Source organism: Hevea brasiliensis, chromosome 10 (genome assembly GCF_030052815.1).
Source record: "Hevea brasiliensis isolate MT/VB/25A 57/8 chromosome 10, ASM3005281v1, whole genome shotgun sequence".
NCBI lineage: Eukaryota > Viridiplantae > Streptophyta > Magnoliopsida > Malpighiales > Euphorbiaceae > Hevea > Hevea brasiliensis.
Window position 1 is genome coordinate 2,563,142 of NC_079502.1, and position 58,672 is coordinate 2,621,813.

At 33.5% G+C, this 58,672-nt stretch overlaps 1 protein-coding gene and 2 non-coding genes across 3 annotated transcripts; 2 read left to right on the forward strand and 1 right to left on the reverse strand.

The window, feature by feature from the left end:
• Positions 1-21,474: 21,474 nt before the first annotated feature.
• LOC131169982 (small nucleolar RNA R71) lies at positions 21,475-21,581 on the forward strand. Its single transcript, XR_009140925.1, has one exon. It is a non-coding gene; the product is annotated as a small nucleolar RNA R71 (small nucleolar RNA).
• A 9,266-nt stretch (positions 21,582-30,847) lies between these two features.
• LOC131170106 (small nucleolar RNA R71) lies at positions 30,848-30,954 on the forward strand. The gene has a single exon (XR_009141048.1). It is a non-coding gene; the product is annotated as a small nucleolar RNA R71 (small nucleolar RNA).
• Positions 30,955-33,499: 2,545 nt separating this feature from the next.
• Positions 33,500-34,468, reverse strand: LOC110673015 (NADH dehydrogenase [ubiquinone] flavoprotein 1, mitochondrial-like). The gene is made up of 2 exons (XM_058128775.1): positions 33,955-34,468; positions 33,500-33,906 (listed from the first exon to the last, which is right to left on the reverse strand). Exons 1-2 carry the CDS (start codon positions 34,466-34,468, stop codon positions 33,500-33,502), a joined length of 921 nt encoding a protein of 306 aa, XP_057984758.1.
• Positions 34,469-58,672: the final 24,204 nt, after the last annotated feature.

Genomic DNA, 58,672 nt, shown 5'->3' on the forward strand with positions numbered 1-58,672 from the left:
GATAAATTAGCAGTCCTCTCGCCCGAGATCGGTTCACCGATTATATTGGTAGACCGATTCGAGATCGACACGATCGACATTTTCGATCTTGATCTGTAAATTAGTCTGGTTCTCTCACTGTCATCAGATGTGGTTCTCATGATTCTCCGATCACCGGGATTATAAATTTTCAGTCGAGGAGCAAAGAGAACAGTCGAAAAAAGATCAAAAACGATCACCATGGCCGGAATTGTTACCGGAGAAACTAGAACAGGAGAAATGGAAAATGGAAGGAGGAGAAATGAAATGTGGAAGAGTTTCCCTGCTGAGGCATATATATATATATAGGGCCTGAGCATTTATTGCATACAAAAACCGAAGCGGATACATTAGTAACCGAAGAATTAAATGCTTTGACTAAGGCAGGTCAGGTAAAGAAGAAAGTTCTAGAAGGGGAGAGTTCGGGGAGAGGGGCCTGATATGAGAGATCGGAAAAGGGTCATAATAGAGAGATCGGAAGGAATAAAAGAACGAAAAGCACGAAGAAGATGAGATGACTTCTAATAACTCTCTACATAATCAGAGCCGAGGTTGTTAAAGCGTTGCAGGCGTGATCAAATCTTCACCGCACGCCTCATTTGCAGAATCGCCCACATTGCTGACAGACGCCAAAAACAGTTATGATAGTTCTGTACATCACAATCCCCACCGTTGATTATACTTGCGAGGATGAACTCGGAGCCCTTGGATCAAAAATAGACGACAGGTCCGGCGCCTTTTATTCCCAGCCCTCGGATCCATCTTGTAAGGCAGGATCCTGAGCCGTTGGATCAGGAAGAGAAAGGACGGATATTATGGATAGGATCCCAGCCATCCATTTTGATTCTCTTTAATTCTCAGACATCAGATTATGTCCTTTGAAATCCAAACCTTCCATCTCCACAGGAGAGATCCTGACCTTTCATTAGGATTACCCGTTCCCTATAAATACCTGCATGCAATACTGTAGAGGGGGACGGGCAAAAAAAAAGGTGGTGGTGATTATAGTGAAAAGACTCTGAAATTTGATTCAGTCTTGCTACTTTGCCATTCTGAGCTTTTGAGAAACTTTAGAAAGCAGTTTTCTTAAGTATCTTCATTGAAGGAGTTCTGGACCCTGAAATTCTTTGTTTTCAGTGTTTGTTCATTACTCTATGAGACCACTTTTCCTTTTTCTTCCATTTTTGTCTTCGCCGCTCTAACATCAGTATATTACTCTCCAAGATTAACTGCATTCTGTCCCGGTTCCCGTCGCTTCGACTCAACTGCATTCTGACGTGGTTCCCATTACTTCGAAGTAAGCATTAGTCTTTCGGCCATCAGCTTTCAGCACTGCAATATTTGAGGATTCTGGAGTCATTCCATCCGTCTCCTTAACTCTCCACAGGTAAGCGTCTAAACTATCATTTTGTCGAATACCCATGTTTATTTTCTCCAGCTTTCTTTTGAAATTTCTTCTATATCCAGTTGCATTAAAATCTCAAAATAGATTGTCCAGTCAAATAGTTATTTCCTATGTCTTCATTTATTTTTCATTTCCTTCAAGAGTAGACATTCAATTCACAGGTAGCTTGTAAGTACTTAGAAGGACGTAAGCAGGAATGTTTCGATGTGAGAATTTTCAATCAAATAAAAAATGACAAAAAGGATAGGTGTAACAATAGGTCAAATAGTAGGTCAAACAAATAAGTAATGAGGTCGGGCTACAAAATGAGCCCAGGAGATAACATAATAGAGTGGGAACCGAGATAGGATCAGGCCCCAGACTAGTAACTAAAAGAGATCGGATATTGCCAACCAAAGAGTTCTGATAAGGCGATCACATAGGAGATCGGTGAGAAGTTCGGTCTTGTATTCACGCTCTAGTTATAAGGCTCTGTGGGTTAGAAGAAGCTCTGCACCGGTTTCTTGTGCCCCGCTCGGCCAGAATCTTTAGTTCAAAGTCCTTACGATATGCGATCCTAACGAATATTTTAAGAGATCGGGGGAGAGTTTGTACCCGATTCTCATTCTAAATTTAAATGTATGGAGATCGGAGGAGAGTTCTTATCCGAGATCCTTCACTTAAAACTTCAAACCGAATACTTTAAGAGATCGGGGGAGAGTTCTTACCCGATTCTCAGTAAAAAATTTTAATAGGTAGAGATCGGAGGAGAGTTCTTATCCGAAATCTCCCACTTAAACTTTAAATCAAATACTCTAAGAGATTGGGGGAGAGTTCTTACCTGATTCTCAACCAAAATTTTTAACAAAATATGTGGAGATCGAAGGAGAGTTCTTATCTGAGATCATTCGCTTAAATTTTTAACGAACATACTTTAAGAGATCGGGGGAGAGTTCTTACCCGATTCTCAACCAAATTTTAATAAAATATGTAGAGATCGGGGGAGAGTTCTCACCTGATTCTCAACCAAAATTTTAATAAAATATGTGGAGATCGGAGGAGAGTTCTTATCCGAAATCCTTCGCTTAAAAACTCTAAACGAAATACATTAAGAGATCGAGAGAAAGTCCCTACCCGAATTCTTTTAACTAAAGCCCGAATTAAGATATCATAATATACAAAGTAACCCAAACAAAGATCAGCTACCTGATGCCTACTCACTAAGGGTCATCTCATGCACTCATGTTCTTGGGCAGCCCTGAATAGTGAAATATCAAACATTTCTTTTATCCATACAAAGGATTAACATTGTCACTCCAACCCCCAAATTACCAATTTCAATTTATAAAGAGCATAATATTAAATTTGCTTACCCTCATTAAGGGACGAGGTGGGGTGCCTAACACCTTTCCCACCCGTATACGGACCCCGAACTTAGAATCTCTGTTTTCGAAGTGGTTTCCTTTTTAAATTTTTATTACAAATGGTTTTCTTTAATTTCCCTCAAAATTAAAGTGGCAACTCCTTACTCTTTCCCACTTCGGTGAGAGCTTTCGTCTGGGCGACCGCAAAATACCTTGCAACAGGTACTAAAATACTCCTCCTCCATTCATCAGGTATTTTCTTTGAGTTTAGAATCTTATTAAATAATTTAGTTAACCATGCCACTTGCATATCTCCCAAATACTTCCACACTTCAATTGGTATTTCATCGAGTCCACAGGCTTTACTCACTTTCATTCTCTTAAGTGCTTCATTTACTTCTAAAAATCTAATCATTCTAGTATAATTCACATTCTTTTCTATTGCTATGTAGTCTAGATTCACGCTATTACCATTTTAATTATTATTAGAGAGATCATCAAAATAATTTCTCCATCTTTCTTTAATGTCTTCATCTTTCACCAACACTTTTCCTTCTTTATCCTTAATGCACCTAATAATAATAATAATTTATTTTCAAGTGATTTACAACTTCCTCCTCTACTCCAAAATCACCAAACAAAAAATCGAGTCCCAAGCCACAAGGGAGCAATACAACGGTAAAAAATGAAGCCTATTCTTACACTAGTAAAAGACATACAAATCCAAAGTAGCTTAGTAGCTTTCAATGTTCTTACTGAGAGAAAAACTGATAAGATTCTGTAGTATTGCAATTTACGAGGTATAGAGCCTAGATGGGTGGTTTTTCCTCCTCACCCCCACTATCCCTATTTGTGCCTTCTTTGAGGACAAAAATGGTCATCTAATATTCTGTAAACATGTTATCACAGAATACAGGCATTCTTGTTAATTCTTACAGATCCTGAAAATCAATAATGTAGCAAGAAAAATAAAATGTTCAAGAAATCACTATACAATTTGAACAATTCTTATAGATCCTGAACATCAATAATGTAGAAGAAAAAAAAACAATTGATCACCCGTCTACAATGTTTAAAAGCATTGATTAGAAATATAGATATCAATTTCATAATAATAATAATCACCTAAGTGCATGCATATTCACGCTCAATTATTAGTTTTAAAAGTCTCCTGTAAAGGTATAAGATGCAAAAAGGAGCCTGCATAGAAAACCTTATACAGCAGCCCCCAGCAACTCCCTCTTTACGCTCTCCTTAATCCTTCTTTCAAGCTTCGGTCTAAAATGCCTTATGAGGCCCTGCACAGGCCAAGCCACAGCATCTCCCAATGCACAGATAGTGTGACCTTCAATTTGTTTTGTCACCTCTTGAAGCATATCTATCTCTTCCAAGTTTGCATTCCCAACCTTTAACCTTTCCATGATGATCCAAAGCCATCCTGCCCCCTCCCTGCAAGGAGTGCACTGCCCACAACTCTCGTGCTTTGATGTGGCCCAACCGCAAGTGCACGGGTCGTACAAGTAATACAGTAAAGATATCGTTCCCACGAGGAGTTGAGTTAATGATTGAATTTTTGATATAAAAGTTGACTAAATCGAAGTATTTTTGAAATTAAAGTAATGAATTGATGGGTATTGAGAATGTGAAATCTATATGTGCAAAATTAATATTCTATTCATCAATGTATTAATTAAACTAAAATTGCATCAAATTGAAATAAGCAAGTTCAAATATGGTAAGATTCTAAAATGGCAAGCAATTAAATTCAATTGAAAATTAACAATGGTAAAAAAGCGATTCCGGAGTACGGGATTTCATATTCGAGCTATTTTGGGATTTTAAATTGGTTATCCAATCTTATGAAACTTATGGGTTTTAAGGAGATTAATTCTTAAATCCTTTGAATTCCCTTTCGAGTGAGACAAAGAGTGCCTTACTCAATCTAATCCTACTTTCGTGGACTTAGAGTTAATTAAGACCCATTAAGTTCTTTAATTAATCTGTGAATCCTCTTAATCCTTAGCCTATTTCTAGGTCTAAGTTAATTAAGTCCAATTTCTTGATTATCTATCACAGGGCCTTCTCCTTTCGGTGCTTCAACCATGGATTAAGAACATCACTTAATGGGATCCTACACTAAGCATGTCATTAAGCACACAAGAAATGAATAAAACTCATTAAGACCACAAAATATGGATTACCCAATCAAAATCCACAAAATATCTCAAATATTACAATCCTTACTCCAGAATCAAAAGTAAACTACTCACTATCCATAATGCTTACAAGATATTATGAGTTTATAAGGAAATAAAGCTTTAATCTAAGCTAAGAAATAAGAAATTAAACACTAGAAATGTAGAAAAATGTAAGGAAAGAAAGAAATCTGCAAATCTTGGTTGAAAATGGTGTGGAAGGTGAAAGTGACTCTTCAAATTCTGCCTCTCCTCTTCCTTTCCTTTTCTGCTCCTTTTTCCTCCCCCTAAAATGGGAAAATGAGACTATTTATAGCATTTTTCTGACATGGAGCCCTAAAATGGTATGTTCTAGGAGGAATTATCTGAGGGAATCTTCTGCCAGCTCATTAATGAACTCTTTATGGGACTGCATAAGTGGACTGCATAAGTCATGCAGTCCCTTATGCGATTTCAGCTTTCTGGTCACTTATGCGAATCGCATGACTTGGTGCATAGGTTATGCACAATTCCGTGAAAGTGCATAAGGAGGCGTGAATGTGCATAAGCTATGCGATCTCCTTATGCACATTTATTTGGTTCTGAGCAGTGATTTTTCTCCTTATGCAGAACTACATAGCTTATGCGGCAAGTTATGCATAGTTTGGTCAATGCATATTTCAGCTTGAAAACTTGTTTTTGACATCTTTGGCTGTAGAAGACACTCCTTAATGGCAAAATTCTCTTCGGTCCTTCAAAAACAACATATTTAATACAAAACAAAGTAAAAATTACAAATTAATGCAAAATTGGCAACTATGAAAAACTAACTAATTAACTAATGAAATTAGCTAAAAATGACTAATAATCAAATAAAAATGGTTATAAAATTAGACCTAAATGACTATGCAAAATATATGCATCAAATACCCCCAAACTCAAGCTTTTGCTTGTCCTCAAGCAAACTTTAAAATGTGATGCAAAACTTTTAGGGGTGCCTTATTCAAAGAGCTATGAAAATCACCTATTAAAGTAACTTAACACACCTTCAGCCATACCAGCAATCCATATACCCATCCTTCAAAATGCAAAGAATTTAATGCTTATCCAAGCTTTCACCGCTTAGCCATCAAGTCAATTATCATTCAAAATCCCCAAACCAACAAATCAAAAGAGAAAGTCATGCTCAAAAGGAATTCTAGGACAATCAATAGGCAAAGTGTCTCTATATAGAATGATGGAATTAAATGAATGAATGGATAATTTTCCAATCCCATAGGCAAATTCCGTACTCCTATCTCCACTAATGTAACAAGTACTATCAAGAGATCAAAGGTCTTTTTAGGGATGTAATGGGGCCATGGGGTTCAAAATGAGGCTAAGAAGAAAGATGGGTAAAAAGTATTCAAAGCATGAGAATATTTTCAATTTTGAAACATAAGGTACACTTTATTATATCTTTTTCTCTTTTTTTTTATATAGGAGAAAGAAATACACAATGAGGATTGTCAAGTGCTAGCATATTTTACAAAACACATAAAATGGAGGGACATTTTGATACTTTAGACTCGTATTTTGCATTTTCTTTTGATGCTTGTCCCTAAAATTTTGCCACCCCCAAACTCATTTCTTTTAATATTTTGGGTGGATTTCTTTCATTTTGAATGGCAATAGTGAAAAGCACATATACTAGCACTCTTACAAGATGACAAGCACTTATTCTCCCTTTTATTGTATATATTTTTTTCTTTTTTTGATTTTTATTTTTATTTTTTTAGAAAGTATACCTAATATTCAGTATTATTCTCATGAAAATGGTTGGAGTGTTTGGTTCATTGGCTAGGTAACAATAAGGATTTCAAGGAAAATCAGGAATAAAAAAAAGCTCAAAGGGGTTTGCAAGGGTCAATTTTAATTAGGAAAAGGGCCAAAGGTTTAAAATAAGAAGGTTTAAATCAAAGAATGCCTAATCATCTCTCTTTTCAAGTACAAGCTAGTATTTCGCCTTGAAAGGTTTAGAAAACTTGTTCTAGGATTGGTGAGACATCATTTGACTACCTTATATCCAATAACTCCCTCTAAACACTTTCATCTCCAAATGACTAGTTGGGTGGCTTTTTGGCTAAGAAGATATAGGCAAGGGATAGACACTTCAAAACCTTGCACCTTTTAGGAAACTTTCAATCCACAAACCCAACTAAAAGGTGAGTCAAATCACTCTCATAGGCACATTTTCAATACTCAAGGGATTTGGCAAAAGATTTTAATGCATGGTGCATGATTTCTAAAATGAGTGATGTATTAACTAAATGGAGGAAGTCTATTTGTGTGCAATGTGTACAATTTGTCTATTTGTATTTGTGCTATGTGATGTATAATGCGTATGTAAATATGTAATGTGTATGTATGTGTGGATGTATATGTAAAATATTTACAATATATGTAAATGAAATGGGATGAGATGTTCCTATACTCAAAATGTGAAAAATGAAGCAAATGTGAAGAATAAAGCAAGAAATCAAAATGCACCCCCAAACTCAAAATTAGACATTGTCCTCAATGTCTCAAGTAGTAGATAACCAAAACTCAAAGCAAATAATATTGACCAGGAATTGTAAAATTAAGAGCAAAAAGAAAGAGTTACCTGGTATGGAGCAGATGAGAATTCAAGATAAAGGGATGCATAAGAAGCTACACAGGTTATGCAGAGTAAAATGCTGTCCAGATCAAGTGCATAAGTAGGGTGCATAAGCCGTGCAGTTCTGCATGAGTGGCAATATGGGTTGCATAGGCTATGCAGGACATTTACATAAGGGGAATACATCCTGTGCAATTATGCATAAGTAGCAGAAAGGGTTGCACAGGCTGTGCAAAATATTTGCATAAGGAAATTCATAGCCTGTGCAGTGTATACAAAAGCTGCTGCATGAGGATTAGCAAGGGGAAATGTATAACCAGCAGAAGCATTGAAATATATACATAGTATGGGCAAATATGTACAAAATGGCAGTCAAAGAAAATTAATGGAATAGCTATCCAATAAAACTTCAAGAAAAGCAGAATTTAAAACAAACTAATTCAAAACAAACAAACATAAGTCAAAACAAACTATAAATGTTTGAACATATTTACAAAGAAAAGGTCCTACAAGATTGAACAAAAGTAAAACAGAAGCTAATCTAGTTCTATTGTTTTGCCCTTGTCCAAAGATGTTGCTAAGGGGCTGGTGGCTCTTTACTATTGTGAAATGATGGTCTTTGGAGGAGGTGATGGAGGTGGGGGTGGCATGCCCAGAAAGATCATGAGTTGCTTCACCATCTCCTTCAATTCTTTCTGCTTGTCCCTAGTTTCCATGACAAGGTCAAATAGGTGATCATGACGATCCTTGAGTGTATCAAGACCAGTGTCAAGTTTCCTATCCACAAAGTATATATCATCACTAAGCCTTTCAAGATAGGTGAATAAGCTTTAGTGTTGAATGCAGGAGGGGCTGTGGATGAGGAAGGTTCAGCTGTAGGAGGTATGGGCAGTGAGAGGTCTGGGGTGTCTGTGCGAGTGAGGGTGGGATGGGTTCAGTGGAGTGCTGTGGAACTGATGGAAAAGGTTGGGCTTCTGGTTGTGCAATGGGCTCAGTTTCTGCTGCAGGTTGTGGAATGTCAGAATGTGGCAAACTGAACCCTGTTTTGGTTAAGTGGGCAGTATCAAAATATAAAGTGTCCACAAGTGCTGGTATTGGGTGCTCTTCAGGATTAAAACCAAAATGCTTAGCTATAACTGTTATGAGCCCACCCAAAACAATGTCACCTATGGATTTAGTGGCAATATGAGCACATGCTCACAAAAGAAATAACCAGGAGAAACCTTGACCCTGTGAAATGCACACCATAACATAAATAATTCAGATTTCCCCACACGTAACTAGTCCCTCTGCCCAATATGGTGCTAGCAATCAGCCTATGAATAAACCTAAGTGCAGGGTCAAGTATTTGGGAGGTTTTTGATCTTCCAGCAGAGAAAGTTTGGGGTTGGTTTGTGATAATTCTCCAAAATTGGGCAGCATTCCAAATACCCTTGTTGGCTACCTCTACTCCAGTATGTGGCACCCGAAATAACCCATCAATTGCAAAACCAAAAATGCTATGAAATTGGTCCAATGACAGCTCTCTATTTTGCCCCAAACATCTAAATTTCATAATTGGCTTATGGTCTACATCATGCAATTTGAGGGTAGCAGAGAATGAAGAAATAAACTCCAAAACTAGAGTTGGATAAACTATCTCCTGCTTATGCACAAATCCCATCCAACCCATACCATCAAGATATGTAACTACATTGTCAAATAAACCAAGAGATTGTAGAGAATCGGCAGAAATATAACTAGTGGGTTGTACCCTCCTATCCTTGAGTCTCTTAAAAGCTGCCTTTTGAATTGTATCAGGAAGAGGCCAAGGTAGCTTTGATACCTGTGAAGCTACTGAAATTGGCTTTTTGCTGGAAGAGGGTGTGGAGGCTGGAGCTTTTGGCTTTTTAGGTGGTGGTTCCGACAATGGGGTGGGTGATGCGTCCCAACCGCAAGTGCACGGGTCGTACAAGTAGTATAGAAAAATATCGATCCCACGAGGAGTTGTGTTAATGATTGAATTTTCGATATAAAAGTTGACTAAATTGAAGTATTTATGAAATTAAAATAATGAATTAATGGGTAATGGAGTATGAAATCTAAATGTGCAAAATTAATATTCTATTCAACAATGTATTAATTAAACTAAAATTGCATCAAATTGAAGTAAGCAAGTTCAAATATGGCAATATTAAAAATGACAAATGATTAAATTCGATTAGAAATTAACAATGGTAAAAAAAAGGTGATTCCGGAGTTCGGGATTTCATATTCGAGCTATTTTGGGATTTTAAATTGGTTGTCCAATCCTATGAAACTTATGGGTTTTAAGGAGATTAATTCTTAAATCCTTTGAATTCCCTTTCGAGTGAGACAAAGAGTGCCTTAATCAAACTAATCCTACTTTCGTGGAGTTAGAATTAATTAAGACCCTTTAAGTTCTTTAATTAATCTGTGAATCCTCTTAATCCTTAGCCTATTTCTAGGTCTAAGTTAATTAAGTCCAATTTCTTGATTATCTATCACAAGGCCTTCTCCTTTCGGTGCTTCAACCATGGATTAAGAACATCACTTAATGGGATCCTACACTAAGCATGTCATTAAGCATACAAGAAATGAATAAAACTCATTAGGACCACAAAATATGGATTACCCAATCAAAATCCACAAAATATCTCAAATATTACAACCCTTACTCCAGAATCAAAAGTAAACTACTCACTATCCATAATGCTTACAAGATATGATGAGTTTAAATGGAAATAAAGCTTTAATCTAAGCTAAGAAGTAAGGAATTAAACACTAGAAATGTAGAAAAGTGTAAAGAAAGAAAGAAATCTGCAAATCTTAGTTGAAAATGGTGTGGAAGGTGAAGATGGCCCTTCAAATTCTGCTCAGCCCCTCTCCTTTTCTTCTTTGCTCCTTTCTTTTCTCTTTTTTTAAAATGGGAAAATGGGACTATATATAGCATTTTTCTGACATGGAGCCCTAAAATGGTATGTTCTAGGAGGAATTATTTGAGGGAATCTCCTGCCAGCTCATTAATGAACTCTTCATGGGACTGCATAAGTTATGCAGTCCCTTATGCAGTTTTCGGCTGGTTCTGGGTCACTTATGCGGAGCTGCATAACTTGGTGCATAGGTTATGCACAATTTCGTGAATGTGCATAAGGGAGGTGAGAATGTGCATAAGCTATGCAGTCTCCTTATGCACATTTCGACTGGTTCTGGAACAGTGATTTTTCTCCTTATGCAGATCTGCATAGCTTATGCGGCAAGTTATGCACAATTTGATCAATGCATATTTCAACTTGAAAACTTGTTTTTGACATCTTTGGCTGTAGAAGACACTCCTCAATGGTAAAATTCTCTTCAGTCCTTCAAAAACACCATTTTTCCTACAAAACAAAGTAAAAATTACAAATTAATCCAAAATCGATAATTATGAAAAACTAACTAATAATAGAATAAAATGGCTATAAAATTAGACCTAAATGACTATGCAAAATGTATGCGTCAAATACCCCCAAACTCAAGCTTTTGCTTGTCCTCAAGCAAACTTTAAAATGTGGTGCAAAGTTTTTAGGGGTGCCTTATCCAAAGAGTTATGAAAATTACCAATTGAAGTAACTTAACACACCTTCAGCCATACCAGCAATCCATATACCCATCCTTCAAAATGCAAAGAATTTAATGCTTATCCAAGCTTTCACCGCTTAGCCATCAAGTCAATTATCATTCAAAATCCCCAAACCAACCAATCAAAAGAGAGAGTCATGCTCAAAAGGAATTCTAGAACAATCAATAGTCAAAGTGTCTCTATATGGAATGATGGAATTGAATGAATGAATGAATAGTTTTCCAATCCCATAGGCAAATTCCCTACTCCTATCTCCACTAATGTAGCAAGTACTATCAAGAGATCAAAGGTCTTTTTATGGATGTAATGGGGCCATGGGGTTCAAAAATGAGGCTAAGAAGAAAAATGGGTAAAAAGGATTCAAAGCATGAGAATATTTTCAATTTTGACAACATAAGGTACACTTCTTATTTTATTATATTTTTTTTTCTTTTTCTCTTTTTTTTATATATGGAGGAGAGAAACACACAATGAGAATTGTCAAGTGCTAGCATAGTTTACAAAACATATAAAAATGGAGGGACATTTTGATACTTTAGACTTGTATTTTGCATTTTCTTTTGATGCTTGTCCCTAAAATTGCCACCCCCAAACTCATTTCTTTTAATACTTTGGGTGGATTTCTTTCATTTTGAATGATAATAGTGAAAAGCACATATACTAGCACTTTTACAAGATGACAAGCATTTCTTCTCCCTTTTATTGTATATTTTTTATATTATTTTTTAGAAAGTGTACCTAACATTCAATATTATTCTCATGAAAAGGGTTGGAGTGTTTGGTTCATTGGCTAGGTAGCAATAAGGATTTCAAGAAAAATTAGGGATAAAAAGGCTCAAAGGGGTTTTCAAAGGTCAATTTTAATTAGGAAAAAGGCCAAAGGTTTAAAATGAGAGGGTTTAAATCAAAGAATGCCTAATCATTTCTCTTTTCAAGTATAGGCTGGTATTTCGCCTTGAAATGTTTAGAAAATTTGTTCTAGGATTGGTGAGACATCATTTGACTATCTTATATCTAATAACTCCCTCTAAACACTTCCTTCTCCAAATGACTAGTTGGGTGGCTTTTTGGCTAAGAAGATATAGGCAAGGGATAGACACTTCAAAACCTTGCACCTTTTAGGAAACTTTCAATCCACAAACCCAACTAAAGGGTGAGTCAAATCATTCTCATAGGCACATTTTCAATACTCAAGGGATTTGGCAAAAGATTTTAATGCATGATGTATGATTCCTAAAAATGAGTAATGCATTAACTAAATGGAGGAAATCTATTTGTCTATTTGTGTGCAATGTAATGTATAATGTGTATGTAAATGTGTAATATGTGTGTGTATGGATGTATATGTAAAATATTTACAATATATGTAAATGGAATGGAATGAGATGCTCCTATACTCAAAATGTGAAAAATAAAGCTAAAATCAAAATGTGCACCCCCAAACTCAAAATTGGACATTGTCCTCAATGTCTCATGCAATGTATTATCAAAAGTCAAAGCAAATAGTAATTACTAGGATTTGTAAAGATTAAGAGCAAAAAGAAAGAGTTACCTGGTATGTAGCAGATGAGAATTCAAGATAAAGGGATGCATAAGAAACTGCATAGGTCATGCAGAGTTAAGGGCTGTCCAGAGTATGTGCATAGGTAAGGTGCATAAGCCATGCGGTGCTGCATAAGAGGCAATATATGTTGCATAGGCTATGCAGGACAGTTGCATAAGGGGAATACAACCTGTGCAGTGTATACAAAAGCTGCTGCATGGGAATTGGCAAGGGGGATGTACAACCAGCAGTAAAAGTATTGAAATATATACAGAGTATGGGCAAATATGTACAAAAGGGTAAGAAGTGCAATAAAAATCAAAGAAGACTAATGTAATAGCTATCCAATAAAACTTCAAGAAAAACAGAATTTAAAACAAACTAATTCAGAACTAACAAACATAATCCAAAACAAACTATAAATGTTTGAACATATTTACAAAGGAAAAGTCCTACGAGATTGAACAAAAGTAAAATGAAGCTAATCTATGTCTATTGTTTTGCCTTTGTCCAAGGATGTTGCTAAGAAGTGGTGGCAATTCTTTTGTCGAAAAGATGGTTCTAGAGGAGGGGATGGAGGTGGGGGTGGCATGCCCAAAAGATCATGAGTTGCTTCACCATCTCCTTCAGTTCTTTCTGTTTGTCCCTGGTTTCCATGACAAGGTCAAATAGTTGATCATGACGATCCTTTAGTGTATCAAGACCATTGTCAAGCTTCCTATCCACAAAGAATATATCATCACTAAGCCTTTCAAGATAGGTAAATAAGGCTTTAGTGTTGAATGCAGGAGGTGCTGTGGATGAGGAAGGTTCATATGTAGGAGGTATGGGCTGAGCAGAGGTAGCTGGAATGTCCTGTGTAGGCTGAGGGGTGGGGTAGGTGTAGTAGGTGTCTTTGTGGACTGGTGTGAAAGGTTGGGTTTCGTTGTGCAATAGGCTCGATTTCTGCTGCGGGGTGGGCGATATCAAAACATGACATTGAACCCTGTTTTGGTTAAGTGTGCAGTATCAAAATATGAAGTGTCCTCGAGTGCTGGTATTGAGTGCTCTGCAGGATTAAAACCAAAATGCTTGGCTATGACAGTGATGAGCCCACCCAAAACAATGTCACCTATGGATTTGGTGGCAATATGCAGCACATGTTCACAAAAGAAGTAACCAGGAGATACCTTAACTTTGTGAAATGCACACCATAACATAAATAGTTCAGATTTTCCCACAAAGACTAACTAGTCCCTCCGCCAATATGGTGCTAGCCATCACCTATGAATAAAGCTAAGTGCAGGGTCAAGGATTTGGGATGTTTTGGATCTTCCAGCAGAGAAAGTTTGAGGTTGGTTTGTTATGATTCTCCAAAATTGGGCAGGATTCCAAATGCCCTTGTTGGCTACCTCTACTCCAGTATGTGGTACTCTAAATAACCCATCAATTGCAAAACCAAAAATGCTATGAAATTGGTCTAATGAGCTTCTATATTGCCCCAAGCATCTACAGTTCCGAAGTGGCTTATGGTCTACATCATGCAACTTGAGGGTCGCAGAGAATGCAGAAATAATCTCCAAAACTAGAATTGGCTAACCTACCTCTTGCTTATGCACAAATTCTGTCCAACCCATACCATCAAGAAATGTAACTACATTGTCAAATAAGCCAAGAGATTGTAAAACATCAGCAGATATATACCTAGTGGGTTGTACCTTCCTATCCTTAAGGCGCTTAAAAGCTGCTTTTTGAATCGTATCAGGGAGAGGCCAGGGTAGCTTTGATACAAATGAGGATGCCAAATTGTCTTTTCTTTGGAAGAGGTGTAGAGGCTGGAGCTTTTGGCTTTTGGGAGGCGGTTCCGACAATGGGGTGGGTGGGTCTTTGCGTTTGGACAGAGGAGGAGCAGAGGACATGGGTCGCACAGATTTGGATCGGATTTTGCGTTTGTATGTGGTTGGGGGAGGTAGTGGGGGTGTCGTTTGTGGTGGAGGATTAGAAGTGGGGTGTATCGATGACAATGGAGAGACTTCGAGAGGAGAGGCGGGGCGGGAATGTGGAGGGGAATCCATTGCCGATGGAAAAAAGATAGGGGGAAATAAAAATGTAGGGGGGAATTTAGGGTTTTCGTGAGGAGAGTGCTAGTGGAGAAGATGGGAGAGAGACGGCGAGGATGCCGGAAGGAATGGAGGTTGAAGGGCGGTCATGGGGTGAAGAGTCGGGAAGTGGAGGTGGGAAGTTTTGTTTGTCGAAAATGAATTTGAATCGGGTTTGTAAGAGACTGCATGAGGGGAAAATGAGTTATGCATAACCTGTGCACTCTTTTGTACATGTTTCAGAATGATTTAAACTTCAGAGAAATGGCTTATGCACAAGTGCATAGGTCATGCACTGTCCTTATGCATGTTTCGGTGACCCTTGAAATGTTGAGGAGCGAAGTCATGCGGGAGTGCATAAGTTATGCACTCCCCTTATGCATCTCTCGGCAGAAGTGGTGTTTCAGAAAATTGGGTCATGCAGAAGTGCATAGGTTATGCACTCTGCTTATGCACCGTTCGGCAATTTTTGGAATTTTGGTTAGTGGTCATGCAGATGTGCATAAGCTATGCACTCTGCTTATGCACTCTGCGGTGGGTTTTGAAATTCAGAATCTTTGGTTATGCAGAAGTGCATAACTTATGCATGTTCCTTATGCAGGTCTCGGCAACTGTTGGAATTTTCTGATTTCTGGTCATGCAGAAGTGCATAGGTTATGCACTCTGCTTATGCACCCCTCGGCAGAATTGAATTTTTGGAGTTCTTGGTTATGCGGAAGTGCATAACTTATGCACCTTCCTTATGCACCCCTTGGCAGAATTGGAAGTTCAGAGTTTTTGGTTATGCAGAAGTGCATAGGTTATGCACTTTGCTTATGCAGACTTCGGCAGAGAGAGAAAATGCAGAATTTGAAGTTGTGCAAATGTGCATAAGTCATGCACTCACCTTATGCAAGTTTTGACAGATATGAAATTTGACAAAATGAGGTTATGCAGAAGTGCATAAGCTATGCACTCTCCTTATGCACTTGCAATAAAGGTGAAAAATGGCAAGAATTGTGGTTATGCAGGATTGCATAAGCTATGCAATTGCTTATGCACAATTTAACAAGATCAAGAATGCAATAGAACATGGATTGCAAGTGCGAAAAATACCCTAGAATAAGGAAATATAATTCCATGAAGCATAAACCATGAGAATTTTCACCAAAAACACATCAATATAGACAAAGTATATCAAAAAGGCATCACACAAGCATGTAAAAATGGATCCTACATAAAAGACCTTTGAGAACTATGCCATTTTGAGTCAAATTCTGCAAATCAACATTTAGCACATAAAACTCCATAAGATCTGCATGAAGTTGCATCTAACCACAAATGAGAAATGAACTCTCCAAGTTTTGCCAAGAAAATGCAGCATTTCTATCTTGAATTCTACAACCCAAAGAAGCTCAAAACTGCAAAAATAACTCACTTACCACCATATTAACATTATAAGCACACATATTAAAAAGTTACACACCCAACCTCACCAAAAGCATAAGTCATTAGCTGCAGACACTCTTTTTTTTTTTTTTTTTTGCAGAATGTACCTTTCCTCTGCATAAGCCAGATTGCAGATCCTGCACAGGTTATGCAGCAAAAAGCAATCAGTTTTTGGGAAAATTTGAAGGACAAAATTTTCAAGTTAAGAATCACTTCCCAATCAGTTTACCAGCCTTTCTTCATTGAATTACATCTACAAGTGACAAGATTTAACAATGTCAAAAATTTAATTTGGAGAGATTTAAGATAAAAACAAAATTAATGAAAATGAAAGTAAATCAACAAAAGCAAAATAAAAGGACTTGGGATGCCTCCCAAGAGGGCTATTTTGTAGTCCTTAGCTGGACTCTTCATGAATTTCACTGAAAAGAGGTGAGGGATTAGAGAGCTTGTAACAGTTTGCTCCCTTTATTGGGTCTCCAGTTATGTAATGCTTCAATCTATGCCCATTGACCTTAAAATTCCCAGATTTTTCACTCCAAATTTCAATTGCTCCATAAGGGAAAACCTTAGAAACTCTATATGGACCAGTCCACCTTGACTTAAGTTTTCCAGGGAACAATTTCAATCTTGAGTTGAACAACAAAACTGAATCACCTTCTTTGAATTCCTTTTTCCTCAGATGCTTATCATGCCAAACCTTAGTTCTTTCTTTGTAAATACGGGCACTTTCATAAGCATCCATCCTTAATTCCTCAAGCTCATTAAGTTGTAACAACCTTTTCTCACTAGCTTGCTTAAGATCAAAATTCAAGGTTTGAATGGCCCAATATGCTCTATGTTCTAGCTCCACAGGTAAATGACAAGACTTACCATACACCAACCTAAAGGGAGTAGTTCCTATAGGGGTTTTGTAGGCAGTCCTATATGCCCATAAAGCATCATCTAGTTTGATAGACCAATCTTTCCGAGAATTGTTCACTGTTTTCTCCAAAATATGCTTGAGCTCTCTGTTAGAAATTTCAACTTGTCCTGAAGTTTGAGGATGGTATGGGGTAGCTATCTTGTGCACTACACCATACTTCCTCATTAAGCTCTCAAATTGCTTATTACAAAAATGGGAACCCCCATCACTAATTATAGCCCTAGGAGCTCCAAATCTGCTCAAGACAAATTTCTTCAAGAATTTCACTACCACTCTGGCATCATTAGTTGGAGTTGCAATAGCTTCCACCCACTTTGACACATAATCAACCCCAACTAAGATGTATCTATTACCATATGAAGGAGGGAATGGCCCCATAAAATCTATTCCCCAAACATCAAATAATTCCACTTCAAGAATATTATTTAGGGCATTTGATCTCTTTTGACAAATTTCCACTCCTTTGACATTTATCACAATTCAACAAAAATTTCCTCACATCCTTAAAAGATTTGGCCAAAAGAAACCAGCTTGCAAAATTTTACTAATTTGTCTTAGAGATGCCAAAATGACCTCCATAATCGAAGCATGGCAATGATGCAAAATACTGCACCTCCTCTTCAGAATACATCTTCTAATTAGACCATCACAACATCTCCTAAAGAGTAAAGGATCATCCCATCTATAAAACTTCACCTCATGCAAGAACTTTTTCTTTTGTTGCCATGTCATACCTAGAGGTAAAACTCCACAAGATAGATAATTCACAAAGTCTGCATACCAAGGTAGTTTAGCAACAAGAGAGAAAAGTTGTTCATCCAAGAAAAACTCATCAATAGGTATTTCATCTAATTCTTCACCATCCAATTTCAACCTACTAAGATTGTCAGCAACTACATTTTCAGCTCCCTTCTTGTCTCTAATCTCCAAATCAAATTCTTGTAGCATCAGAATCCACCTAATGAGCCTAGGCTTAGCCTCCTTTTTACGGAGCAAATACCTGATGGCTGCATGATCTGAAAATATAACCACTTTTGAGTCAACAATGTAAGGTCTGAACTTTTCCAATGCAAAGACAATTGCCAAAAATTCCTTTTCAACTATTGCATAATTTGTTTGAGCCTCATCCAGTGTTCTACTAGCATAATAAATAGCATAAGCCTTTTTGTCCTTTCGTTGACCAAGAACAGCCCCAATTGCATAGTTGCTAGCATCACACATAATTTCAAAAGGTAGGCTCCAATCAGGTGGTTGCATGATTGGTGCAGTAATAAGAGCTTGCTTCAACCTGCAAAAGGCATCCAAACACTCTTGGTCAAATACAAATAGTGTATCATTACTTAACAAATTAGACAAAGGTTTGGCTATTTTAGAAAAATCCTTAATAAAGCATCTGTAGAACCCGGCGTGTCCTAGGAAACTTCGAATTCCCTTGACATTGGTAGGAGGAGCCATCTTCTCTATCACTTCAACTTTGGCTTTATCAACCTCTATTCCTCTATTAGACACCAAATGTCCAAGCACTATCCCTTCCTGAACCATGAAATGACACTTTTCCCAGTTTAACACAAGGTCAGTATCTGCACATCGCTGCAAAATTTTAGAAAGGTTAGCCAAGCATAGATCAAATGAAGATCCATAAACAGAAAAGTCGTCCATAAAAACCTCCATTATGTCTTCAATGAAATCTGAGAAGATTGCCATCATGCACCTTTGAAAAGTGGCTGGTGCATTACACAACCCAAATGGCATCCTTCTATAAGCAAAGGTTCCATATGGACAAGTAAAAGTGGTTTTCTCTTGATCATTTGGATGGACAGGGATTTGAAAAAAACCTGAATATCCATCTAAATAGCAAAAGTAAGAATGCCTAGCTAGTCTTTCCAACATCTGATCAATGAAGGGAAGTGGAAAATGATCTTTTCTAGTGGCAACATTTAATTTTCTGTAATCTATGCACATTCGCCAACTAGTCACCGTTCTAGTGGGAATTAATTCATTATTTTCATTTCTGATCACTGTTATTCCACCCTTTTTTGGAACAACATGTACTGGGCTCACCCAAATCTTATGCGAGATGGGATATATGATCCCTGCATCAAGCAACTTCAAAATTTCCTTTTTAACAACTTCTTTCATATTTGGGTTCAACCTTCTCTGATGTTCAATAGATGGTTTACAATTTTCTTCCAAACTAATTCTATACATACAAAAGTGTGGGCTTATTCCCTTAATGTCATCTATGGTGTATCCCAAAACTTTCCTAAATTGTCTCAACACTCTTAACAACTTATCAGCCTCTAAGGTACTCAAATTTGCATTTACAATTACTGGATAAGTGTTATTAGTGCCAAGAAATTCATACCTGAGCTGAGAAGGAAGTTGCTTAAGTTCTACCTTAGGTGCATCTTCTTCCTTGAATGATGATTGCTTAGATTCAGCTTTTTCCTTTTGTGTGAGTTGAAAAACTGGAGCAGAAATGAATGGTGGACTTCCCTCTAAGTGTTGAGCATATGCAGCTTCATGAGGGTTGTCATAATCTATGCCTCCTCCATGAACCAAACAATTTTCGAGTGGATCTTCTGGATATTTCTTTCTGAAGTGTTCTTTAACCAGCTCATCAATGATATCAACTCTCAAGCAAATATCAGCTTCAGAATGATGCTTTTTCATAGTGTTATTAATATTGAAAACCAATTGCTCTTCACCAACTCTAAGAGTAAGCTTTTCTCCCTTAACATCAATTAATGCTCTGCAGTAGCTAGAAAGGGTCTCCCAAGATAATTGGAATATTAGAATCTTCCTCCATGTCCAAGATGACAAAGTCAACAGTATATAGAACTTTCCAACCTTCAGGCACATTCTCCAAAATCCCTTCAGATACTTGATTGTTCTCACACCAATCAAGAGAAATGTGGGTTGGCTTTAGATCTCCCCTGTTGAGCTTCTCATAGATGGAAAGGGGCATAAGGCTAACACTAGCCCCTAAATCACATAGAGCTTTTGTAGAACAAGACTCTCCAATGTGGCATGGAATTGAAAAACTCCCTGGATCCTTAAGCTTTGGAGGACGTTTCCTTTGGAGGATAGCACTACATTCTTCTCACAAAGCTACGCTTTCATCATCTTCAAGTTTCCTCTTGTTTGAGAGAATTTCTTTCAAGAATTTTGCATAAGAGGGCATTTGTGAAAGAGCATCAACAAAAGGCACATTTATGTAAAGTTTCTTCAAAACCTCTAAGAACTTCCCAAATTGCTTGTCAAGCTTGGCTTTGTGAAATCTTTGTGGGAAGGGAAGTTGTGGCTTGTAGGGTTCAGGAGGTATATATTTCTCTTCTTTTTCTTCAAATTTCTCCTTACATTTTTCTGCACTCTCTTGTTTTTCACTCTCATCAGTCCCTTTCTCATTTTCTCTCTTCTCACTGTTTTCACTATTCTCATCATTTATAACTTTCCCACTTCTTAAAGTAATAGCTTGACACTGCTCTCTTGGATTTTCTGGTTGACTTGGAAGCTTTCCAAAAGACTTAGCACTTGAGGAGGATGCTTGTTGTGCAATCTGGTTTTCCAGCATTCTGTTGTGTGTTTGCATCTGTTCCAGCCTTGCTCTCACCTCTCTTATCTCCTCATCATGCTTATTTTGGTTAGCAAGTATCTGTTGCAATAAAGCTTCAGTGGTGGAATTTCGTTCTTGCTGTTTTGGTGGAGGGTTCATATTTTTCTGCTGAAAATTGGGCAGTGGTTGCCTATTTTGCTGATATGGAACTTGACTCTGCTGTTGTGGTTGAAAATTCTGATTTTGAACTTGATTTTGCTGATTTCCCCATGAAAAGTTGGGATGATTCCTCCAATTTGGATTGTAAGTTTGAGAGTAAGGGTTCCCCATTTGCTTGTTTCCATAATTACCAACATATGCTGCTTGTTCTCCATAGTCTACTCCACAGCTGGTAGTTTCCTCTGCATAAGCCACTTGTTGTGAACTTCCAGCTGATGATGATGAACTAACCAACATACTCAAATCTTCCATCTTCTTAGCAAGGACATTTGTAAGTGCATCAAACTTTGCATTAATCATGTTGAATGGATCAAGATCATACATTCCAAAGACTTGCCTTTTACGAGTTGGAGTGGTCCTCTTGGACTACTCCAAAGATGAGTATTCTTTGCAATTTTCTCCAATAGCTCATAAGCTTCATCTTCATGCTTTATAATAAATTCTCCTCCTGTTTGAGCATCAATGATTCCTCTGATTGCAGGAGTGACATTTGTGTAGAAATTCTGATTTATCATCCATTTTGGAATGGCATGATGTGGGCATAATCTCTCTAATTCCTTCCATCTCATCCATGACTCATAAAGAGTTTCATCTTCTCTTGGTTTGAAAGCTGTCATTTGATTCCTCAGCTCTTGAGTTTTTCCAGGTGGAAAATATTGTGCAAGAAATGCATCAGTGAGTTGCTCCCAATTTGTAATGGAGTTGTGAGGTAAAGAATCAAGCCAATCCAATGCTCTATCTTTCAAAGAGAATGGGAATAGCTTCAATCTTGCTGCATCATCAGACACTCCAGGTTGTTTTTGCATGTCACAGATCATAGCAAACTTCTTCAGGTGTGTGTGTGGATTTTCAGAAGGATGTCCTCCAAATTGAGAATTTTGAATCATTTGAAGAACTCCAAAATCCATCTTGTAACTATTTGCATCAATTCTTGGTCTTGCTATGCTCTCTCTCAAGTCATCAAAACGAGGAAAAGCATGATCCATCATACTTCCCCTAGGCACATTAGCATTAACAACTTCTTCACCTTGGGCTGCATTTTCATTGTTTTGACCATTTCCAGCATTACCAACACCAATTCTAATTCTTTCATCAGCCATGTCTGCTTCAATTTCAATCTCTCTCAAAGCTTCCTTCCTTTTTCTGGTTTCTTTCTTGTTGGCTTTACAAAACTTTTCAATTTCAGGATTGAACAATAAGGATGTGTCACTTGAGCTTCTAGCTCTTCTCATAAAAGGTTAAAAGTACCTGAAAAAGAACAAACAAACACAAAAATGAAAATATAACAAAAATAAAACTAAAAACAACTAAAATAATCAAGATTTCAATCTTAAACAAACAACTCCCCGGCAACGGCGCCAAAAACTTGATGCGTCCCAACCGCAAGTGCACCGGTCGTACAAGTAGTATAGAAAAATATCGATCCCACGAGGAGTTGTGTTAATGATTGAATTTTCGATATAAAAGTTGACTAAATTGAAGTATTTATGAAATTAAAATAATGAATTAATGGGTAATGGAGTATGAAATCTAAATGTGCAAAATTAATATTCTATTCAACAATGTATTAATTAAACTAAAATTGCATCAAATTGAAGTAAGCAAGTTCAAATATGGCAATATTAAAAATGACAAATGATTAAATTCGATTAGAAATTAACAATGGTAAAAAAAAGGTGATTCCGGAGTTCGGGATTTCATATTCGAGCTATTTTGGGATTTTAAATTGGTTGTCCAATCCTATGAAACTTATGGGTTTTAAGGAGATTAATTCTTAAATCCTTTGAATTCCCTTTCGAGTGAGACAAAGAGTGCCTTAATCAAACTAATCCTACTTTCGTGGAGTTAGAATTAATTAAGACCCTTTAAGTTCTTTAATTAATCTGTGAATCCTATTAATCCTTAGCCTATTTCTAGGTCTAAGTTAATTAAGTCCAATTTCTTGATTATCTATCACAAGGCCTTCTCCTTTCGGTGCTTCAACCATGGATTAAGAACATCACTTAATGGGATCCTACACTAAGCATGTCATTAAGCATACAAGAAATGAATAAAACTCATTAGGACCACAAAATATGGATTACCCAATCAAAATCCACAAAATATCTCAAATATTACAACCCTTACTCCAGAATCAAAAGTAAACTACTCACTATCCATAATGCTTACAAGATATGATGAGTTTAAATGGAAATAAAGCTTTAATCTAAGCTAAGAAGTAAGGAATTAAACACTAGAAATGTAGAAAAGTGTAAAGAAAGAAAGAAATCTGCAAATCTTAGTTGAAAATGGTGTGGAAGGTGAAGATGGCCCTTCAAATTCTGCTCAGCCCCTCTCCTTTTCTTCTTTGCTCCTTTCTTTTCTCTTTTTTTAAAATGGGAAAATGGGACTATATATAGCATTTTTCTGACATGGAGCCCTAAAATGGTATGTTCTAGGAGGAATTATTTGAGGGAATCTCCTGCCAGCTCATTAATGAACTCTTCATGGATCAGATAAGTGGATCGCATAAGTTATGCACCCTTATGCGATTTCTACTGGTTCTGGGTCACTTATGAGTCGCATAACTTGGTGCATAGGTTATGCACAATTTCGTGAATGTGCATAAGGGAGGTGAGAATGTGCATAAGCTATGCGCCTCCTTATGCACATTTCTACTGGTTCTGGAACAGTGATTTTTCTCCTTATGCAGATCTGCATAGCTTATGCGGCAAGTTATGCACAATTTGATCAATGCATATTTCAACTTGAAAACTTGTTTTTGACATCTTTGGCTGTAGAAGACACTCCTCAATGGCAAAATTCTCTTCAGTCCTTCAAAAACACCATTTTTCCTACAAAACAAAGTAAAAATTACAAATTAATCCAAAATCGACAATTATGAAAAACTAACTAATTTACTAATGAAATTAGCTAAAGATAACTAATAATAGAATAAAATGGCTATAAAATTAGACCTAAATGACTATGCAAAATGTATGCGTCAGTGGGTGGTTCTTTGCGTTTGGATAGAGGAGGGCCAAAGGACATGGGTCGCACAGATTTGGACCGGATTTTTCGTTTGTATGTGGTTGTGGGAGGTGGTGGGGGTGTTTCTTGTGGAGGGGAATTAGGGTTAGGAGGTATTGTTGACAATGGTGAAACCTCGAGAGGAGAAGCTGGACGGGAATGGGGAGGTGACTCCATTGCCGATGGAGAGGATGGAAGAGATAAGGGCGGAAATGAAAGTGCAGGGGGAAGTTTAGGGTTTATGCGGTGGAAATGCTAGTGGAGAAGAAGGGGAGAGGAAGGGATATGAGGGAATGAGTATCGTGAGGGAAGAAAGACAGTGAACAGGGTTTATCGGGGTGAAGGTGGGAAAGAAAAAAATTTTGCTGAAAGGAAAAAAATTTGATTTAAACGGGTTTTGTAAAAACTGCATAAGGGGAAAGTCCATGTGCATAGCTTATGCACCAGCTTATGCAAGTGTCGCCCTGTTTTGAAGTTCAGAAAAATATGTCATGCAGAAGTGCATAGGCCATGCACTCTGCTTATGCAGGTCTCGGCAACTTTTGAAATTTGGGTTAGTGGTCATGCAGGAGTGCATAAGTCATGCACTCCCCTTATGCACCTCTCGGTGGATTTGGCTTTTCAGAGAATCGAGTCATGCAGAAGTGCATGAGTCATGCACTCTGCCCATGCAGATTTCGACAACTTTTGGAATTTGGGTTGGTGGTCATGCAGATGTGCATAAGCTATGCACTCTGCTTATGCACTCTTCGGTGGGTTTTGAGATTCAGAATGTGAGGTCATGCAGAAGTGCATAAGCTATGCACATTGCTTATGCATGTCTCGGCAGCTTTTGGAATTCAGAGTCTTTGGTTATGCAGAAGTGCATAAGTCATGCACTCTGCTTATGCACCCCTCGGCAGGTTTGGAAATTCAGAGTTTTTGGTTATGCGGAAGTGCATAAGTTATGCACCCTCCTTATGCAGACTTCGGCAGAGAGAGAAAATGAAGAATTTGAAGTTATGCAAATGTGCATAAGTCATGCACTCCCCTTATGCAGGTTTCGAAAGATGTGAAATTTGACAAAATTAGGCTATGCAGAGTTGCATAAGCTATGCACTCTCCTTATGCACTTGCAATAAAGGTGAAAAATGGCAAGAATTGTGGTCATGCAGGATTGCATAAGCTATGCAGTTGCTTATGCACAATTTAACAAGATTAAGAATGCAATAGAACATGAATTGCAAGTGTGAAAAATACCCTAGAATGAAGAAATATAATTCTATGAAGCATAAACCATGAGAATTTTCACCAAAAACACATCAATATATGCAAAGTTCATAAAAAATGCATCATACAAGCATGTAGACATGGATCCTACATAAAAGACCTTTGAGAACTATGCCATTTTGACTCAAATTCTGCAAATCAACATTTAGCACATTAAAACTCAAATAAATCTGCATAAAGTTGTATCTATTCACAAATGATGAAATGAACGCTCCAAGTTTTGCCAATAAAATGCACCATACCTACCTTGAATTCTACAACCCAAATAAGCTCAAAACTGCAAAAATGACTCACTTACCACCATATTAACATTAAAAGCACATTTACTTAAAAGTCACACACCCAACCTCACCAAAAACACAAGCCATTTGCTGCAGACACCCTTTTTGCTGCAGATTCCATTTTTTTTTTTTTTTTGCTCTGCATAAACCAGATAGCAGCTCAAGGACAGAATCTATCTGCTGCAGACTTTTCCTTGCTGCAGATTTCACTTTTCCTCAACATAAACCAGATAGCAGCTCCTGCACAGGTTATGCAGCAAAAATCAATCAATTTTTGGGAGAGTTTGAAAGACAAAATTTTCAAGTTAAGAATCACTCCCCAGCAGTTCACCAACCTTCCTCCATTGAAATACATCTACAAGGGACAAAATGCAACAATGTCAAAAATTGAATTTGGGGAGATTTAAGATAAAAACAAAATCAATGAAAATGAAAGTAAATCAGCAAAAGCAAAATAAAAGGACTTGGGATGCCACCCAAGAGGGCTAATTTATAGTCCTTAGCTGGACTCTTCATGAATTTCAGTGAAAAAGAGGTGAGGGATTGGAGAGCTTATAACAGCTTGCTCCCTTTATTGGGTCTCCAGTTATGTAATGTTTCAATCTATGCCCATTGACCTTAAAATTCCCAGATTTTTCACCCCAAATTTCAATTGCTCCATAAGGGAAAACCTTAGAAACTCTATATGGACTAGTCCACCTTGACTTGAGTTTTCCAGGGAACAATTTCAATCTTGAGTTGAACAACAAAACTAAATCACCTTCTTTGAATTCCTTTTTCCTAAGGTGCTTATCATGCCAAACTTTAGTTCTTTCTTTGTAAATACGGGCACTTTTATAAGCATCCATCCTCAATTCTTCAAGCTCATTAAGCTGCAATAGTCTCTTTTCACCAGCTTGCTTAAGATCAAAATTCAAGGTCTGAATGGCCCAATATGCTTTATGTTCTAGCTCCACAGGTAAATGACAAGACTTACCATACACCAACCTAAAGGGAGTAGTTCCTATAGGGGTTTTGTAGGCAGTCCTATATGCCCATAAAGCATCATCTAGTTTGATAGACCAATCTTTCCGAGAATTGTTCACTGTTTTCTCCAAAATATGCTTGAGCTCTCTGTTAGAAATTTCAACTTGTCCTGAAGTTTGAGGGTGGTATGGGGTAGCTATCTCGTGCACTACACCATACTTCCTCATTAAGCTCTCAAATTGCTTATTACAAAAATGGGAACCCCCACCACTAATTATAGCCCTAGGAGCTCCAAATCTACTCAAGACAAATTTCTTCAAGAATTTCACTACCACTCTAGCATCATTAGTTGGAGTTGCAATAGCTTCCACCCACTTTGACACATAGTCAACTCCAACTAGGATGTATCTATTACCAAATGAAAGAGGAAATGGCCCCATAAAATCTATTCCCCAAACATCAAATAATTCCACTTCAAGAATATTATTTAGGGGCATTTGATCTCTTTTTGACAAATTTCCACTCCTTTGACATTTATCACAATCCAACACAAATTTCCTCACATCCTTAAAAAGATTTGGCCAAAAGAAACCAGCTTGCAAAATTGCAAAGAAATTTTAGAGATTCCAAAATGTCCTCCATAATCAGAAACATGGCAATGATGCATAATACTCTGTGTCTCCTCATCAGGAATACACCTCCTTATTAAACCATCACAGCATCTCCTAAAGAGTAAAGGATCATCCCATCTATAAAACTTGACCTCATGCAAAAACTTTTTCTTTTGTTGCCATGTCATACCTAGAGGTAAAACTCCACAAGATAGGTAATTCACAAAGTTTGCATACCAAGGTAGCTTAGCAACAAGAGAGAAAAGTTGTTCATCCAAGAAAAACTCATCAATAGGGATTTCATCCAATTCTTCATCATCCAATTTCAACCTACTAAGATTATCAGCAACTACATTTTCAGCTCCCTTCTTATCTCTAATCTCCAAATCAAACTCTTGTAGCATCAGAATCCATCTAATGAGCCTAGGTTTAGCCTCCTTTTTACGGAGCAAATACCTGATGGCTGCATGATCTGAAAATATAACCACCTTTGAGTCAATAATGTAAGGTCTGAACTTTTCTAATGCAAAGACAATTGCTAAAAACTCCTTTTCAGTTGTTGCATAATTTGTTTGAGCGTCATCCAGTGTTCTACTAGCATAATAAATAGCATAAGCCTTTTTGTCCTTTCTTTGACCAAGAACAGCCCCAATTGCATAGTTGCTAGCATCACACATAATTTCAAAAGGTAGGCTCCAATCAGGTGGTTGCATGATTGGTGTAGTGATAAGAGCTTGCTTCAACCTGCAAAAGGCATCCAAACACTCTTGGTCAAATACAAATGGATTGTCATTACTTAACAAATTAGACAAAGGTTTGGCTATTTTAGAAAAATCCTTTATAAAGCGTCTGTAGAACCCGGTATGTCCTAGGAAACTTCGAATTCCTTTGACATTGGTAGGAGGAGCCATCTTTTCTATCACTTCAACCTTGGCTTTATCAACCTCTATTCCTCTGTTAGATACCAAATGTCCAAGCACTATCCCTTCCTGAACCATGAAATGACACTTTTCCCAATTTAACACAAGGTCAGTATCTGCACATCGCTGCAAAACTTTAGAAAGGTTAGCCAAGCATATGTCAAATGAAGATCCATAAACAGAAAAATCGTCCATAAAAACCTCCATTATGTCTTCAATGAAATCTGAGAAGATTGCCATCATGCACCTTTGAAAAGTGGCTGGTGCATTACACAACCCAAATGGCATCCTTCTATAAGCAAAGGTTCCATAAGGACAAGTAAAAGTGGTTTTCTCTTGATCATTTGGATGGATAGGGATTTGAAAAAAACCTGAATATCCATCTAAATAGCAAAAGTAAGAATGCCTAGCCAGTCTTTCCAGCATTTGATCAATGAAGGGAAGTGGAAAATGATCTTTTCTAGTGGCAACATTTAGTTTTCTGTAATCTATGCACATTCGCCAACTAGTCACCGTTCTAGTGGGAATTAATTCATTATTTTCATTTTTGACCACTGTCATTCCACCCTTTTTTGGAACAACATGTACTGGGCTCACCCAAGTATGCAGAGATAGGTATATGATCCCTGCATCAAGCAATTTCAAAATTTCCTTTTTAACAACTTCTTTCATATTTGGGTTCAACCTCCTCTGATGTTCAATAGATGGCTTACAATTTTCTTCCAAAATGATTCTATGCATGCAAAAGTGTGGGCTTATTCCCTTAATATCATCTATGGTGTATCCTAAGACTTTCCTAAATTGTCTCAACACTCTTAACAACTTATCAGCCTCTAAGGTACTCAAGTTTGCATTTACAATTACTGGATAAGTGTTATTAGTGCCAAGAAATTCATACCTGAGCTGAGAAGGAAGTTGCTTAAGTTCTACCTTAGGTGCATCTTCTTCCTTGAATGATGGTTGCTTAGATTCTGCTTTTTCCTTTTGTGTGAGTTGAAAAACTGGAGCAGAAATGAATGGTGGACTTCCCTCTAAATGTTGAGCATATGCAGCCACATGAGGGTTGTCATAGTCTATGCTTTCTCCATGAACCAAACAATTTTCAAGTGGATCTTCTGGATATTTCTTTCTGAAATATTCTTCAACCAGCTCATCAATGATATCAACTCTCAAGCAAGTATCAGCTTCAGAATGATGCTTCTTCATAGTGTTATTAATATTGAAAACCAATTGCTCTTCACCAACTCTAAGAGTCAGCTTTTCTCCCTTAACATCAATTAATGCTCCTGCTGTAGCCAGGAAAGGCCTTCCCAAGATAATTGGAATATTAAAATCTTCCTCCATGTCCAAGATGACAAAGTCAACAGGTATATAGAACTTTCCAACCTTCAGAGGCACATTCTCCAAAATCCCTTCAGGATACTTGATTGATCTGTCAGCTAACTGAAGAGAAATGTGGGTTGGCTTTAGATCTCCCATATTGAGCTTCTCATAAATTGAGAGGGGCATGAGGCTAACACTAGCCCCTAAATCACATAAAGCTTTTGTAGAACATGATTCCCCAATGTGGCATGGAATTGAAAAACTCCCTGGATCCTTGAGCTTTGGAGGAAGTTTCCTTTGGAGGATAGCACTACATTCTTCTGTTAAGGCTACAGTTTCATCATCTTCAAGTTTCCTCTTGTTTGAGAGAATTTCTTTCAAGAATTTTGCATAAGAGGGCATTTGTGAAAGAGCATCAACAAATGGCACATTTATATAAAGTTTCTTTAAAACCTCTAAGAACTTCCCAAATTGCTTATCAAGCTTGGCTTTTTGAAATCTTTGTGGAAAGGGAAGTTGTGGCTTGTAAGGCTCAGGAGGTATATACTTCTCTTCCTTCTCTTCAATTTTCTCTTTACATTTTTCTGCACTCTCTTGTTTTTCACTCTCATCAGTTTCTTTTTCATTTTCTCTCTTCTCACTGTTTTCACTCTTCTCATCATTTATAACTTTCCCACTTCTTAAAGTAATAGCTTGACACTGCTCTCTTGGGTTTTCTGGTTGACTTGGTAGTTTTCCAAAAGACTTGGCACTTGAGGAAGATGCTTGTTGTGCAATCTGATTTTCCAGCATTCTGTTATGTGTTTGCATCTGTTCTAGCCTTGCTTTCATCTCTCTCATCTCCTCATCATGCTTATTTTGGTTGGCAAGAATCTGTTGCAACAAAGCTTCAGTGGTGAAACTTTGTTCTTGCTGTTTTGGTTGAGGATTCATATTTTTCTGCTGAAAATTAGGTAATGGTTGCCTATTTTGCTGATATGGAACTCCTTGTTGCTGTTGTGGTTGAAAATTCTGATTTGGAACTTGACTTTGCTGATTTTCCCATGAAAAGTTGGGATGATTCCTCCAAGTTGGATTATAAGTTTGAGAATAAGGATTCCCCATTTGCTTGTTTCCATAATTACTAACATATGCAGCTTGTTCTCCATAATCTACTCCACAGCTGGTAGTTCCTTCTGCATAAGCCACTTGTTGTGAACTTCCAGCTGATGATGTTGAACTAACCAACATACTCAAGTCTTCCATCTTCTTAGCCAAAACATTAGTAAGTGCATCAAACTTTGCATTAATCATATTGAATGGATCAAGATCATACATTCCAGCAGCTTGCCTTTTTTGAGTTGGAGCTGGTCCTCTTGGACTACTCCAAAGATGAGTATTCTTTGCAATTTTCTCCAATAGCTCATAAGCTTCATCTTCATGCTTCATAATAAATTCTCCTCCTGTTTGAGCATCAATAATCCCTCTGATTGCAGGAGTGACATTTGTGTAAAAATTCTGATTTATCATCCATTTTGGAATGGCATGATGTGGGCATAATCTCTCTAATTCCTTCCATCTCATCCATGACTCATATAGAGTTTCATCCTCTCTTGGTCTGAAAGCTGTCATTTGATTCCTCAATTCTTGAGTTTTTCCAGGTGGAAAATATTGTGTAAGAAATGCATCAGTTAGTTGCTCCCAATTTGTAATGGAGTTGTGAGGTAAAGAGTCAAGCCAATCCAATGCTCTATCTTTCAAAGAGAACGGGAATAGCTTTAATCTTGCTGCATCATCAGACACTCCAGGTTGTTTTTGCATGTCGCAAATCATAGCAAACTTCTTCAGATGTGTGTGTGGATTTTCAGAAGGATGACCCCCGAATTGGGAGTTTTGGATCATTTGAAGAACTCCAAAATCCATCTTGTAACTATTTGCATCAATTCTTGGTCTTGCTATGCTTTCTCTCAAGTCATCAAAATGAGGAAAAGCATGATCCATCATACTTCCCCTAGGCAGGTTAGCATTAACAACTTCTTCACCATGGGCTGCATCTTCATTGTTTTGACCATTTCCAGCATTACCACCGATTCTAATTCTTTCATCAGCCATGTCTGCTTCAATTTCGGTTTCTCTCAAAGCTTCTTTTCTTTTTCTGGTTTCTTTCTTGTTGGCTTTACAAAATTTCTCAATTTCAGGATTGAACAATAAGGATGTGTCACTTGTGCTTCTAGCTCTTCTCATAAAAGATTAAAAGTACCTGAAAAAGAACAAACAAACACAAAATGAAAAGATAACAAAAAATAAAACTAAAAACAACTAAAATAATCAAAAATTCAATATTAAACAAACAACTCCCCGGCAACGGCGCCAAAAACTTGATGTGGCCCAACCGCAAGTGCACGGGTCGTACAAGTAATACAGTAAAGATATCGTTCCCACGAGGAGTTGAGTTAATGATTGAATTTTTGATATAAAAGTTGACTAAATCGAAGTATTTTTGAAATTAAAGTAATGAATTGATGGGTATTGAGAATGTGAAATCTATATGTGCAAAATTAATATTCTATTCATCAATGTATTAATTAAACTAAAATTGCATCAAATTGAAATAAGCAAGTTCAAATATGGCAAGATTCTAAAATGGCAAGCAATTAAATTCAATTGAAAATTAACAATGGTAAAAAGGCGATTCCGGAGTTCGGGATTTCATATTCGAGCTATTTTGGGATTTTAAATTGGTTATCCAATCTTATGAAACTTATGGGTTTTAAGGAGATTAATTCTTAAATCCTTTGAATTCCCTTTCGAGTGAGACAAAGAGTGCCTTACTCAATCTAATCCTACTTTCGTGGACTTAGAGTTAATTAAGACCCATTAAGTTCTTTAATTAATCTGTGAATCCTCTTAATCCTTAGCCTATTTCTAGGTCTAAGTTAATTAAGTCCAATTTCTTGATTATCTATCACAGGGCCTTCTCCTTTCGATGCTTCAACCATGGATTAAGAACATCACTTAATGGGATCCTACACTAAGCATGTCATTAAGCACACAAGAAATGAATAAAACTCATTAAGACCACAAAATATGGATTACCCAATCAAAATCCACAAAATATCTCAAATATTACAATCCTTACTCCAGAATCAAAAGTAAACTACTCACTATCCATAATGCTTACAAGATATTATGAGTTTATAAGGAAATAAAGCTTTAATCTAAGCTAAGAAATAAGAAATTAAACACTAGAAATGTAGAAAAATGTAAGGAAAGAAAGAAATCTGCAAATCTTGGTTGAAAATGGTGTGGAAGGTGAAAGTGACTCTTCAAATTCTGCCTCTCCTCTTCCTTTCCTTTTCTGCTCCTTTTTCCTCCCCCTAAAATGGGAAAATGAGACTATTTATAGCATTTTTCTGACATGGAGCCCTCAAATGGTATGTTCTAGGAGGAATTATCTGAGGGAATCTTCTGCCAGCTCATTAATGAACTCTTTATGGGACTGCATAAGTGGACTGCATAAGTCATGCAATCCCTTATGCGATTTTAATTTCTGGGTCACTTATGCGAAACTGCATGACTTGGTGCATAGGTTATGCACAATTCCGTGAAAGTGCATAAGGGAGGCGTGAATGTGCATAAGCTATGCAGTCTCCTTATGCACATTTTGGCTGGTTCTGGAACAGTGATTTTTCTCCTTATGCAGAACTGCATAGCTTATGCGGCAAGTTATGCACAGTTTGGTCAATGCATATTTCAGCTTGAAAACTTGTTTTTGACATCTTTGGCTGTAGAAGACACTCCTTAATGGCAAAATTCTCTTCGGCCCTTCAAAAACACCATTTTTCCTACAAAACAAAGTAAAAATTACAAATTAATACAAAATTGACAACTATGAAAAACTAACTAATTAACTAATGAAATTAGCTAAAAATGACTAATAATCAAATAAAAATGGTTATAAAATTAGACCTAAATGACTATGCAAAATGTATGCATCATGCTTGTAGAAGTATGACAACCTAGCAATTGCATCCACAACATCAGTAGATTTATCCATCACAATCACAGCTGCAGTCCCCAGCCCTGACTGGACAGCCTTAAGAGCATCATAATCCATTAGCATATCATCACATATGTGCTTGGGAATCAACGACACAAAAGAACCCTCTGGTATTACTGCAAGTAGATTATCTCATCCACCTCGAACACCTCCACAGTGCCTCTTTATTAACTCTTTGAGAGAAATACTCATCTCCTCTTCAACTGTGCAAGGTTTGTTCACATGACCTAAGAAACAAAACAATTTTGTTCCATAATTATTCTTCCTGCCAAAACTAGCAAACCACTCTGGTCCATGCCTCAAAATGGTGGGAGAGACAACCACCGTTTCCACATTTGTAATAGTAGTGTGACAGCCATACAACCCTGCATTGGCTGGGAAGGGAGGCTTCAGCCTTGGTTTCCCTTGTTTTCCTTCTAGGCTTTCTAAAAGTGCAGTCTCTTCACCATAAATATAAGCACCGGCACCATAGTGGATATGAACATCAAAATCATAGCCAGAACCACATGCATTCTTGCCCAATAACCCAGCTCCATAAGCTTCTTTTCATGCTCTTTCCAAGTCTTTACGTTCATTCACATATTCACCCCTAATGTAGATATATGCAGTAGAGGCTCTCATTCCCACCCCAGCAATTAAGTAGCCCTCTAATAGCTTGTGTGGATCATGGCGCATGATTTCCCTATCTTTGCAAGTTCCAAGTTCACTTTCATCAGCATTAACCACGAGGTAGGAGGGACGTCCATCAGATACTTTTGGCATGAATGACCATTTGAGGCCAGAGGGGAAACCAGAACCACCACGTCCTTGGAGGCCAGACTTCTTGAATTCATTAACAATCCAATCAGCACCCTTGAGTACCAAGTCCTTTGTTCTATACCAGTCTCCCCGCTTCATGGCACCTTTGAGAAAAGAGTCATGCAACCCATACAAGTTGGTAAAAATCCAGTCCTCATCTTTTAATCCACCAAAATGGGTTTTCTCTGGAGGTGGAGGAGGTGGTGGAGGCTGTGGACTTCCAGCATTTGCAGCTTGGGTGCTGAATGATCTAAAACTATTATTTTTTGTGGCTTGAATCTTGATTCCTATTTTCACTAACATTCACCCTAGTGCACAATTGCTCTTGGATCTCTCGCAATTGTTGCATAATTTTTGTTATAGAGTTTCAATGCTCTTTGATTGCTCTCCAAATAGCTGGTAACCCCTAATCACCGTTTTGAGGTTGATTGCCACCACCACCACCACTAGTACCAGTATTGGCTATTGTAATGAGGGTGAAATCCTTACTCTGATACCACCTGACATAGCCTGTAGCATGTAAAGATTGTCACAAGAACAATCTTAAAAGAACAACAAAGGTTTAATCCAAAACCTTGAGAAGAAAAGATAAAAATAAGCAAAAAAGCTTTTTTTGAAAAATGAAGAAATAAACAAAGTTACAAAATTTGAATATAATAGAGGGTATTTATAAGGTTTGATAGTCCTAAACTAAATAGAATAAAATAACTATTATGCCAGAGTTTTAGATAAATATAAATACAATAAAAAATCTAAATAAAATAGAAAAATAACTAATTTTAATTGAAATTGGATAAATAATAACTATTCCTATTAAAATAGAAAAATAAAATAAAATAAATGTTCCGCATCACTATAAATCTAGCAAATCGTTAAGGTTGATTTTAGCAAATCAAGTCTAAATCTAGCTAACATTCATTTTGCAATCCAGCATATATTCACATGCCAATCAATTTCCTAAGTTGATTTTAGCAAACTAAGTCTAAATCTACCATTCATTTTGTGATCCGGTGATATTAATTATTTGCATTGAGTCTTCATCCATGACTCAAATTTGCACCACTTATCGAGAATCAAGGGGAAAAAAAAAAACTAAAATCAATCAATTGCGTGCATTCATTGATAGAGAGATATGATTATTTTTCATGCAAAAATAAAAAAATGAAAGGCGCTTCCAAGCTGAAAAATTACTTGTAGAGCACTATAAATGACAACCCATTGGCAAGATTCTTTGACACCGTACATGATGAGCTACAGTAGCTGGTATGTTATGTGCGTCCGTGGATTTGTAAATGTTAGACCATTCAAGAAAAAAATGAATTGAAAGGAAAATGGGAAATCAATTTCTAAATTTGATTTTAATAAGGGATGGTAAGAGGTAGCATACAAAAATCATCATATCCAAAATTAAACCTGATTAATATTTTTAATATCCGAATTCGTCTTAAACTTAATTTAAATTTTTCATCAATTATCAAACCAACCTCAAATTCAATCATTAATATTTGAAAAATAGCTGGCCTATTTAATTTATATATTTTAATTAATAATTTAAATAAAAATTATTTTTATTACTAATTTATTTTTTAATAATTCTATAAAATATTTAAATTTTACTTGTTGAAATAACACACACATATATATAATTTATAAATATTATTACAAAAATAAATATTTTATATTTAATTAATTATTTATATGAATGAATTACGGATAACATATATTTAACATACAAATTCAAGTGTAAACTATCTAAATTCATTTTATTCGGATTCCATCGAATTTGATATCCATAAATATTCGACCTATTGCCATACTTAAACGTTTCGTAAAATGACCAATACCATCCATCTTGTAATCCACTCATATTAGTTAGTGTTCACCATCATATATTATCACCGTCATCATCATTATTATTATATAAAAAAATTTGTAATAATTATAAAAAATTTGGAAAAGGAAAAACCTAAAAGCAATCGATCGCATTCATAGCAACTATAATTTATTAAAATATCAAAACTTTGTTCGATGCATAAATCTGGTATTTAACATCACTATTATAAACATTTCACAACGTGCAATGATATTGGTCATCATTTTTAAGTTTTAACACAAAAATATCTAATGATATTGGTTAATTTAATCCAAAATTAAAATTTATGTAGTTATGTCAATGTCTCCTTTGTATTTGTTATGCGAGTCTTTTATTTTGTTATTTCAATGTTTTTAGAGAGATTTTATAAGAGAAGAAATTGTTACTATAGTTAATTATTTTTTATGGCTTTATTCATCCTTAAAAAGAATAATTCAAACTAGAGTTAAGTTTTGGCTCAAGTGTAAGTCAGAATCTCAAGATGTCATTGCCTCATGTATCCTTTGTTCACGTTTTACATGAAGCTAACTCCATTACTAATCAACTAGCAAAGTAAGGCAATTTGCATCAAAAGGATTTTGTTGCATTCCTCTAGCTCCTCTGCATCTGTTGTTACGAGAGTTTAACCTCATTACTTTCGAAATTTATGTTAAGTTAGTTATGTGTCCTTCTGTTTGATCTTAGTGCTTAAGTGTTGTTATGGGTTTGAACCCTCTCATTTTGGCTTGATGTGTTGTCTTAGCTATATCTTGGTTTACTTGGATGGTCTGTTTCTTCTTATAGGTGTTTTCACTTAACATGCCACATATAGGTTGAGTGTTTTGGAGAGGTCTATTGACCGGGATTTAGAAGGATGTACTCGTATTAAGTTTTTCTTGACCAATAATTTTAATAAAATTGCTTGCTTGCTTATAAAAAAGAAAAATCTCATTTAAATCCACGCTTTAATTTAAATGACTTGATCATATATTTGGCATCACACCCTCAAGAAGATAAGAAAAAAAAAAGAGAGAGAAGATACTACTTTACATGCATGCCATTATTACCATAGCAATATGCATACAACTTCCAATTCCATTAGAAAACTACAAATATGTTCATGTTATCACTAAGTGAAATACATATATAATTATATTGATTTAATTACTTAAATTAAAAGGTTCAAAAACTATTGTTTTTATTTTTTCTTATAATTAAACATAATAGAAAATTTATAATTAATTATTATTAAAAATACAAAAAGAAATATTAATTATATTTTTATATAATTAATTAACATTGAAAGGCAAAAATATAAAAAAAAAAGCATAAAAGAACAATTTTAGTTAATTTTTATTCAAATTCAAAAGAAATTTGAATTTGATTCCATAGTTTGTATATGCGAATAAAACACTTTAAAAATGAGTTGATTCCGATTCTGCAGTAAATCAAACGTACATAAAAATTCACTATTTTCTTTTCAATTCCACTTGATTCTAATTTTGATATTAATTCTAATTTCAATTTTAATATGCAAACCAAACAGACCCTAAGAGTATTATAAAATTATATATTCTGAATATTTCAAGCTGATGCTAGAGAAAGCATATTTAAAATTACTTTTCTTAGTGTGTAAAACTGCATATTTAAAATTACTTTTCTGGCCCTAAAATACTTTTGATGATAAACAAAAAAATTAAAAATGACAAAATATTTAATTTAGACCCTGTACTTATTTGAGAAGTTCCATTAAGCCCATTTTTAATGTTTTATCCAATTTAGCCTAAAAGTTTTAATTTAAGCTAAATTTGATTTTTTTTATTTTAATAAAAAATATAGAGGTTCAATTTCTTGATTTTGAAATTAAATTTTCTTGATTTTGGGCTAAATTAAGTTTAAATTAAAAATTTTGAACTAAATTAGACTAAAAATTAAAAATAAACTAAAATAGAATTTTTCCAATAAATATGACGGTGTAATTAAGCTTTAAATTAAAAATATGACGTTGACCAGGTATGCTTAACTTTGGCCAAGTTGACTCGGTCTACTGTACATATAGCCAAAAACATAATAATTTTCGGAAAAAAAAAACTTTTTAGCAAAATTTTAATTTTTTCCACACATATTTTACAAAAGTAAAATCCATAATTATTGCCTGTTAGAACCTATATTAGTTGGTCATACTGAAACACTTATTAGTCGGTCACAGCGTGCACCACATTGTATTATGATTATTATTATTATTTTATTAAAATCCACTTTTATTAATATAATTAAAGAGCCAAATTAGCTAAATAAGTATCATTTAGTAAGTAGGAGACGCATTATAACATTGAGAATAAAGTGTTGAAAGATTTGTTTAAGTCAAGTTTAGTTGGTTTGAATTCGTTAGATTATATAAATTATAAATTTTAAATATTAATTTTACATAAATTTTATATGACAATCTTAAAAACCTTTGTAAAGAGCGTTATCCAATGAAAAGTATTTATTCATTTATTTCAAAAGATCTGTTATTTTTCGACACGAAAAAAACAAACTAATTACTAATCATCCAGAAAAATTTTCAGTAATTTTTTACCCGCAGATTAGCACAACAAAAGTCAAGATATCAACTCATGAAAAGTTAAGCTTGTCATGTCTCGTACTCATCATATGCTACTATGGTCTAGCATCTCATGTCCATAAACTATGATAATAGAAACCTTACATGTTAGTATAATTATAAATAAATATGTGATTTATTTTATATTTTATTATATGATGTTAGTACTCATCATATTATATGACACTCCATCGTGCAAAGATGAAAAAATTATAAAAAAAATAGACCCACCATAGGATTTGATAAAATATAAAGATGAAAAACGTTTGATAGATTTAAGATGAAAACAATGTTAACATTCTACAGTGCATTGCAAATTATAAGCATATATACATCAACAGCCTTCTCTTGGGTATGGGCATTTCAATCTCAGTTCTCAATAGCAAGAACTCTAAATGGTTAAAAAAAAAAAAAGTAAACAAAATGTAAATATCACAGCAATTTATTGCTCTGTTTCTTCATAATATGAGAGGGACTGAAATATTTCCTGGTTTACTATATTTATCAGAATTTGGTGGCCAGCTTGATTAAACAACCGAGAAATGATTAATTATTATTTTTATATAGACTGACCCCTTGAACTTTCTTTGAAGTCCCCTTTAGATTTTACCTGAGGTGAAAGCTAGTTGCTCCACAACCATCAAGCCAAGCTGTTATCTGGAGAAATTCTTAGGTTTTGTCATTTGTGAGCCTCTTCCTTAATTTTAGTGTTCCTTTAAATTCCTCGGGAGATTAGTTCTACATGGATTTTCTTCTTTTACTTTTTCTTCAATTTGATAAGACATAATAATCATTATTAACAATATCTATAGACTTTAGTTTAATAATTTTAGAGTCATTTCAAAAATTATAAAACTTTAAATTTAAGTCTCAGTCAGAATTTATAAAAAAAATTTATCAATTATTATTCACAAATTTAAAATGAAAAAAAAGCTAAATATTGTCCTTAATTTTTTTATTTATGTCCAAATAAATTTAATTTAAAATTATCTTTTTTTTTTTGAAAGTTTTTATCTTAATTAACTCACAATTTTATGTTACTGATCATATGGGTCCTATTATTTTTTAGCGGATTCATATTAGGTTAATTCAAATTATCCATCATTTTACTGTAAAAATAAAGAGTTCAAGTCAATTTATAGATTGCAGATTGATTTAGATCAAAATATTAATTTTTATAAAAAAGTTAATTTTATTTATTTAATTTTTTAAAAAAAAATTAGTTAATTAGATCAATCAAAATGTGTCATTTTTAAATAGAATTATACAATTATTAGATTGATCTTTAATTGAACCATTAATTTTATATACATTTTCAAATTTTGTGCCATTTGAAATTGTTTGCAAATCTTTCTTGGGTCGAGTGATGGAATCAAAATTTGCAAACTCTAATTCCATCCATCTTGTAATCTGGCAATAATAATTAATTAGAAGACAGAAATTTGGTTTTATTGTGGCGATAATGATCTCAACAGTTGCTTGTGTGAACGCTGGTGTGTGGTCTTTGCTCCAACCTGCACGACATGTTCTTGTAGATAATTGACGCGTTACCGCCACGAGTCAAATGACCACTTGTGGGAAATTGACAAGACAAAATGACTTGAATCGAAATTGTCCGCCTTACGACCCAATGGTTTGGTATGAAATTGACAAAATTACGGCGACACGGTCCGGTTTTAAATTAGAATTAAATTGAAGCTAATTTGATTAAAATTAAAATTAATTTTAAATTATATTAAAATCACTTTTTTATAATTTGATTCAGATTTATAATTTTTAAAAATAATAAATTAATAAATTTAAATTAAATTAAATTAATAATTTTAAATCAAATCAAACTAATAATTTAAATATAAAAAATTTAATAAATATCTTAATAATTTATTTATATAAATCTTTAATTATCTGCATAATAACTACTACTAAAATTATTAGTGAACTTTAGCTCAGCAGCTGATGATCGGAAAAGGTTTTTTTTTTTTTAAATTGCTAATTAGATTGCATAAATTATAAATTTTAAATATAAAATTTACATAAATTCTATAAAACAATATTAAGAACCTTTGTAACTGTAAGGGGCAATCTTTTTTATCCTTTTCGTTGCCCAGTGAAAGACAAGCAATGATCAATGGTTCAACGAAAGTAGAATACTTGTTAGAATAATTATACTGTTTGCTATAATATTTTATTGGCTTATAAATGGAGGAATAATTAATTAAATATTATTCATTATAAAAAAATAATTAATTTTATAATCAATTAAATTAATTGCTATTAATAATCAAATTTACAATCGATTTATGATTTATGATTTTGATTTTTTTTAGTAAAATAATTAATTTAAAAAATTTTAGTAATTAATTTAAGAATCGATTATTATTAACAACTAATTTATGATTGGTTGCTAAAATTAATTACTAATAGTAATCGATTTATAATTGGTTACTAAATCGGTTGCTAATCGATATTAGAAAAACCTTAAATATATAATTAGTGACAAATTTTAAAATCAGTTACTATTAGCAACCGATTAAAAAATCAGTTGCTAAAATCTGTTGCTAATGCCAATCGATTTTAAAATTGATTAATAACAGCAAATGATCTAGGGAATTAGCAGCTAAATTAAAGAATTATTTTAATTAGTTCCGGAGTTAGCAATTGATTTAAAATATATTGTTAAAATCAGTTGTTATTTGTAACAAATTTTTTATCAGTTGCTAATAGTAATCAATTTTTGTAACTAATTGTAAATCGATTACTAAACTTTTTTCTCCAAAAATGTTTGCCTAATTTTTTTTTTATTTGCAACTGATTTGAGAATTGGTTATTAATTGTAACTGATTGTTGCAACAGAATTTTCTACCCAAAAATTTTAACTCAATTTTTTATTTTCTTTTTTTTACTTATAACCGATTTGTGAATCGGTTGTTAATAGTAACTGATTTTTGTAATTGATTAGCAACCGATTTTACAACTGATTTTTTCTCCAAAAATTCTCTCCCAATTTTTTTTATTTGCAACCAATTAGTGAATTAGTTACTAATAGTAACCGATTAAAATCGTTTGCTATTAGCGATCGACTTTTTCCTCCAAAAATTTCCCACACATTTTTTTTTATTTTGATTTGCAACCGATTTGCAAATCAGTTGTTGATTTCTGCAATCGATTGAAAGCGGTCGCTATTAGTAATCGATTTTACAACAAATTGCGAATCGATTGTAAACTTTTCTCCCCAATTTTTTTTAAAAAATTAATAACCGATTGTATCGATTGCTAATTCACTTATATAAACTACTACTCATTTTTTTCCCCTCTACTTATATTTTTTCCTACTACTCATTTTTTTCTCTCTTTCTTTCCTTTTCTCTCTTTCTTTCCTTTTCTCTCATTTTTTTCATCTTTTTCTTTTTCATTCTCATTTTTTTAATTTATTATCTTTTCTTTTCTACCATATTTTCTTCATCATTTTTTCTTTCTTATCTATTGTCTTCTTCATCTTTTCTGTCTCATATATTTTCTTCTCCATCATCTTTTTCTTTTTCATCTATTTTCTTTTTCATTATCTTTTTCTTTCTTATTTATTTTCTTCATCATTTTTTTCTTTCTCATCTTTTTCTTCTTCATCTTCTTTTTCTTTCTTATTTTTTTATTTAATTTATTTTTCTTTTACATAAAATAAAAATTTTTGTACAAATATATTTTTTGTTAGTAAATTATTTGTAGTATTAATTTTTAGTAATTTTTTTATTATAATATATACATATATATGGTAATTTTTTTTAGTAATTTATTGTTACGACCCAACCTATGGGCTGGACCGGCACTAGGACCTGGGCCAGCATAAAGCCTCCAAGGCCCGTAGTAAGCTTTACTGTTCTCAAACTCATGACTAGGCCCACAATTTAGGCCCAATATACATATAAAATAATTTAAATTAAACTGTTATAATTATATTTTGAGCCAACTTAACCCAGTAATTATAAAAAACTAAAATTAGGGGGATCCCAGCTCACCCTGTTACCTCTTTTATAACCATTTAAAACTCATAAAAATTTTTCTTTTCATTTATTAATACGAAAACTTGAATTCATACAGTCCCTGACAGGCTTAATGCTACTACTAGCACATGCGGAGTCCTAAATTACAAATTTAGAGAATAATAATATAATTAAGTAATCTTTTCATAACCTGAGAGGAAAGGGACAGGTTATTCTGAAAAATGTCTCCTCCTGTAGCTTGGAAAAATATGGTGAACAAGAGTGAGCGTTCGACTCAGAGAGTAAAATATCAATTTTAACCATAATTTCTATAACTATCTAAAACTAACGCAACCCGTAGAGTGGAATGCAACATCAATAATATTTTCACATCATAACAGCAAAAAGGTAATTTGGAGCACTCACACACCCAGTAATATTAATCATAATATATATGGGAGCTGATCCCCTATCTGACTCTCTTAAATCCAACTTTGTGCAATGAAGAACTCATTTCGGACTTCCACTTAATAACCAAATCGGGTCCCAAATAAGAACTCAAGCCGTGTCTACCCCAAAGGACCGGGTCCCAGCGAAGATCTCAAGCCGTGTCTACCCGTCCTATCCATAGTCCACACCACATCACACGTACGCCAACGCACGCACACTACTCCAAATTATCACAACAACATCCATGGCACTTTAACAGTTGTGAATTCAACATAAAACGTGCCTAGAGTTTAACTACATAGATATATGCATATAAGTGATGCATGGGCATGCTTGAATATATAATAATATCGAAATTACAATTAAAATTAATATTTTACTCACAGACACGATGACTATTGTGGGCTTTGGATGCAGAAAAAATAGTGACCTCGATCACCTAATAATTAAATTATAAATTTATTAGTACTAAGTTAAGATAAAACTCTAAAGAGGCAATAGACAGCCTAAGTCATGCTGAAAATCCGGCAGAGTTTCCCCAATACCTGGGACCTACCCAACCTGCAAAAAGGCTCAAATAACACTTCTAGATTCAACTCATATCTCATTATCATTATATGACCCCTCCTGGGCCCTCCAAACCAAGCAATACTCAAAACCTTAAAAATTACGTTTTAGTCCCTATAATTGACATTTTATAAAAATCCACTCAAACGAGCTCTAAAAATTTTAAAATTTTGCCCCGCAGTCCTTAATAATATTATAAGGCTATTGCAAAATGAATTATAGTTTTTTAATCACCCATGAATATTTTATTCAAGAATTTTACTCGATTCCATAAGTTTTCAACATCTAACATATTCTTAATTCAACCCAATTAAATATTCACATATTTAAACCTCCATCTTCAAGCTTCAACCAATTATATAAAATTTAATTATCTTAATTTCAAATAATCTTGTATGCCCATATGCTAAAAATTTAACTAAAATCCATCTATATTTTTCAAAAATATTCTACAATCACTCAAAAATTCAACAAACACCATAGAATATCTCCAAATAATTTTACTTTTATCATATATTTTTCTTAGAATTTTTCTCCAATTTTTCCTGTTTAAGAAACACTGTATTTATGCTCCACAGACAGAGAAATAATAAAAATTGTCTTACCCGAAATTTATCTGACTCAAAAATTTCAAAAATTTATGAGGAAGCCTCTGGAAGTTGAATCATCTCCATAGCCCACCGGAGCAACCGCCGGAACCACCGCTCACGATGGCCGGTCGCCGGTCGCCGGTGACATTTGTCGGATCTGATCATACCACCATGTTCCTCTCCTCTTCCTCAGTCCATAGGTGGTCTTGGATCGTCGATCCAACGGTCGAATCGTCGTAGATCTGACGAAAAAGCTTGAAAAACCTGAAACTTCTCTCCTCCATATCTTACTCATCCGACCTCCATTTGCTGCAAAATGGGTATCAAAAGAAAGCTCTCGGAACAAGCTTTCCAACGCCACCAGAATCGCCTCGATCGGGCGTCGGATGAAGCCGGAATCGCGCCGAAAAGCCGCTGCCCACTGTGCGCGCGTTTTCTCTCTCCTCTCCCTCTCTTGCCGCCGTTTCTGGTGTCTGGCCATCGCCAGATGGTCGCCGGCCAGGTGGGGAGCCGCTTGGAAGGTCGCCGGCCGGTCACCGAAGAAGGAAAGAAGAAGAAGAAGAGAGGGAAGGAGAGAAGAGAAGGGAAAATGGGGGTGTCCTCCTCCGTTTTGAAATAATTTTTTTTTTTATAAAATGTTGGCTGTGACAGTGGAAACCCACTGTCACACGCCAAAGTCCCATCCCCTTTTTTTCTGGGTTGTTACATTTATCTTATAAATATGTTTTTATATTTAATTTTTTGTTAATATTTTTTATAATAGTTATTATTAGTAATTTTTTATAATATTTTTCTATTCATTTTAATTAATAATTTATTATTTTAATAATTTTTAAAAATTTATTTATTTGAATTTTTTATTTGAAAATTTAATTTTTTTTTAATTTTTTTTATAATTAGCCACTTACTTTTCGGTTGCTATATCATTTGCAAATAGCAACTAACCGATTTATAAAATGGTTGTAAAATTATAAAATTAAAAACATTAAATTTTTTTGTAATTGATTATGTTTCGGCTACTATTGAGCAACTGATTTCAGATACTAAATTTACCAAAAGTTTTATTTTTTTAAGTTTAATTAATTTAGAAACTAATTGATTGTCGATTATTATTTGCAACCAATTTGATTATCAATTATTATTTGTAATCAGACTCATTACAACCAACTACATCGATTACTAAATCGATTATTAAATTAATTAACAATTAATTTTAGTGGATTAACAACTGACCCAATCAGTTGCTAATCCTTCTTTTCTTTTTTTGTAGTGATTTTTAAATAGACTGATCTCTTGGCCTTTCTTGAAGAAGTCTCCTTGGGATTTCACCTGAAAACAATAATCATTTGACACAAGACTCCAGACTCCACCTACCATTATGAGAAAAATAACTTACTTTTGACAAATATGTTAGAAAATGCCACTAGGGCCAAAATTTCAAAAGGATGAACGTGTACCACAATCTGGGTCATCAATTTGTAAAAATTTTCCACACCAAATTAATTATGGTGGACCTTCAATTTTTAATATTCAATGCCACTAGTGCCAAAATTTCAAAAGGATGAACGTGAACCACAATCTGGGTCATCAATTTGTAAAAATTTTCCACACCAAATTAATTATGGTGGACCTTCAATTTTTAATATTCTTGAAAATTTCCATGTGGTCTGAAAATTAAAGATTCCATTCATAAAGAAAAATTGCAAGTAGAGCACTGTCAATAGCATCCGACCATTAGCAAGATTATTTGTATTTGTTGCGTGAGTCTCTTCGTGTTATCGTTTGTGTTAGCTTGTTTTGGGAAAATGTTTGTGAGGGATGTTGTTGCCATAGTTAATGATAAATGAAGAGCTACCTATTGAGGGTGAGAAAAAAAAAACCATCAAATATTGTTCAAAAATAATGTTATATATATATATATATCATTTGTATAACATTAATAAAATTATCCATGTTTAATTGGAATAGTACAGAAAGCTAATTATGAGGGTATTTGGTTTGAATTATAAGTCATTCAAACCTACTTGTAAATAGAAAGTCGTAAATAAATTAGCATTTGATTTAATTTATAAGTTAAAAAACTACTTAAAATAAGTTAGAAATTATAAGTAAGAATACTTTACTTATGACTTTCTACTTATTTTAAAATTATTCTTTGACCAAGTAAAAAACTATATTATCCTAATAATTTTTAAAAAATATCTACATTATTCTTATTTTAAAAATAAACTAGGATTTAATAGGATTCATTAATTGATTACAGACCTTAATGGGTTTTAAATAAATCAAATATCGTTTGAAAGTAGGTTTGATTTTGTCTTTAGTTTGTTTGAAAATGATATCAAAGGATTTCAGAATCAATCACTTTCAAATTCTATTTTCTCTTAAAATTAAATAAACCAAGATAAATCTCAATTAATTTATGCATAAACTCAAACACTACAATTATTTTTACTATCAATTAATCTTTATTCTTGCTTACCTATTATTAATTTTGTTAATTTTTTTGCTTACCTATTATTATTTTGGTACAAACGGAATGATATTTTGACAATCCTAGCACTCGAGAAAACATCACCTCTTTCCACGAGGGAGTCTTTTAAATTTAAGGATGATAAAAACCGTAAAAAGCAACTAACTATAGTAATAGTATCTTCTCTTACAAATTCTCTCTAAAAACGCTGAAACAACAAAATAAAGCACTATCATAACAAACACAAATAAGACATTGACATAACTATAAATCTTTAAAAACAACTTCAACAATCTTTACCTTAAACTCCACCAAATTTTGTGCCCCAAATAATCCAGGAAATGAAAATACACATACCTCCATCGTCTATTAATAGCTAGAGGTCCCAACACACTCCAAAAGCCCACAATGAATCCAAGTGCCATGCTCACATAGAACCAATCCACTTCAGCACCATCACCCTTTCCTTTCTCTTCATCTTTTCCATTGTTAAGTATAACGCCATTTTCGCTACAATTCTCAGAGACTGGAGGTCCACATAGTCCTTTGTTGCCAACAAAGCTAGAAGAGCTAAAAGTCAGCAACTGAGTGCTTGTAGGAATTCTCCCACTCAAATTATTATTGGACAAGTTCAACAAGTTCAGAAATGTTAGATCTGCGATGCTTTGAGGAATTCCTCCGAATAATTGATTTTGAGAAAAGTCCAAAACTTCTATCATTTTCATATCACCAATATCCTCAGGAATCTTTCCAAAAAACAAATTATCTGACAAATTAAGAGACTGTAATGATAGAAGACTTGTTATTTCTTTTGGAATCTCTCCTGATAAATTATTGTCAGAAAGATCTATACTTTTCACGAATTTTAGAATTTTCTCATACTCAACCATTCTTCCTTTCATCACAATCAATGCATCATCTCCAAAATATAAATATCCAGTATACACATTAAAAACTTGTGCTACTGAATCAATTTTAGTCATTGAACTAAAGTTTTTAATGCAACTTGGGAAGATGCCAGAGAGATTATTATGAGAAAGGTCTAGAATCTGCAAAGAAGCCAAATGACAAAGTTCCTTAGGTATATGCCCATGAAACTTGTTTGCACGAAAGTTGAGAATAACCAAATTGGAAAGCCTTTCCCCAATCCATGTTGGAATGTGCCCGATCAGTTCATTTTCACCAATGTCAAGTGTGGTCAACTTCGAACAATTTTGAAGTGACAAAGGTATTTCACCTGAGAGGTTATTCCTTTTGTTTAAAAGACTCCCATTTTGGCTTTATGTGTTGTCTTAGCTATTTATGGGTTTTCTTGGATGATTTGTATCTTCTTGTCAGGTTTTTCCACTTAACATGCCACGTCGAGAATGGGTATATTGGGGAGGTCTATTGACCGGGCTTAGAAGGATACGCTCATGTTAAGTTTTTCGTGGCTGTTAATTTTAAAAAAATTGCATGCTTACTTTTAAAAAAAAGTCTAATTCAAATCTACACTTAACCTGATCATAATTTGCCATCACACTCTCAAGAAGATAAAAAGAAGAAAAGAGAGAGCATATATACTAATACATTGAATGCATGCCATGATCACTATTGCAGCATGCATATAACTCACAAATCCATTAGAAATCAAAAAATCTATTCATCCTATCATAAAGTGAAATACAAGTATTGTTAGCAAAGTTTATTCCTTTTTTTTTTCTTTCAAAATGGGCCTCAGATAAATGGTAAAACGCAGAACTAATAAGAAATTATGGCTTCCTAGCTAGATAAATCACTATTTCTTTGGGGTAGTGAAACTCATTTGCTACAACTTTAAAACAAACAAAAGATCTAATAACACTACCTAATGCCAAACTCAACTAACCACCAAACTGAACAATAGACATTGCTTAAAAATCATTAAAAATTTCGTTTTGATAATGTTATAAACACTTTCGTTTTGAATGCTATAATATTCTTTTAATAATTGATTTATATTATATTTTCTTACAAGTAAATTTATTAAAACATAGTTAAAAATTTCTTACATTGATCTTCAAAATATAATATCATGCGAAAAAATACAAATATTTTAGTATTGTGAACAATATAAAGGTATTTTTGATTCAAAACTTGCGAACCAATGGCCTTTCGGGATGTATTTAGCTGGATGAAGGGTCGACATCCACTTCATGTAATGAAATGTTTGAATCTGACTTTATTATTAGTTCAAGCTTTAAAGGGTTCTAGTTTTCTTGTTTCTTGCTTTGGGGTTGTGGTTCAAGATTGTAAATTTTTATTGTTAGACTTTGATTCATGGTCTGCCTCTTTTGTTAAGAGGTTAGCGAACACTTGTTGGCGGTTGACAATTGATTTTACGTTTGATCTCCAAGAGTGAGGTCCTATCCCTCCTGTCTTTATTGCTGATATTGTTCGTTTTTATATTTTATGATTTATAAAATTTTACATTCTCATAAAAAAAAAAAGAAGTATTAATTTCAATATTTTAATAAATTTATAGTAGAAAAAACTTTTATTATTAATTATAAATTATTAAAATTTAAGTGATATTAAAATTTTAAATGTTATAAATATTATAAAAAATTAAAGATATTTTAGACAATTCACAAGTTTATCCCTTCATCCGTATTTTATGTACATTATGGATGCTGCCAATTGGCTTCTCGAGCCTGATACTTAAATGAATTGCTCTTCTCCATTAGTGAAAAACCAGGAAATCTGAACAGAAGTCACAGACCCTCATTAAGATTTAAAACCCTAAATTTGGATGCGGATTTGAAATGAAGAGAGAATTGCAATGATCAGACATGGGACTCATACATGTTAATAACAGTAGGCACTTGGCATCAGCACTCCGGAAAAATTAGAGTTCGGTTTGGTTTGGCTTGGTTTGATTTCTAATTAATAACTCTAGAAATTTTCGATTTTTTATTTTTAGTTGATTAACTTTGGTTTAGTAACTGAATTTATATTCATTATATTTTTATTAATAATATATTATTTATAATTATTCTTTTATTAGTAAGAGATCACGTTTACTATTTTTATAACTAATTAAAAAATATTAAAATTTTGTTTTTATTAATATATTATTAATTAATTATATATATAATATATTATATTTTTTCAATTATTTAAATTATAATCTATTAAATATTTTTTTATTTCCGTTAAATTTAATTTTTTTAATTTTAATTCGATTCAATTAATGTAAATAAAATTATTTAAAATTTTGATTGGCTCATCGATTCAATTAATCATTGCTCACTCATCTCTTGGCCTTTCCTGAAGAAGTCTCCTCGTGTAATTAATAATGACCTCCTCGATCTACCGAAAAAAAGAAAAAAATAGTGACCTCCTCTTGTAATACATAGATTATGTTGACGTTACAATTTGGTCATACATTCAGCCATTCCTAATATCCCCAACATTGATCCATCTTATTCACTGGTTGACTTGAGTTCAAATCACTTTAGAGGTCCATTACCTTGTATCTACACCAAAGTGAAAGCACTGGCTCTTTACAATAATTCATTTTCAGGTTCCGTATCCCACTTCCTTTGTTACAAGGTGAATGAGGTGAAGGGAATGAAAATTCTTAGCATTGACAACAATCTTTTATCCGGAGAAATACCATATTGTTGGTCAAGTTGGTCAGAAATGTGGTTTTTATCATTAAACAACAACAACTTGAGCGGCAATAATTCCAAGTCGATTGGGGCATTAACATTCCTTAAATCCTTGCATCTTCGTAATAATAGCCTCTTTGGTGAAATACCTTTGTCACTTCAAAATTATGTAGGGTTAATCACACTTGACATTGGTGAAAATCAATTAATTGGGCACATTCCGAGATGGATGGGGGAAAGACTTTCGCATTTGGTTATTCTCAACCTTCGCACAAATAAGTTCCATGGATATATACCTAAAGAGCATTGTCATTTGGCTTCTTTGCATATTCTAGACCTTTCTCACAATAATCTCTCTGGGACCATCCCAAGCTGCATAAAAGACCTCACTGCAATGGCTACAATTAAGTCGGTGGGGCAAGTTTTTAATTTCTCGAGTGCATATTCATTTTATGGAGATGATGCATTGATTATGATGAAAGGAAGAATGGTTGAGTATGACACTATTCTAACATTCATGAAAAGTACAGATTTTTGCAAAAATAATTTATCTGGAAATATTCCTAAAGAAATAACGAGCCTTTTATCGTTGCAATTTCTTAATTTATCAGATAATTTGTTATCTGAAAAGATTCCTAAGAATATAAGTGCTATGAAATGGGTAGAAGTTTTGGATTTTTCTCAAAATCAATTATTTGGAAGAATCCCTCAGAGCATCACAAATTTAATGTTTTTGAGCCTCTTGAACCTATCCAACAATGACTTGAGTGGGAGAATTCCTTCAAGCACTCAACTGCTAACTTTCAATTCCTCTAGTTTCATTGGCAACAAAGGACTCTATGTACCCCCACTCACTAAGAAATACAGCATAGATGGTGTTATATTCAACACTACAAATGAAGAAGGAAAAGGAAAAGGAAAAGGAAAAGGTGATGATGGTCTTCAAGTTTGATTTTATATAAGCATGGCACTTGGATTCATTGTGGGCTTTTGGAGTGTATTGGGTACTCTTGTGGTTAATAGACGATGTAGGTATGCATATTTTCATTTCTTGGATTGCTTGGGGCAAAAAATTTGGTGGTATTTGAGGTAAATGTTGTTACAATTATTGCTTCTAATGATTTATAGTTATACTAATGTCTTCTTTGTATTTGTCATGCAAGTCCTTTGTTTTGTTGTTTCAGTGTTTTTAGATAGATTTTGTAAGAGACGATATTGTTAATATCGTTAATTGCTTTTATGAATTTTCTGTAACTTCTAACTAGATTTTTCCACTTAGCATTCATCACCCAGGCTGGTTCTCTCAGGGAAGCTTGTTGGCTGGGGTTAGTATGGTGGTGTTTGCAAAGTTTTTCACTTATCGAAAAATTGCTTTGATGACTTTTGTCATCCTTAAAAGTTGAAACACTCTCTCATAGAAAGAGGTGATGATTTCTCAAGTGCGAAGATTGTCAAAAAATTTTCTTGTTGGTAATACCAAAATATATAATTAATAGCCCCCACATAATCTACACATGTTTTGAAACTTAAGTTCGTCAACCTAGCTCAAAGAGAAAAAAGAATAGCTTAGACTAGGGTAAGTTTTGGCTCAAGATCAAGTCAGCAATAAATCTCAAGATGTCATTGCCTTATGTATCTTTTTTTTTTTGGATAAGCTGCCTCATATATCTTTTGTTCACGTTTTATGTGAAGCTAACTCCATTGCTGATCAACTAGCAAAGCAAGGCAGTCTGCATCAAGAGGATTTTGTTGTGTTTCTCTAACTCCTCTACATTTGTTGTTGCGAGAGTTTAATCTCCATGCTCTCGAAGTTCATGTTAAGCTAGTTGCATGTCCTTTTGTTTAATCTGGGTGCTAATTAAATGGTGTTATGGGTTTTTGAACCCTTGCATTTTGGCTAGGTGTGTTGTCTTAGCTGTTTCTTGATTTTCTTGGATGGTCTCTCTCTCTCTCTCTCTCTCTCTCTCTCTCTCTCTCTCTCTCTCTCTCTCTCTCTCTCTCTATATATATATATATATAATTCACAATTTTTTCATTTGATTTATTTCTTATCAGAGTTCAAACTCTGAAACTTTTTAATCTTGTAAATGATTCTAATAGTACTAAGTGAAAGATTATCCATAATTGTCAATGTTTTTTAAATTTTCTTTTATTGATTTTGAACATTTTTAAAAGGAATATGGGCTTTCAAAATTTTAATATTGTTTTTTTTTTAAAAAAAATTTAATAATGTTAATTCCTAAATTATGAAGCATGTAATCAAGCTACAAGCCCAATGGCTTTATGTTTTTGAATTACGTAGCTTAATCTTCTCCACAAAAAGTTTCAACCAAAACAAGTACACTAATGAAAGGGACCAACTATTTTGAAGAAGATAAGTACTAAGAGACTGCTACCCTTCACTCTCTTTCTTTTATAAATAACAGAGGGCCCAATGGCTTTATATTTTAGGTTTAAATTTTTAATATTTATTAGATATTTTATAAAATTATACAGGAAACTATATAAAATATAAAAAAGAATAAAATTAAATTCACACATCTGCAGAATTTCTAAAATCATAAAATTACATTTTAGATATAAAATTATCATAATAAATTTCAATATATATATATATATATATTACTTGTGGAAAATAGTTTTTCATTTTCTATTTTTCAATTTCTAAGAAAAATCCTGTATAAAATAAGGAAAAGCATGTTCACCTGTAAATAATAAAAAATAATTTTTTTTTAATTTTAAAAATATTTGTATCTTTTATAATTAAAAAATAAATTATTTTAAAATATAATTAAAATTTTATTTTATTTTATTTTAAAATTTTTAATATACATTATTTATTTATTTTATGATAATATAATTATTTTATTATTATTATAAATAAATATTTTTAAAATTATTATTTAATTTAAGATTAAAAAAGTTATAGTTTGATTTTGGTTATGAAAAGGTGATTGTTTTTCATTTGGAAAACAATTAAAAAATAAAATTTTTGTTATAAAGGAAAACAATAGAAAATATCTTAAAATTATTTTCTAAATCTTAGTTAAATTTTAAAAAATTGATGAAATTCCGTTTTCTAATTTTTTTTTATAAAACTTGAAAAAAAAAACTCAATTTTTCATAAGTGAATATGCCTCAGATTCTCGTTGAAGTCATCTCAAAAATCATAAATTTTTAAATTTCAATTTTAATATTAAAAACAAATAAATAAATAAATTATTGTACAGATCTACCCGCTAGCCCATCTCTATACGATGGTTTGGTTTTAGCCTAGTGAATTAACAATGGTTCTCACTTTTTGCTTGTATCCTCATGTATCCTTTGTTCATGTTTTACACAAAGATAACTCCATCGTTGCCTGAATTTCAAAATGTCACTACCTCATGTATCCTTTGTTCATGTTTTACACAAAGATAACTCCATCGTTGATCAACTAGTGAAGCAAGGTGATCTGCATCAAAAGGATTTTGTTGTGTTCCTGTAGCTCCTTTACATCTGTTGTTATGAGAGTTTAACTACCCTGCTCTTGAAGTTTATGTTAAGTTTGTTATGTGTCCTTTTGTTTGATCTTGGTGCTTGAGTGTTGTTATGGGTTTTAATCCTCCCATTTTGGCTTGATGTGTTGTCTTAGCTATTTCTGGGTTTTCTTGGATGGTTTGTATCTTTTTGTCAAGTTTTTCCACTCAACATGCCACATCTAGAATGGGTATATTGGAGAGGTCTATTGACCTGGCTTAGAAGGATACGCTCATGTTAAGTTTTTCATGGCTATTAATTTAAAAAAAATTGCATGCTTACTTTTAAAAAAAAAGTTTAATTAAAATCCACACTTGAATTTAAATAACCTGATCATAATTTGCCATCACACTCTCAAGAAGATAAGAAGAAGAAAAGAGAGAGCATATATACTAATACATTGCATGCATGCCATGATCACTATTGCAGCATGCATATAACTCACAAATCCATTAGAAATCAAAAAATCTATTCATCCTATCATAAAGTGAAATACAAGTATTGTTAGCAAAGTTTATTCCTTTTTTTTTTTCTTTCAAAATGGGCCTCAGATAAATGATAAAACGCAGAACTAATAAGAAATTATGGCTTCCTAGCTAGATAAATCACTATTTCTTTGGGGTAGTGAAACTCATTTGCTACAACTTTAAAACAAACAAAAGATCTAATAACACTACCTAATGCCAAACTCAACTAACCACCAAACTGAACAATAGACATTGCTTAAAAATCAATGAGAGGCTCTCTTGAAGTTCAAGCATGAGCCCAAACGTGCTTCAAACCGGCTCTGCTTATCAAAAAATTGGCCATCTCCTCGAACTCCATTTTCAAACTCTTTCTTTCACAAATCGAATATCTTGACTTTAAGCAATTTTCTTCTTTTAATTATTACTATTTTTTTTTGTGACACATGCGTTGCACGCGCATCTTATAATTTTTAATACGTCCATTTTTATCATTTTTAATTAAATTTTTTTAAAATCATAATTTTAATTTAAAATTTAAAATCTTAATTTATATATTTTATTTTTTATGTGCAATCATACTAATTCTATATAATTTACATATAAAATATATGGATATAACTATCAAGTTAAATTTTTTTTAAAAATTTAATTATTAAAAAAATTAAAAATTTTAATTATTACAAAATCATAATTTTTAACTATTATAATTCTTCACATATATATAAAAAAATTTTAAAAAAAAATGCTATAAACACTTTCTTGATAATGTTATAAACACTTTCGTTTTGAATGCTATAATATTCTTTTAATAATTGATTTATATTATATTTTCTTACGAGTAAATTTATTAAAACATCATTAAAAATTTCTTACATTGATCTTCAAAATATAATATCATACAAAAAAATACAAATATTTTAATAGTCGAATATTTCACTTTTAATATATATATATATATATATATATATATATATATATATATATATATATATATATTGCAATATAATTTTTCTTCTTTATGAAAATATCTAATTTTTTCCGTTTGAATTTTAATGTATTTTATATTCACCATCTATATGTGCACGTGATTTATTATAAAAATTTTATAATTAAATTTAATTTTGTAATTGTATGTCTTTTTTTTTTAAAATATATAAATTTAATTATATATTTTTATAAATATTACATTATTGTATATAATTTAATTGTATGTTTTGATATTATTGTATACTTTCACAAATGTTGGAGATGTGTATTTTTTAAAAAGAAGAAATTGTTAGATTAATTGCATTATTAGAATTAAATTTTTTAGTATTGTGAACAATATAAAGGTATTTTTGATTCAAAACTTGCTGAACCAATGGCCTTTCGGGATGTATTTAGCTGGATGAAGGGTCGACATCCACTTCATGTAATGAAATGTTTGAATCTGACTTTATTATTAGAACAAGCTTTAAAGGGTTCTAGTTTTCTTGTTTCTTGCTTTGGGGTTGTGGTTCAAGATTGTAAATTTTTATTGTTAGACTTTGATTCATGGTCTGCCTCTTTTGTTAAGAGGTTAGCGAACACTTGTTGGCGGTTGACAATTGATTTTACGTTTGATCTCCAAGAGTGAGGTCCTATCCCTCCTGTCTTTATTGCTGATATTGTTCTTTTTTATATTTTATGATTTATAAAATTTTACCTTCTCATAAAAAAAAAAAAGAAGTATTAATTTGAATGTTTTAATAAAGTTATAGTAGAAAAAACTTCTATCATTAATTATATATTATTAAAATTTAAGTGACTTTAAAATTTTAAATGTTGTAAATATTATAAAAAAAAATTAAAGGTATTTTAGCCAATTTACAAGTTCATCCCTCGTCCGTATTTTATGTATATTATGGATGCCGCCAATTGGCTTCTCGAGCCTGATACTTAAATGAATTGCTCTTCTCCATTAGTGAAAAACCAGGAAATCTGAACAGAAGTCACAGACCCTCATTAAGATTTAAAACCCTAAATTTGGAGGCGGATCTGAAATGAGGAGAGAATTGCAATGATCAGACATGGGACTCATACATGTTAATTACAGTAGGCACTTGGCATCAGCACTCCAGAAAAATTAGAGTTCGGTTTGGTTTGGCTTGGTTTGATTTCTAATTAATAACTCTAGAAATTTTCGATTTTTGATTTTTAGTTGATTAACTTTGATTTAGTAACTGAATTTATATTCATTATATTTTTATTAATAATATATTATTTATAATTATTCTTTTATTAGTAATAGATCACGCTTACTATTTTTATAACTAATTAAAAAAAATTAAAATTTTGTTTTTATTAATATATTATTAATTATATATAATATATTATATTTTTTCAATTATTTAAATTATAATCGATTAAATATTTTTTATTTCAATTAAATTTAATTTTTTTTAATTTTAATTCGATTCAATTAATATAAATAAAATTATTTAAAATTTTGATTGGCTCATCGATTCAATTAATCATTGCTCACTCATCTCTTGGCCTTTCTGGAAGAAGTCTCCTCGTGTAATTAATAATGACCTCCTCGATCTACCAAAAAAAAATAATAATAAATAATGATCTTCTCGTGTAATACATAGATTATGTTGACGTTACAATTTGGTCATAAAATTCATAATTAATAACCTACGTGTGTAACACATTGTGTTTTGTTTTTCTAGGAATATGATTCTTATACCCACCATGGGATAAATCTCCAACCTTAATACTGAAACTCACGAGCCAAATTAGTTTGTCAAACTGTAAAAGATACATTTTTTTTATAAGCAAGAGTTATTTCATTAAGAATTAAGTCAGAAAATTTTAACTAAGCCCCGTCGATAGTAATGTAACAAGGGCTAATATGGCTTAAACTTGAAACTTCATAATCCTAAAGTGTTAACCTCATGTAAAATTAATTTACTATTAGACGATTAGCGATTGCATTATACGTTAACTAATGAGTTTTAAATTAGTAGTATCAGAGCTTGTCAATAAAAATATAAAATTTTAAATTTAAATTTGGATCAAAATTAAATAGCTAAAAATCTATCGGTTGCAAATCATAGTGCCAAAATTTCAAAAAATTGACATGCAACACAATTTCTTATATATATATATATATATATATATATATATATATTGATGGAAAGATTTGAAAAGTGAAAACTTAAACCTAACTCTTTCAAATGAGTAATGTGTCTTCAACCATTCGACCACATAAAGATAAGCGAGCAACACAATCTTGCTTGTTCATCAATTTGGACAAATTTTCCACACCAAATTAGTTATAGTGGACCTTCAATTCTTAATAGTCTTGGAAATTCCTGTGTGAGACTGAAAATCAAAGGATACTTTCATACAGAAACATTGCAAGTAGAGAATTGTAAATAGCATTTGGCCCTTAGCAAGATTCTTTGTATTTGTTATGTGAGTCTCTTCATATTATTGTTATATGAGCACTTTAAATCAATCAGTAACCCAATCAAAACTAATCAAATTGAATAAAAAAAAAATTTAAAAACTACTTCCAAAATCAATAAAATTACACTTTAATTATTTAAAATTGACTCTGTTAGATAAGTGATATACTTTTAGCTGTTGAACTGAGGCACGCTTGCCAAATTCTAAAGTTACACTTTGGTCATGAAATTCATAATGACTAAGGCGTGTAACACATTGTGTTCTATTATTCTAGTGGCCATGGAAAAATAAATAAGTGGTACTGGTGCATGCACTTGCAATGTGTTTCCACTAGATTGCAACCAAATTGGAAAGTGAATGATTAAATCGGTTAAGTAATTTAACAACAGATTTGTTTTTGTCTCAATTAGTTCTATATTTTTATTTGAAATAAAATATTTAAAAATAAAACAATATTAATATTTTTTTTCTTACCACCAAATTGATATTGCTACCAAATTAATAATATAAGTTATCCAAATTATGCCAAACTGTACAAGGTAGAGCACTATAAATAGCAACCATTGGCAAGCTTGTTGCACCAAACTGAATTGTCATGGAAAAATCAATGAGTGCTCGACTTACAATTTCTTTCCAATCTTCATTACCTTAATCTCAATGTTGCCTACAATTATCTATATGTTGAGAATTTGCATTGGCTTTATGGTCTTTCTTTCCCAGAATTCCTTGATTCCTAATGTGTATCTTAGAAAAACCTTCAATTGGTTGAAAGATATAAACACTCTTCCTTCTCTAGTAGAATTATACTTGTCAAATTGCTATCTTAGTCAACTTCACTCCTCTAGTAAATGTTAATTTTTCCTCTCTTTCCATTTTTGATTTGTTAGGGAATTTTTTTTTCATGAATCTTTTGTTCCTAATTGGATTTTTCATCTTAAAA

Bases quoted from the DNA above. Each gene is read 5' to 3' on its own strand.
- LOC110673015 (XM_058128775.1), bottom strand. From the start codon at position 34,468: ATGTTAGTGAAAATAGGAATCAAGATTCAAGCCACAAAAAATAATAGT. The intron at 33,907-33,954 runs GTGAATATGTGA...CATGAAAAGAAG, and splicing joins TGCATATATCTACATTAGGG to CTTATGGAGCTGGGTTATTG.